General features: G+C 40.3%; 1 protein-coding gene and 1 long non-coding RNA gene across 3 annotated transcripts; both read left to right on the top strand.

Annotated features, from left to right (window-relative positions):
• The first annotated feature begins 22,881 nt into the window (after positions 1-22,881).
• Positions 22,882-43,589, top strand: tcf20 (transcription factor 20). The gene is made up of 5 exons (XM_063017265.1): positions 22,882-29,821; positions 35,496-35,589; positions 38,740-38,789; positions 38,877-38,966; positions 42,639-43,589. The coding sequence occupies exons 1-4, from the start codon at positions 23,042-23,044 to the stop codon at positions 38,940-38,942; spliced, it is 6,990 nt and encodes a 2,329-aa protein (XP_062873335.1). The 5' UTR covers positions 22,882-23,041; the 3' UTR covers positions 38,943-38,966; positions 42,639-43,589.
• Positions 43,590-53,894: 10,305 nt separating this feature from the next.
• Positions 53,895-58,805, top strand: LOC134309266 (uncharacterized). Of its 2 annotated transcripts, XR_010011023.1 has the most exons (5): positions 53,895-53,990; positions 54,086-54,468; positions 55,556-55,693; positions 55,829-56,055; positions 58,258-58,805. It is a non-coding gene; the product is annotated as an uncharacterized LOC134309266 (long non-coding RNA). The 2 variants fall into 2 exon arrangements; XR_010011022.1 differs by lacking the exon at positions 58,258-58,805 and having other exon boundaries at positions 55,829-57,130.
• Positions 58,806-72,089: the final 13,284 nt, after the last annotated feature.

Here is a 72,089-nt window from a genome sequence, read left to right as displayed (position 1 = left end):
GGGAACTTGGTGTTTAGGGGGAAAGCAGAATGATTGTAATTTTAACCAGATGTATAGGTTGGTTCACCTAAAGAGAGAGAGAGAGAGAGAGACATAGAGAGAGAGGGAGGGAGGGAGAGAGAAAGAAAGAAAGAGAGAGATTGTGTATAGGGGGCGGGGGTGCGTGTACCTCACTGCCTACGGGACCTACAGGCACCCCGATACTCTTCTTGTTTATTTTAGAACAAAAGAAAATCCGGATTTATTTCGGGAATAACAACAGGCCCGAGATTGTGAGCTGCTTCACCGACTCTGACGGCCGCCGTGCGCGGGGAAACGGAGACGCGAGCGCGGCGGAGCTTTGAACTCGAGTCCGGGGATTTCACACAAAACCCGCTTTCACTGATCCGGGCCTTCAGGTATGCGTCTCACCAACGCCACTTTCACTCACACACACGCCGTTTAGACGCGGATCTTTCATTAACAGGTGCGTTCGGACCGCTAAAACGTCCCTGTTTTATATTAATCAGCCCTTTCGTTCACGTTAGCTTAGCTGCATCATCAGCGGCTGCTGTATTTTTCATCATCATCTCTCTCTCCTGCCTCACAACAATGTCGTTTCCACATCAGCATTCGCTCATGAACACCCGAAAGCACGTCGCTATTCGGGGGGTTTCCGTCCTCCCCGCCTGGATGCCCCTCCATATGGCACACGTTGTGGCACAAACGGTGGATTCGGTGCCGTTGTGGACGGATAACAGACGGGCTGCATTGTATTTACCGTCCGCACAATGAGCACACTGATGCTAACCAGCTAATTAGCCGATGCTAACTTCAGATGGGCAGCAGGGATGATATTATGGAACAACATGGCACTGGTACAGACTGGCAGACTGGCTAACTTTAGGTACCTGGTATCATTCAGAATGCTTAGTGTAAAAATGTGCATCATTAGTAATGTGTGGCCACTTCCATAACCCCAAAAGGATACAATAAAGGCATCACACTCCAAGAAGGAGGGCATGACAGTGGGTAGTCAGGGTAGTCTCTTAATTTATATAATTGTAAATCAGCACGTTAATGAAGGTTCTACTGACTACATTTAGAGTCGACTTGTGATACTTTAGTACAAAAAGCCACTTCCATAACCCCAAAAGGAGGGCATCACACCCCAAAAGGAGGGCATGACAGTGGGTAGTCAGGGTTCTCTCTCTTAATTGATGTAATTGTAAATAAGGACATGAATGAAGGTTCTACTGACTACATTTAGAGTCGACTTGTGATACTTTAGTAGCTGGGCTGGATGTTCCACAATAAAGTGGCGGCTTTATACCAACAAAATACGAGTCGTCTCTGTTGACGTATTCGTAAGCCAATGGCACGTTATAAGAGTCCGGTTCGCTTCTAAAAGAGGTTAAATATGCATATGACTGTGGACAGGCGGATGAAAAACCCGTCTGTCCACCATAAAACCGTGATTATTATTAAAATTGAGTGATTAACCAGCATTTCAGGGCTGGACGTTCTACAATGAAGCGGTGGACGTCCTCACAGGAAGTGGCGGCTTTAAACCAACGCAAGACGAGTCATTTCTTTTGACGTGTTTGTAAGCCAACGACAGGCGAATTAATTATGATTGTTACAAGATTCCAAAGGACGGCTAAAATGTGTCCGTCCAGGCATTGGTCCCGACTGTGAAACCGGTCTGTCTGCCCTAAAACCTATTTATGATGCATTAATATATATGGACACCCTATTAGGCACCAGGCATCATTCAGAGCGGTTAGTTTTAGGACGTGCATCATTAGTAATGTGTGGCATCTCCCATAACCCCAAAAGGAGGGCATCACACCCCAAGAAGGAGGGCATGACAGTGGGTAGTCAGGGTAGTCTCATCATGTATATAATTGTAAATCAGCACGTTAATGAAGGTTCTACTGACTACATTTAGAGTCGACTTGTGATACTTCAGTACAAAAAGCCTGAATTTCATCTTTCCTGCTCTTATAGTATCCATAGTCGGATAGTGGGCGACCACTCAGAGCTGGACAGTGTTGTTCATTTTGGCATGTTAACAACATGAACGGTTATTAAAACTTAGTAATTAACCAGCATTTCAGGGCCGGATGTTCCCATGAAAAGTGGCGGCTTCATAACAACAAAATACGAGTCGTTTCTTTTGACAAGTTTGTAAGCCAATGCCGGGCAATTTAATTCTGATCGTTACAAGCGTCCGATCAGCTTCCAAAAGAGGGTAAATACGCGTCCGTCCAGGCATTGCCTATGACTGCATTCAGGGCTGGACATACTACAATAAAGTGGTGGACGTCCTCACAGAAAGTGGTGGCTTTAAACCAACGAGTCATTTTTTTTACATGTTTTACCTGGCATTATTCAGAATGGTTAGTTTAAGGACTTGCATCATTAGTAATGTGTGGCCACTTTCATAACCCCAAAAGGAGGGCATCACACCCCAAAAAGGAGGGCATGACAGTGGGTAGTCAGGGTAGTCTCTCTTAATTGATGTAATTGTAAATCAGCACATGAATGAAGGTTCTACTACATTCAGAGTCGACTTGTACGGGCAGTTTAATTATGATCGTTACAAGCGTCCGATCAGCTTCCAAAATAGGGCAAATACGCGTCCGTCCAGGCATTGTATATGACTGTGGACAGACAGGCGGATGAAAAACCAGTCTTCCGGTCCTAAAACTGGAAATATGGACCCCAAAGGAGGGCATGACAGTGGGTAGTCAGGGTTCTCTCTCTTAATGTATATAATTGTAAATCAGCACATTAATGAAGGTTCTACTGACTACATTTAGAGTCGACTTGTGATACTTCAGTACAAAAAGCCTGAATTTGTATCTTTCCTGCTCTTCTAAATGACCGGATAGTGGGCGACCACTCAGAGCTGGACAGTGTTGTTCATTTTGGTGTGTTAACAACATGAACGGTTATTAAAACTTGGTAATTAACCAGCATTTTAGGGCTGGACGTTCCCATGGAAAGTGTAATTCTGATCGTTACAAGCGTCCGATCAGCTTCCAAAAGAGGGCAAATACGCGTCTGTCCAGGCATTGAGTTTGACTGCATTCAGGGCCGACGTTCTACAATAAAGTGGTGGACGTCCTCATGGAAAGTGGCGGCTTTAAACCAGCGAAATACGAGTCTTTTCCTCCGGGCAGGCCGATGGAAAACAAGACGTATGGTCAGTAGTAGAACTGCGACTAGTAGGAATGGGAAAGCAGATTTTAAAAAGGTGGATTATTATGAATGCGGTATGATTGAGAATGTGGTATAAACAATGAACCGGTGAATTTTTAAATGCTTGCACTGCTGCAGTTGTGATTAAAATTTTGAAAACACATAAAGAATTAAACATAATTGTTGAAGCTTCATCTAAAAAAAAAAAAGCCGGGCATGTTTACATTCCTTCTACTAATCATGTAATAGACATGCACTCAAGAGCCCTTCACTCCACCTCAATCTTCCATCCACCCAAACTGCACACAGATAAAAACACGCCAGAAAAAGTATGTTAAAAAGAGGTTTCCACACAGAGGGGATTATTTAGTTTTTAATAGCTACTGTTAGGGCTGGGCGATTTTCACGATTAATTCGGTTAATTCGCGTGAACGTTTTCACCCGATGTTAGAAATGTGACAATCGCGATTGATTACATACTTTATCTTTTAATTAAAATACTAACATGTCCCGAGCCAGAAACTGACCAGACGCTCGCGGAATATAAATCAGGGAAAGTTTAATATCAAAAGGGCAAAAACAGTCTACAAATTCAGGTAGAGTCCAAAACCAGTGAAAACTAACATGTGCTTTTAAGAAACCTGTAAAGAACTTTTTGTAGTTTTGCACTTTTCCTAATGTAAGGAGGTTCTGCTGCACAATATTTAAAGTAAGGGTTGTTTGTGAGCTATTCTTATAAAGGATATAGCTAATTAAGATTTCTATTTTGTTTTAATTATTGTTATATCGTTATCGTTATAAAGTTTGAGTCTCTTGAAATGATAATTATAGGTGGTGCTGTTACTATTTTTCACTTCTGGCATCTTTTAAATTAAAATGCAAAAAAAGAAAAAGAAATTTGAGTCTTTTTTTCAATTGCATTATACAAGAACAAAAAAACCGAAATCGTAATCGACAATCGGTAATAATATCAATATAATAATCAAGATTTTTTTTTTTTTTTTTGCAAAATCGCCCAGCCCTAGCTACTGTGTAATGCAGTGATCCCTAACCGCCGGGCTGCGGACCGGTACCGGTCCGTGGGTAATTAATAACCGGGCCGCACAGAAAGAATTAATAATTAGAGATCGCTATAAAAGTTTTCACTGCTTCTATTTTGGGTGTTATTGTCTTATCGTCACCCCTAGGTGGGAGCAGCATCTTGTTGCAGCAAAAAAAAGCTCATTTTACACCGTTTGTGAGCGATATTATAAAATCCTCCCTCCCCCGCCGGTCCGTGAAATGATATCTTATATGAAACTGGTCCGTGGTGCAGAAAAGGTTGGGAAACGCTGGTGTAAAGGGTGTAGATTTAGCAGGGAAATTATGTACAATAGGGGGTACTATTGTTTAATGGGCAGTAATAGAAAGAGCAATATTGGTATGGGATGATATTTGGAAAGGGCAGTTTTGGGCATGGGCAATGTTACGACTACAGTTTCATCAAAGTGGCAGTATGAGTAATGAGGGCCTGATTTAAAAAGCAGTGCTGGGGTGGTTGTTAGTTTAAAGGTGTACTAAGGTGTAAAAGCAGTGATGTTATAGTCTAGCACAATATTGCAGTAAGGAGCAGTAAAAGGTTGTGGGAAAGAACCAGTACTGAAGTTACAAGGTGAACGTTATTGGACGAGGTAAAATAAAAGGGCATTGATAAACACACTGACATTAAACAAGTCGACACTAGCAAACTGTACGTATTATGAATGGGACATTGATAGAAGAGGTGCAACAGTACAAGTGGTAAAAATGTGAAAGGGAAACATTATAGGGTCTAATACTGTGTACGGGGTAAACAGGACAGTTTTGTGAAGGCGGTATAGTGGTATATTGAAATGCAACCATAATTGGTTCTGGGAGTGGCGTTGAGTTTAAAAAGACGTTGAGTTTTAAGGTATTTTTTCCCATAAGGATGTTTGGGAAACCTGGTAATGTGTTCCATGGTTCTGTGGAACTGCATATATTTTAGTCTGATGTAAAATAATGAGGTTGTTTTTGACACGTAAACACTGAAAATAACACAAATATAATATAAACACAATATAATTTGAAATACAATAAAAGCTGCACTTTAGCTTTACTTCTTTATTGTTTACTTATGCTTCTTAATGGTGGAGATGCTTGATCTTGGAATACCGTATTCTGTTCAGTACCGGCGCATTCTCATGACAAGTGACAGAACTGCTTTTGTGTCGATGTGCCGTTATTTCCTATGAAGTGTGACGGCGGTGCACAAAACTTAACGTGACTTATTGTACTAAAACAGTGAGTGAGGAATTTGATTAGTGTAGGAACTTATGAGCAGTAATAATGAAGAGAAGTTTAGTGCTCCTGTCTCCTCCTTTTACTACATTAAACCACGTTAAGCTTTATTATTAATGATAAGGAGAAGCTGATTCACTCAGGAGAAGCTGAGAACTCAGTGTTCTCAGAACCTCGAGCTGTAACACAAGTTTAAAAGTGAAACAGGGAGGAGAATCCAGATAAACACAGATACATGTGGAGCTGTAACCCTGGATCTGACGCTTATTCAACACAAACACAGATTCGTCTCATATTTACACTTTACTGCTCAAGCCGAGCGCCGAACAAAACGTCAGTCACACACACGTCAAGTTTAAGGTAAACGGAGAGTTTAAGGGTACAAATTTCTTGACGAAGGTCGTCGAATTTCAAAATTTCAAAAATTTCAAAGAGTTCAGCGGATGTCGAGTTACAAGGTACTATTAGGAATGGGACAGAATTAGCAATCTGGTGGCATTGGAAAAATGTTGTGTGCAGTCCCGAGTCTTTAGGCTAGAGTCCAAGTCGAGTCACGAGTCTTTAGGCTAGAGTCCGAGTCGAGTCACGAGTCTTTAGGCTAGAGTCCGAGTCGAGTCACGAGTCTTTAGGCTAGAGTCCGAGTCGAGTCACGAGTCTTTAGGCTAGAGTCCGAGTCGAGTCACGAGTCTTTAGGCTAGAGTCCGAGTCGAGTCACGAGTCTTTAGGCTAGAGTCCGAGTCGAGTCACGAGTCTTTAGGCTAGAGTCCGAGTCGAGTCACGAGTCTTTAGGCTAGAGTCCGAGTCGAGTCACGAGTCTTTAGGCTAGAGTCCGAGTCAAGTCACGAGTCAACATAATAAACACAAAACATATATTGGAAATGTAGAGTAGAAATGAACAAATAATCTGTAAGTTAAAAAAACAACAACAGATTAGCGAGTGTATTTAGCCATTTTACTTCGTGCCTTTACTTTCCTACTCATTGTGTAAATGAATGTAATTTCCGTAACAAGAAGGTTCCAGTTAAAAGCTTCAACTGATACGTTTTGTTTTCAAAACGATAAATCACGGCACAGCCGCCAAAATCCAAAACACAGCAAAAACATCATAACCACTGCTTACCTTAGCTTCTGTTCTTCCAGATGCTATTAAATGTATAAGCGTGTGTCCCATTAGGAATAGAATCCGTTATTTTGTAAATGTGCTTATAATTAAAAACCTCCAAACTTTTCCCGGTTGTAAATTCAAACACGAACTCGTTAGAAAGCCGATCAAGCGTTTCATTACCACGTCACCTGTGTGACGCAAACTAAATAAATACAAGTAACAGCATTTCTTACTCAAAATTACAGTCAGGAGGTCTGATTGGTTCAGAAAGCGGCTCTTACAACCATTAGCGCCAATTCTATAGGAGCGATCCATTCACACAAGTTGTTCCTGTGAAGTGCACTAAGTAGGGTACTCCACCATTTTAAGTGAGATTCCAATCCAAAGGTAACGAGAATGTTCAAATGAAGTGAACTTCAAACTGTGTAGGGAGTAGGGAGCGACACTTCATCACTACGCTGTACCCATTGCGTGCGTTGCGGTTATATATATACAGTACCAGTCAAAAGTTTATACACACCTTCCCTTCAATGGTTTTTCTTGATTATTTTTATTTTCTACATTGTAGATTAATACTGAAGACATCCAAACTATGAAGGAACACATATGGAATTATGTAATGAACAAAAAAGTGTTAAACAAACCAGAATATGTTTTATATTTTAGCAACTCTACCTCTGCACAGCACAACTGATGGTCTCAAACACATTAAAAAAGCAAGAAATTCCAGAAATTAACTCCTGACAAGGCACACACATTAATTGAAAACCATTCCAGGTGGAAACCTCATGAAGATGGTTGAGAAAATGCCAAAAGTGTGCAAAGCTGTCATCAGAGCAAAAGATGGCTACTTTGAAGAATCTAAAATATAAAACATATTAACACTTTTTTGTTTACTACATGATTCCATATGTGTTCCTTCATAGTTTGGATGTCTTCAGTATTAATCTACAATGTAGAAAATTCAAGAAGAAACACAGGAATGAGAAAGCGTGTCCAAACTTTTGACTGGTACTGTATATATATATATATATTTGTCACATGTAACTAATGCTGACACTAGCGACTCTTGTTGTTCATGAGTAATTTTTGTGCGAAAAAAAATGTCATGAGTCGAGTCCTAGTAATTTGAAACGAGTCCGAATCCCCATCTCTAGTATAGGGTAGCATTAGGATAAAGACATTAATAGGACTGCGGCAGCAGCGGACAGTAATGGATTTTTTGGGAAGGACATTATTGGGGACGAGACAGTAGTGAAAAATTGTTCGTTTAAAGAGGGCCGTTAATAGGAATTGGTCAGTATTGATAAATTGTTGGATTTACTTGGCCATTATTGGGAATAAGACAGCATTACAAATGAGAATATTAGTGAGGGAATTAATGGGTCTGGGGCAGCATTAAAATGTTAGTTTAGGAAAGGCCATATATTAAAAACATTATGGCTGAGGTTGTGTATTCTAAATGCAAATTATACCCTAATTAATAGGGATGTAACGATACACTCTACCCACGATGCGATATGATTTACAATACTGGGTTCATGATACGATTTTCCCCCGATTTTTTTAAACAAAATGAAATTGAAGACAATTTATGACAAAGTTTCCTTTTATTATTTCTCTTTAAAATAATAAAATAAAATCTTTTATTTATCTAAATAATGAATGTACTTTTATTTCTGAGGTAGGTACAAACTATGCAAAACTGCTGCACATTTCACTTATTGTGTAAAAAAAATGAAATGAAATAAATCCCACATTAAATGAATAAATAAATAAATAAATAAATAAATAAATAAATAAATAAATAATACAAATAAAGAAAGTATCCTTACATAAATAAATCTGGCTGGAAAATTCCGAACCTGGCAACCCTGTAGTGACGTCAACCAGGTGAGGTTAATTGCGCCAGCGCCCTCTACTGATTAAAGTGAATATCATTTCATTATGCATGTAAACCAATTTTTAACCGTTATGTGGTTACACCCCTACTAAGTAACATTATTGATTTTAATGAGTTAGATTATAAATAATTAATATGAAGTGTTTGCCCCATTTGTGCCTCTAAACTGCCACTCAGACATTCACTACCACTGACTGTTACCTCGAATGGTCTGACAGAGGAAATAACAGCAGTGATTTCCATAAACAGCTATTTGATTGCTAAGCTACCAGCATGATTCAGCCATGTTCGTACATACCAAACTTGATCTGATTTATCTGTTATTTATTCATTAAAAAAACATGTTATTTCTTTAACCTTTTCTAAAGTGTAAACTTGAATTAAACATACAGTAACACATCTGGAGAACCAAGATACTTTTACATCTGCAGTGTTTCTGCCTTGTTTTATTTGTGCTACATTTGGTGCTCAACACATGGATGAGAAGACTGATATTTGCTGCAGGACGTCAAGTCCGATTTATTTATAAAGCGCTTTTTACTATAGACATTGACTCAAAGCAGCTTTACAGAATCTAGGACCGACAGACGAAAAACTCCTGTTGAGCGAGCCGAGGGCGACAGTGGCGACGAAAAACTCCTGGAATATTACAGGAAGAACCATGAGAGGAACCAGACTCTGGCCATTATTCAGTCCAACCTTTGATAAAGTCTGTAGTGAGTTCTGGACATTTTTGGTGCAAACACCCAGGGACGTGTCACATCTAGCAGGAGCAGCATTGTTGGCACAGCAGTCTGGACTTGCAGGCTCCAACCTCGGGTGGGTACACAGGTTTCCGTCAGAACCACCTCGGGGTAAAACAGCAGAAGATGTAGGTACAATTAGGGCTGTCGCGCTAACCGCAATTTTGAAATATCGCGGTATAGACCAGCCAACCGCAGGGCATGCTGGACAACCGCAACACCGCGATATTCACGTTTTTTCTTTCTTTCTTCTCCTTTTTTTTTATTGTTGCAGGTCCATCTTGTTTTATACGCTTACATTCGTGCGTAATAAATGTTAAATAAATTCATAATGAAAATGAGCTAGGAGCGACATTTTCCCGCAACCTGTTCTCATGCGTTGCTGCTGAGTGTCAGGCTTTGTGTTTTAAAATGTAAACAATCGCAACAGGAATTATAGGCAAGTTTATTAATGATTAAATTGAGTTCACACTCAATAAATACTTGTAATTTAGACTATATTTAAACAGCCTTGGCGAACTAAAAGACTTAATGACGGTTAATATGGCATTGCAGCCTGCAGATTCTCTCTTGCTGGCTTGCTGGAATGATTTAAATGCATTTTTTCGTTGAATAAAAATGTATTGAAACGAATAATAACTTGAAATGTAGTATATATTGTTATGTTAATTATATCTACTAAATAGATGGTTAATAGTGGCGCGATAACCAGGCTAGACTTTCTCTGATCTCTAAAGTCGCATGCAGGTTCAGTACATCTACAGTGTATTAATGCAACGAGCACCATCAGAGAGGGTTTTAGTACCGAGGGGAACATCACTACCCCACTCAGATCCTCTCTAAAACACATCAGGTGAACATGTTGGTTCGTCTAGCGCGCATGATAACGCAGGTTTAAACTCTTACAGACTTTATTCTTTATTCTATTTTTTTACCATATTTTGATTAGATGTGCATTTAAAATATTTAGTCTAAACACTTTTTTTTTGTTTCACAGTGTATATCTAACCTAGGCTAGAAGCTTATTTAAACCTTTTTTTAATAGAGAAAAGACGCGCATCCCTGCTCTGTTCTGTATTTAACAATAGCCTAAACACGCATTTCATTGGTCTTAAAGCCGTCTCATCTTTGTCATTATAAAGCAATAATATACCGAATCATAGCCTAACAATAAAGCTTGTTTATATAGCTCTAAAATCCAGATCAATTAAGTAATTTTCAAAAACAACAAAAAAAATGGCGATATAACCGCATACCGCGATATTGAGACAGGCTGAATACCGCAAGGGGAAATTCTGTCACCGCGACAGCCCTAGTTACAATGTGAAATTGTTAAAAGTAAAATATCAGTTGTGCAGAGAGTAGCTTGAGACTCCGGCACCTTTAATTATTACAGCATAACTAAAGGCCTAACGACATTTGCCTGGCTTTGGCGACCAATTTGACTTAATATTTCAATATTTCAATATTTCAAAGCTTTATTGTCATATGTACAGTAGGAAACGTGTTTCCCTGTACAATGAAATTCTTATTTTGCTGTCCACACATGATGTAACAAGGTACAAAGATAATAATAAAATCAAATCAAATTAAGAAATAAAAGTTAGATATAGTAAAAAAAAAACACGCTGAGTATAAGTTATGTACATTGTGCAAGAAAAGAGCAGATATATTGCAATCAGACAATATAGTTACATGTGCAAAATGTAAAGACAGTAGTGTAAACATACATGTGCAGCTGTATGTAGACCTGTAAACAGTCATATGTGGTATAGTGCAAGTATTGTGTGCAAGTGTGATCGTGTCTATGAATAATCAGCTCAGCTGTTTAAGAGTCTGATAGCTGTGGGAAAGAAAGAGATCTTTAGTCTTGTCTTGTCAGCAAACTTCAGGATGATGTTGTCGGGGTGGGAGGCGACACAGTCGTGGGTAAACAGGGTGTAGAGGATAGGGCTGAGGACACAGCCCTGCGGGGTACCAATATTGGTGATTATGCTGGCTGATGTCCTGTTTCCAATCCTAACAGACTGAGGCCTGCCAGTCAGGAAGTTTAAAAGCCAGTCACAGATGGTGGGGTGTAGTCCAAGAGATGACAGTTTATGTGTAAGTTTGTGAGGTATAACCGTGTTAAAGGCGGAGCTGTAGTCAATAAAGAGTATCCTGACGTAGGAGTCTTTATATTCCAGGTGTGAGAGAGAGATATGAAGGGCTGTGGCGATGGCATCCGAGGTAGACCTGTTGGCCCTGTATGCATATTGTAGGGGGTCTGTAGTGCCTGGTATATTGCTCTGAATGTGGGCCAGCACCACTCTCTCGAAGCACTTCATAATGATTGGAGTGAGTGCTACTGGCCTGTAGTCATTCAGACAGGATGGGGGGTTCTTCTTGGGGAGAGGGACGATGGTGGTGGTCTTGTAACAGGTGGGAACTGTGCATTGTCTGAGGGAAAGGTTGAAGATAGAAGTAAAAACATCAGCCAGCTCGTTAGCACATGCTCTGAGGGCCCGCCCAGGAATGTTGTCAGGTCCTGCAGCTTTGCGGGGGTTGATCCTCTTCAGGGCTTTGTGTACCTGGGCTGGTAAGACAACTGGTGGAGGGGAGGAGGGTTGCGTAATGGAGGTGTGTGTATTCTCTGTGGGGCTAGTGGGGATCGACGTCTCAAAGCGGGTGTAGAATGCATTGAGGTCGTCTGGAAGGCTGTTTGAGGCGCTTATGGTGTTGTTGGGCCTAGACCTATAATCTGTAATCTGTTCCAGACATTGCCACATATGCCTGGGGTCAGTAGTGGAGTAAAATCCCTCTTTTTTCTCTCTATATTGTCTCTTATGGCAATTAATTAATTAATTGTGGAGAAAGCGAACAACCACGGACGTAGCGCAGAAGCTTCGCCCGCCTTGTCGCGCACATTGAAGCTGTGTGTCCCATTAGGAATATAATCAGTTATTTTGTAAATGTGCTTATAATTAAAAACTTATTTCACACTACAGGACTGATCGGCGATAGGGGGTTTTACACTACACCATCTATCACCAACTGGAATCACAGACGAGCTTCTCTGGTCTCCCAAACTACGTTCTGTCATAAAAACAAACACGAGAAGTGACGAGGGGTTTAATGATACCACGTCCTAAAATGCACGTCAACAAGTAGCGAGCGATAAAAGTTGTGATCAAAATGTGTGTGTGTGTGCCGATGTATTCTGATATAAACTATATTAAGCCCCTGTCCCACCTGTTTACACTCCTCCCCTGCATTTTCCCTCACACCGTATCTTGCGTTCTCATTGGCTGTTGCGATGTTACACATCTAGATTGTTTCATTACGCTTCTTATTCGTGGAGATCTTGGAATATTTCCTAGCAAGTTCAGTTAGGGCGCATTTACATGCGATTTTTGTGGTTGCTGCGGCGCTCAAAGCGCAAAAAGCTTCTCATGTGAATCTTAACACTGTGTTTACATGGCTTAGAATGTGAAGTAAGTGTTGAGTGAATGTGGAGGTTAGAATCTGGGCTCATTCTGTCGTTACTGTACGTTGGACTTAATGAGACGTGGCTACATCTAACTATTTTATTTCTGCTGTAAGCTGAAGCACTTTGCTTTGTGTACGGAACACCATAAACACGTGCTGCACTCTGTTTAATATGGAGCGCTTGAGAATGTGATAATATGGACATAAACCCTGTTTACATTTAGTTCTGTGTTAGATTACTATGCCATACAGTCTGTTGTTAAAATAAAAGAGATTCTGAATTACAATTTTTAAAGGAAAATTAATTGTTTAGATTAATCGACTAATCGATAAGTCTACAGATTAATTGATAGAAAAATAGTCGTTAGTGGCAGCCCTACAAAAGCATGATGGTCCACAGTCAGTAATCGTATACCCACAGAGTTAATCTGTATTATCGTTGGATGTACCATATAGATGTACCTAATAAAGTGCCTGTGAGTATGGGTGAAAGACGAATAGGGTGTTCCAAGTACCAAAAAAATAAAATGGTTAAATTGTATAATTTTTTCATTTAATATTGTGCACAAATGTGTCACCTATGTAAATATGTATTATTTTTTCTCAGCATTTTGCTTATTTAATAATTTTAGTGTTGTTGACACACAACAAGGGCACAAAAATGTCATTCAGTGCAACGACTAATTTATGACAAAATACACACACAAGAAACAATCTTAGCCATTTCAAATTGATTAAGTTTAGTATATCTCTTACTAAAGCAATAAGCCACGAGAGGCCGTACGTTACTGTGATTTTAGCACGGGATGACGTTTTTGACGCCTAAAACTTCTTTCCCCGTGCTAAAATCGTAACAGTAATGCACGGTCTCGAGTGGCTTATTGCTTTTATAAAACGGCGGTCAACATAAAATATAATAAATACAACAATGTTTAATTCATAAATGTATTTATTGTGTATAAACTTACAATAAAGCATTCTTCCGCGACGCAAAATAGTTCGATTAACAGTGTTGCTAGGCAACATGGCGAAAATAACATTAAATTTTTCTATTCAGTGGCGTATTAATATGGAATGATGTGAGATGGTCATAGGTGTGAGTTTATCGGGGATTTTACAACGGCTTCGAACGCGGCTCAGCCAATCAGATTTAAAACCTCAGAAGAAACTGTACTTACTCTGTTTTGAATTTTCTGTGCATTGTTTGTCCTTTAATGCGTTTTGGGATTTTGTTTATTTGTATATAAGATGTTTTTGCTACACATTCTATTCTATTTGAAACCTAATCAAACTCTGTTTTCTATGAAGCAGGCCTGGATTCTCTTACATTCACATGAAAAAAATATATAATAATTACTTATTACAGTTATTTTAAGCAAATGTTTTTGTTGCACTGTATGATGATTTTATGCTGCACTGAATGACATACTCCAAATGATCCTGTTACATCAGAATATTCATGACTTAATTTGTTTTTAAGTTCTTTATTGATTAAAGTAGCAGTAGTAGAATGAAAATATGCCACACCAGTGGCAAGTATGGGTTATAATATTACTACATCATGAAAAAAGTAAGGCAATGAAAAACATAGCTAATGAAGCCATCATAACAACTTGTAAGGCACCAGAACAGTGTGGAACTGTGGAATTTGTGTCATAACACATGAAAAAGTTGCTGCAGTAAATAAAATAAATAAACTTAAAAAGAGCCTCACAGTGAAGATAAACCGGAGCAGCGCGCGCGTGTGTGTGTGTGTGTGTGCCTTTAGAAGAGACGCTTTGTTCACTGTATCGCTATAAGTGATTCATTGATTCACGAGTCATTTTTCGCGAAGCGTAAGTTTCTCTTCTCAGTTATCTCTCCGTGTTTACTGTTATTAATTAAATGTCGTGGTTTTAAATAAACACCAACTACTACAGAACATTTTGTGTGACTCTCTTACATTAAAAAGCTTCATTAAACTGCTATTACCACAGATCTGTAACCGAGTCAGACTCGTTCCGTCTAAGGAGCTAAAAGTTCAGCAGATGATCCTGAACTAACGAATTTGGTAATGAATAAACTTTTGCCTCTGCTTGGCTCTGTAACGTTTTCTGTTCTCATCTACATCACAAGTAAGAACCGCTCACGATTTACCAAAGTGAACCAGGAGTTTATATAACGTGCTGATAGAATCCACTCAGATGTGACCGGGTTGAATTATCTTTTTAAAGTAAATATTTCAATCAGCAAAATTACATCGTATGTATGATGCACAACGTTAATGATGTTATTTTAGGTCATGAAGAGCTTTCACTGTGGTTTCTGTACGATGGTTGATGAATGGTGATGTGATGGTTGGTGCTTTGTAGCTCAAAGTCTGGATCAATCCACTGAGCTGTTAACTTAACATGGTCTTTATATATCACACGATCGGATCGGCTACTTTTAGGAAATATCGCCGATCGCCGATAGCATATTTTGATTAAAAATCGGCCGATACCGATTCATAGCCGATCGATCGTCCCATCTCTATTAATAACCTTGTTTGTTTACAAGATTAACCGTAATATTAGGTTTTCTGTGCTGAACTGAATGACACTCAGTTTTGTTCTTTAATGTACTGTGTCAGTAAGAAGACATTTTTATCAAATAATGTTAAAATGCATTGACCTCGTGTGTGTGCTGAAGGGTCCCCAGGAGTCTTTTGTTGTTATAATTGGTCACATGACTGCAGTAGCTTGATCAAATATTAAAATAAGGCTTTTTATTAACGTTGTACTGAATGACAACTGAAGATTGGGAAAATGGGGACTGAAAGTATCCTGAATATTATTAATATTAAAAAACACATCTGATTGAATATTATTTAATATGTCACACATGACATTTGTACAATTATGCCAAAGCAGTAAATTTTAAGTTTTACTTAAGATTAATTAGTTTTCTTAATGTTTTATTAATTAAAGAGGTAGGGGGACCGTTGCACTGAATGACATTTTGGGGGTTTCAAGGGTTATTTTTTCAAAAATCATAAATTTTCTGTAAAAATTACTTTAGGTTTCAGTAAACATGTACAAATGGAGTAGATTGAAGGTATATCCACTTATATTAATATAATTGTACATTATTTATCAAGTGGGGACACTAAAAAGTTACGTCTCGTCTTTGACCCGTATATTATCTGCAGATGTAAAAACATAAACCAGTATAGATTTGGCTCCATTGATCTACCAACCATTAGAGCTCAGACTGGGCTGTAGGTCTTAGCTGTGCAGGTAGCAGATAAGAAAGATTCGAGAGTTTATACGTTTCTTCTAATAAAACATGATAAGATTTTGAATGACACACTTAATGTACTTAATGATGATATTGTCTTGTGTAAAAGTTTGTACACCCCTGGATAAATGCCATGTTCTGCACATCCTCTACAGAAAACTAACTGTGTCTGTGTGGTGTAATGCTAAGAGCCACCAGTGCCTACGTTCCGGGGGTTCGCATTCCAGGCTAGGCTCACAAATACGGAAGGTTCACGGTGGGAGTGGAGGGCACTTACTGTATTAGTGTATCCTTAGTGCCGGTCCCAAGCCTGGATAAGTAAGAGGGACGTGTTAGGAAGGGCGTCTAACAAGAGCCAGTGAAGGGAATCATCATCAATGTTTACTCAGATTTATATACACTGATCAGCCATAACATTAAAACCACCTCCTTGTTTCTACACTCACTGTCCATTTTATCAGCTCCACTTACCATATAGAAGCATTTTGTAGTTCTACAATCACTGACTGTAGTCCATCTGTTTTTCTACATACCTTTTTAACCTGCTTTCACCCTGTTCTTCAATGGTCAGGACCTCCACAGGACCACCACAGAGCAGGTATTATTTAGGTGGTGGATCATTCTCAGCACTGCAGTGACACTGACATGGTGGTGGTGTGTTAGTGTGTGTTGTGCTGGTATGAGTGGGTCAGACACAGCAGCGCTGCTGGAGTTTTTAAAATACCGTGTCCACTCACTGTCCACTCTATTAGACACTCCTACCTAGTTGGTCCACCTTGTAGATGTAAAGTCAGAGACGATCGCTCATCTATTGCTGCTGTTTGAGTCGCTCATCTTCTAGACCTTCATCAGTGGTCACAGGACGCTGCACACGGGGCGCTGTTGGCTATTTTTGGTTGGTGGACTATTCTCAGTCCAGCAGTGACAGTGAGGTGTTTAAAAACTCCAGCAGCGCTGCTGTGTCTGATCCACTCATACCAGCACAACACACACTAACACACCACCACCATGGGGGTCCTGGGAGAGTCCTGACCATTGAAGAACAGCATGAAAGGGGGCTAACAAAGTATGTAGAGAAACAGATAGACTACAGTCAGTAATTGTAGAACTACAAAGTGCTTCTATATGGTAAGTGGAGCTGATAAAATGAACAGTGAGTGTAGAAACAAGGAGGTGGTTTTAATGTTATGCCTGATCGGTGTATATTAGACTGAAATGTTACCAAAATAGGAAACGGTACAATAAACTTTTAATCATAGACATAATGGTTTAGAAGAGTAATCATTAGAATTAAATAATAAAATAGCAGCAGCCTTTAATATTTAACTGTGATTTTGGAGCCCACATTGGAGCACGAGGTGATTTTCAGTGAAAGGCACGGGTTATTGTTATTCCAGTACAGAATTAGTGAGGCTGTGAGGCAGCAGCCATAAAGTCATTTGTATTGTTGGAGAAACAATGGACACGTGTCACAGGGCAGGTTCCTGACTAATGACCCTCATTTAAGTGCCAGAGCCGCTCGTTAGGGCGGGTGCTAATTAAATACCCATTTACACTCTCGTCGTAGGTACCTTTGGACGTGACATTTACAACGCTACAGGATTTCAGCCATGTCGCTGCAGTCTTACCTGAACAACCCCTAACACCCCCCCCACGGTGTCAACCCAAGTGTTTCAGTTTAGTTGAAATTGTGATTCAGAGGGGAAATTTCCACACTTTTGCATTGCAAAATACACTATGAAGCCGAAAGTATTTGGACACCTGACCATGAGCTGGTCTCATTTCCAATTTCAAAAACAGCGCTTCAGATAAAGGACGTCGGACAAAACGTGCAAAAATACTGTAACCACAAAAGGTGGCAAAACATCAGATTTATTTCAGCACCTAAAGCAAAAGCACCGGCGTGAGTACGAGGAGTGTCGGTCACTGCGTGAGTCCGAAACGACTCATTTCAGAAGAATTATTCATTGGAATCGAATAAAAAAAATGTGCTCTTATCTGTAGTAAATATTCATTCGTTTTGCTCACTCTGTAGGCAAAACAACTCCGGTTCAAGAGATTCAGATGTATAAACCAATCAGAGCTTCGAATTCAGATTCTGGGCGGAATTTCAAGCTCTCTTTTCATTGGTCGCTGTATAATGGACAGATATTAATTTTGCAATGATCGCAAAGCATGATCAAATATTAATCAGGATTTTTTGATGCTCATTTATTTAAAGTAAAACGGACAGTATAAACGTGATTGTGAGATTTGGTGGTTTGTTTAATATAAATGTTGTCGATATGAATACAAATACAGCCTGTAATAATACAAAAAACACTGTAATTAGTCAGAATTTATCAGAACTACAATATTTTGTGTTTTTAAGAGAACTTATGAACATTATAAGGTAAAATACAGGCAGTGGTCTGCCATTGTACTTAAAGTTTACATTATATTGTATCGTATATAGCCACTTCTCAAAAGCATATGGAGATCTGAGTTTTTTGCCATATCGCCCAGCCCTACTGGAAGTGATGCTTAATTTAATGTACAGGGGTTGGACAAAATAACTGAAACACCTGGTTTTAGACCACAATAATTTATTAGTATGGTGTAGGGCCTCCTTTTGCGGCCAATACAGCGTCAATTCGTCTTGGAAATGACATATACAAGTCCTGCACAGTGGTCAGAGGGATTTTAAGCCATTCTTCTTGCAGGATAGTGGCCAGGTCACTACGTGATGCTGGTGGAGGAAAACGTTTCCTGACTCGCTTCTCCAAAACACCCCAAAGTGGCTCAATAATATTTAGATCTGGTGACTGTGCAGGCCATGGGAGATGTTCAACTTCACTTTCATGTTCATCAAACCAATCTTTCACCAGTCTTGCTGTGTGTATTGGTGCATTGTCATCCTGATACACGGCACCGCCTTCAGGATACAATGTTTGAACCATTGGATGCACATGGTCCTCCAGAATGGTTCGGTAGTCCTTGGCAGTGACGCGCCCATCTAGCACAAGTATTGGGCCAAGGGAATGCCATGATATGGCAGCCCAAACCATCACTGATCCACCCCCATGCTTCACTCTGGGCATGCAACAGTCTGGGTGGTACGCTTCTTTGGGGCTTCTCCACACCGTAACTCTCCCGGATGTGGGGAAAACAGTAAAGGTGGACTCATCAGAGAACAATACATGTTTCACATTGTCCACAGCCCAAGATTTGCGCTCCTTGCACCATTGAAACCGACGTTTGGCATCGGCACGAGTGACCAAAGGTTTGGCTATAGCAGCCCGGCCGTGTATATTGACCCTGTGGAGCTCCCGACGGACAGTTCTGGTGGAAACAGGAGAGTTGAGGTGCACATTTAATTCTGCCGTGATTTGGGCAGCCGTGGTTTTATGTTTTTTGGATACAATCCGGGTTAGCACCCGAACATCCCTTTCAGACAGCTTCCTCTTGCGTCCACAGTTAATCCTGTTGGATGTGGTTTGTCCTTCTTGGTGGTATGCTGACATTACCCTGGATACCGTGGCTCTTGATACATCACAAAGACTTGCTGTCTTGGTCACAGATGCGCCAGCAAGACGTGCACCAACAATTTGTCCTCTTTTGAACTCTGGTATGTCACCCATAATGTTGTGTGCATTGCAATATTTTGAGCAAAACTGTGCTCTTACCCTGCTAATTGAACCTTCACACTCTGCTCTTACTGGTGCAATGTGCAATTAATGAAGATTGGCCACCAGACTGGTCCAATTTAGCCATGAAACCTCCCACACTAAAATGACAGGTGTTTCAGTTATTTTGTCCAACCCCTGTACATTTAGTAACATTTGTACCTCAGATTTCCTGACTGTCTGCAAAACAAAGGTGTTTTTAAAATAAACTTTTTAAAAAAGTGTTCTTGTATATCGCGAGTGAATATCATTATCGCAAAAATATCCCAAAATATCGTGATATTATTTAAAGGCCATATCGCCCACCCCTACGAAACACATAAAAAAAGTTGGGACGGAGGCGTGTTTACCTCTGTGTTTCATCAGCTTCATTATTAACGAGACTAGGGCTGCACCTAATGATTATTTTTTTATCGATTAATCTAGCGATTATTTTTCCGATTAATCGATTAGTCTAAACGTATTTATTGTAATGTCAAACATAAAATCTCTCTAAACTTGAAGCAAGAGCTTGTAAAGTTCAAGTAAAGGAGTATAGAATGTCTTTATTTGTCATATACAGATGTACAGTACAACAGGAATTCTTTCTTTACATATTCCAGCTTGTTTGAAAAGTCCTCCACACTTCAATATATAATACATAAAGCATATATGAATAACAATGATAGGTGCATCATCACTACTATGTTATCAGATCCTATCAGAAAAACACTAGACGTCAAATTTACATTGCTGTGACAGATTTATTTTATTATTGTATACCACATCAACTATTTACCTGAAATATAGAATCAATATTCTACTCATAAACTAAACTTAAAACTTAAACAGGTTATAACTGAGAATTACTTCATTCTGGTGGAACATGTAGTTACGGAAATCACTGGTAAATGTATTTTTACGTCAATGAAGTGCAAAGAAAACAAATAAAACGATGTACAGGCTGTAGCGACAGGCTGTAATGTTAGTTTAAACGATTCCCTTCCTCCAACACGACATTAAAGTAAACAGAGAAATATAATGCTTGGTACTATGTTACGTTACCACAACAGCAACGGTGCAGAACTTACTTTCTTAATTGTTACATTTATTTTACTAACATGAAGCGATGGAAACACAAATCAACTTTATAGTAGGGATGTCCCGATCACGTTTTTTTGATCCCGATCCGATACCGAGTCTCAAACCGATACTTGTATTTTCTAGATATTGTCTAGATAAGAACTGGATAATACTGTTCACACAGTGCACACTTCAAGTACATTACAGTTATTCAGATTAATCCAGTGTACATGTTTAACAACTGAATAGCTCTGCAGTGCTGTAGGAAAAAAAATTGCCTGCATCCAAGCTATTGCTTAATGTTCTTTTATTTTTACAAAATTAAAGTAAACAAACTTAGTGCAGCATTGTAGCAGTAACACTAGAACACTCAACATGAAGTGAAGGTTCTTTTTAAGGAAAATCAGCATCTCTGCCGTGTTAACGGACGGCCGGTTCCTCTTCTCATCATATAATAATAAACTCGCTGTATTCGACTGAGTGTTTATTTTTTAGGTGCCGTATCAAATTGGTAGATCGTTTGGTTAAATGATATCTGGTTTGTTTATGAGCCACCGTACTTGTAGGCGTGTTGTAACTAAGCCAATCAGAGTGCTTGATAACTCTTGCTGTATGTTATGGTCCTGAAGTTTTCATACTGGGATTAAAAGTTATTGTTTTGTAAACCGGAGTGATCCTCGACTCACACACCGTATAAACAGTACAATTCTACAACACCTGCTAGACCGCTGACGTAAAACGAAGAATCGGGATTAGGATCGGGCTTAGTAAAGCCAATACCGATCAGTTAAAAAATGCCTTGATCAGGCCCGATTCCCGATCTTTGAGATTGGATCGGGACATCCCTACTTTATAGCGACTACTACTAACAAGCATCTTAGCTACATGTGTTAATAACCCTAATATATAATGAAGTAAATGTAAACAGAACTTACATACACAGCCTAGTAGGTAGAGCTTTGGACTATCAACTGGAAGATTGGCGGTTCAAATCCAGGCTCTGCTATGCAGCCACTGTTGGGTCCTTGAGCAAGGCCCTTAACCCTGTCTGCTCCAGGGGCGTCGTACGATGGCTGACCCTGCGCTCTGACCCCAGCTTCCAAACAAGCTGGGATATGCGAAGAAAGAATTTCATTGTACTGACAAATAAAGTATATCTGTACATATGAAAATGCACTCCGGGATGCTTGTGCTTCATGTGCTCGTACTGCTGTCAGAAACCATCTTCACTTTGCTGCACTTTGTGACGTTTACAGAGCACCACATTGATGGTTTTCTGTCAAAAACACTTCCACACGTGCTTGATGCTCGTGTGTGAGTTTTTTAGCCGCAGCTTCCAATTTTTTTTTTTGTGTTGCAGGCATCATATTTTAAATTTCTAACATCTCCAGAATACCGATAATTGTTGGAAGTGTTGGAAATCAAGAGATTCTTCTTATTATTTACAATGAATAATTTTCACATGAATGTAATTCACTTTTTCTTCTCCTGCAGGTTTCTTTTCCTGGAAATGGACGACGCCGGGGATAAAACGGGCATGAGGACGAAATGTTCATGATGCCACCGCATGGACCACGGGGTGTGAGGAACAAAACCATGCCTGGAAGAGAATCTAACGGGAAAACATGTCCAGCAGTCTGAAGAGGAAGATGACCTGGGACCAGCAGTTTCCTTTAGTCACTGTGAAACAGAGGAGATGAACGGTGGAAAGCAGAAGCTTAAAGTATTAAACCCTCGGAGATCTTTGTGAAGTCACCCTGACGGTGATTTAAAGCTTGCGCCTGTAATTCCACTGCCTGGCTGCTACACACTCGCTTAAAAACTGTACTTATTTTTTACATGAGGTACAGCTTCAGTAACATCGAGAGATAAAAGGGTTTAATTGATTCGCAATTGACTTTTACTTCAGCTTAATGAAGAAAAAAGGAACTGCACTTTTGGTTCTATTATTTTTTTAAGCACGTAGCCTGTTTCCTGGCTAAGAACTGGCTCGTCACTCATGTTTTTTTGCACGGGAACTCTTTAATTCATCTTCAATCTAGTGCCAAACTGCTATGACCACACAGTGGAAAGTATGACACCAGTTTGCCTAGAGGGATGTGACAGCTGCTAGTTTTGTCACCATCACATTCTATTCTTGTATTTAGTCGTGAAGTTTAAAAAACACAAACCTTTCTTTTGCTTTAGCAGCTTTCGGCTCCATCTGTTGCTGCTTCAACTGTGATTATTTTGTGATTTATTAGCTACAACCTTTCTAAAAAATCATTCCTGTATGTTCTAGTTCGTGAGGTCTTTCTTACTCTCAAGCAGCTGCTCGGTCAGTCAAAACACTAAAAACCCTAAAAACACAAACATGCAGAACTTTCCCAACAGCGCTGCCCCTCCACCCCCGGGATTCTCAAGTCGAGGTGGAAATATGGTTGGTTCGCCGTACCAGCCTCACATATCGGACCCTCAGATATCACCGAGGACTATTGAAGACTACGCTGCCATGCAGCATCACCAACCCCTTCTTCAGAGTCACAACCAGCACCTACACCTACGTGCGCAGCAGCACACGGGACAGGCGTCCCTCATCCATGGCTATGGACCTAGACGAGGTGCTGGAGAGATACCACAGGCTAGTGTGCTCGCTGGAAGCGGCAGCAACTCTTACCGAAAAGAGGCTATGGATTATTATTTTTCTTTGAGTGGGCGAGATAGGAACAGAAGAGGTGGAGGAGGGGAATACGGGGCAGGGTTTGGATACCCAAACATGGATGGACACATACCTCATCAGTACAGACATGTCCCGGGGTCTGTACCATCCTCCAGCATTATGTCCGCCTACCCCATGGACTACAGCACCAATGCCGGTGGCAGTGCTAACAGTGGGGGCGGATCTTTCTCACCTTCACAGCAATTTACCATGGCCCAGAATGCTTCAGTGCAGCCGGTTTCAGGTGCTGAAATGCTCCAGCGGCAACACAGCCAGAAATACCTGTCGCATCAGGGTTTAAATCAAGGACATCGAGTCTTTTCTATGTCTGGACACAGAATACCTTCTCAGTTTGGTCAATACCCTCCTCTTAGTGCACCCACTGCGTCAGCAGGAATGTATAACTCTTCACCACAAAGGTACGAGACCAGCAGCGGTGGAGGCGTGGACCTAAAGATCACCAACTCGCCCACACACTCCAATCCAAACGCCATGTCAGGTTCCTCGGCTTCAAACAGCTCCGGGCATCAAGAGAGCGTGGGACAGGGTTACCCGTCCTCCAACCATTCACCTTATTCGCCTCAGTCTCACCCTCTTTCGAAACACGCCTCCCGCTGCACTCCCCAGCACAATCTCGGGGCGGCCTACGACGCCTCTTTGAAGATGCAGCATCCGTCTCCGGGCCACGCGCAGCCGAAAAATAATCAGTCGTCTGTCTCTTTGAGTCCAGCCGCACCTCACCACACTCAAGACATTTCCAAATCTCCCATGCATTCCCAAAACCAGCAGACTAACATGAATCAGAACTTCAGCCCAATATCGAACCCTTCCCCGGCTCCATCTGCTGTCCACTCTCCAAGCTGCAGCTCGTCCTCTTCTCCGATGGGTGTTACAGAGATTCTGGGTAACTCCTCATCCTTGCACTCCTCAATTATAAATCCTCGCAGTGCTCACGGTCATGCCCGACCTCAACATAGCGTGGCACAGCTTAGCCCAACCCCCAGTTCTAATAGCAGTATTAGTAGTTGTGGTAGCATCGGTAGAATGGCTTCAAGAGCTGGCAAACGGGACGACACCCCATCTTCCTTGTATCCACAGGTCAAGCTCTCTCAGGACGCTGGTCTGAACAGTCTAAACGCTTTAACATCCCAAGTGGCTAATTTACCCAACACAGTGCAACACATGATGCTAACAGACACCGTGCTGTCTCAGAGGAAAGGTCGAGAGAGCGTACATCAACCTCACATACAGCAGACCGTTACCAATCAGCAAACACCTCAGAATGCTATTGCTGCTGTCCAGGCCTTATCAAATGAAGGAAGTGACGTTTTGGGATCCGAGCCAGAGGAGGAGAAAAGGAATCAAATTGAGCAGGCAGAACACGACAAAGTGAGACAGAAAAGTGGATCTAGCACCGAATCCAATCAAGACAACTATTATCCAGCATCTCAAAGTCAGACCAAATCTCTAAATTGCCCCGAACTGCATCCACAGCTAGACAGCAGAAGTACAGAGACGCCTGGTAAACAGACAAATAATCATGTTGCAAAACCTTTTTCTCAGACTAAAGAACAAGAAAGTCGATCCTCCTCTCCATCAGCGGTTTCTCCCTATGAAGAACCCCTTCAACCTTCCTGCCCACCTGCTCTCTCAGCTGCATCATCCCCTGCTCGTTCTACACAATCGAACTGTGTGATTGAGCCTAATCTCAGTCATTGTGATGATAAGACTGGACTGAAGGAGAAAAAATCTTCAGCCGTGAAAGATGAACGAAACCCTGTTAAACATGAAGAGCCTTCTTACCAAGATGATCTAGATAAAGAAAAAACTCTTCCAATCCTGACCAGTGTAAAAGTGGAAGATTCAGGCCTAAGTGAACAAACGGACACTTCGAATGATATGAAGAACACCACAGAGCATTGTCCCAATAAGAATATAAACACTCCGGAACAAACCAATGCTGCAGTCGGTGTTATCGTTTCTGCACGTTCTGAGCAGAACTCTGAGGGACCCAAGCAAACAGAGACTACATCTCACTATGGCACTTTGCCTCATGTTGGCAGGCTCAACTATTCAGAGGATAAACATTCCGTAAGTATGTTTAAAGATTCTGCAAGTCACAACGGAGACGGGGACATGAGTATGGAAACCTACCCTACACGCTATGTCTCCCCTAAGACTGAATTTGGGCACAACATGCCCTCAAATCACTGCCAGACAGGTCCTTACAAATATAACAGATCTGAAATGGCTTACAATGCCTGCATGGGTTCAAAGAACAAAGGAAGGGCGGTGCCAGGAAGTGAATTAGGTGCTTCCGCGTACCAAGACTACCATCAGTCACTGTCTAATTTTGGTTCCGTGTCCAGAAAGGATGTCGGTGTTGTGGAAGCGATGGGAAGAAGTGGTCTCGGAGTTGGATCAAGGGGTCAGGATAGTAATTTACAGTTACAGCAACCATATCCCAGTCTATTACAAGAAGTACTGCAGGGTTATCATTTAGATCGACGCTATAGTCGCCCTGAACAAGCATCTGGTGGTCTTCATAATCAGAATATGTCCCAGCACCATTACCATACTAGACTTCCGTATCGTATGGCTGAAGACATGAGGCCTCTTGGAATGAGTCCGTCAGTAGTCGGTGGTGCCAGCGTTCACCAACAGATAGCCACAAAAAAGCCTCAAATCCAAAATCAGGGACCAGATCATGAAATAGGCCTGGGCCTTTCTCATCCCTCATGGGATTCTGAAACACAAAAGCTTAAAGGGAGTCATGGAGGCTCATCAGAAAAGATCACAATAAATATGTCTCCCAGCCATTCCACCCAAATACCACCTTCTGTAGAATCTTCTAAAGGAACTCCGCCTAAGCACATTAACTTGGCTGACTATTCCTTGCCTCACAGGAAGCCCCCAAACCTAGCCTCCCCACCTTCTGCTGTCCAGCAGTTGCTTTTACAAGAAACTGGCCCATTGGTAGGTAATGCCGAACTCACAAGTCAGACCCAGTCTCATGTTTCCTCATCCTCGGGAAGGCGCTCAGTAATCTGTGATGTGTCTCCATCTCGACGGACCACTCCAGAGAAGGACAGGGGTCAGTTTGCACCCTCTGGATCGTCAGTCATTCAGCAGTCTCACTCATCTTTTGCTTCAAGTGAGCAAGGATGTGGTAAGGATGCTGTAAAAATTAAAGGAGAGCAAGAAGAAGAAGAACTGTCCAAAGTACACCCTAGTGATCTTGCAAGACCGTGTCCAGATGGACACAGCGTTTCTGACTTACATAGACACAGTGCTGGAAAAGAGGTTACTGAACCTCCGAGCAACACTTCATATAACGCTCATCATATGCACGCTAATCCTCTTTCATCACCACCCAGATCCAATCCCTATTACAAGCCTGTAGAAGGATCTTCTGCAGGTTTATCCCTGTATGGTTTTGTTGATGGATCGGACCGGCTTAAACCCTCTCACAATCATTTCCATGCAATATCAAGTCACATCTCCCCATCGGCTAATAAATTACAAGCATATCCACACCATCTCTCTCTTCAACACCCACATGGCATGGAGAATCGATTTGATTGGTCATCTAACAGTAATAGACCTAAGGATACTCCCACCCCTCACAGCCTTGACCAAAAGTGTAAGATTCAACCCCCTGCTGATGCTTTGCCCAGTCAGCATCCCCTGACGAGGCAACACCTACATCCTGGCTCTCACTATGAAATGAAAATGTGGGAATCATTTTCTGAAAGGGAAGGAGCTGGAAATCATGAGCTACAACCAGCACTCACTTCTCACAAGGCTGTTGACTCACAGTCAGTACCAACCAGTGCTCCCAAACCTGTAAAAGTAGAAGTCTCTCAGGGGATCCAAGAGGAATCAACCAAAAAATTAAACCCAGCTGTGGTTGTTGGATCAGGCGGTATAGGGAACAGTAGTGTAACCCCCGGTGGTCCTCGACAGACCAAATCTGGAGGGTCAGCAGAAACAAACCCATTAATATTGAGACGACGAGTTCGTTCTTTTATTTCCCCAATACCTGCAAAGAGGCAGCATCAGGATGTGTCAGGTCAGAAGAGTGGATCGTCATATTCTCCAGGTAATGACCCTGCTTCAGGTGGTGCAGACCCCCGTGCCAAACTAGCTTCACCCCACACAGCATATCAGTTGCCCAGTGCTAACTCACCACCACCAGAAAAAACAAAGATTCTACCCCCAAGAAAGGGACGGGGATTGAAATTAGAAGCAATAGTTCAAAAAATTACTCCAAATAAGAATGCCAATTATACTAACAGCCACGGAGATGCTGATTATCCAGATGTATCACATTACAGCTCTGATACACCTGACTCAGAGACCAGAGCACCTTACTCTGCTGAACCCAACAGGGAGGAAAGTTGTTTACCTTACCTTGAAGAAGCTCATTCTTTAGATGCTATTTTGCCATACAGAGCAGAAGATTCATATTCTTGTGATTCTCAAGACCTCAAACAAAGTCTAAGAACAGGCTCGACTAGTAATACTGTAAGAAAAATACCAACAGACTTTGACTTTGGGTTAGGCGCTGCTGGCTCTTCAGGCTCTGGGGCAGCTGAAGGGGATAAGGATGAGTTTACACTTTTAGGACCTTTGCCGCCACCACCTCCATTGCCACGTCCTGTACAAGGTTCCCCTCCTCCATCCTCATCTGTGTTGTCTGATATACAACAGTTTACCAATACTTACCAGCAGCTAGAGACCAGACGAGGGGAACAGTCTGCTGCTAACTTACTGAGGCAAAAACTTCAGGAGACCAGCATGGGTTTCGACGATTATCCTGGAGGGAATTTCTACGGAGCAACCCCAATCCACGGACAAAGTCTTCTTTCCAGAACTCCACAGCACGAGTTAGCTTCAGCTAGAAACGCAACCGACTCAAAACTGTCTGAAAACCTTGTTCCCAAAGGTTATTTTGCTTCAGGCAAAAAGAAAGGGAGACCAGTAGGGAGTGTAAACAAACAAAAACGAGCTCAAGGTCAAGCCCAGACTTCTACAAGTAACGTTCCTTCTGCGCCTCACACTCCTCCTGCCGTTGGTTCAGATGCTGTTACTCCCCAGCCTGAATCTAACTCCAGCCCTGGAGAAGAAGCAGTCACCACATCGGCACTACCCGAACAGAAACCGTGTCCCTCTCTGGATCTGGCCGTCCAGACTCAACCAGCAAAAGTAGAGATGGAGTTCGAGGACAACCAGCCAGAGGAGGATATAAAGCCGGTGAAAACGAAGCAGAGGAAGGGTAAAGACGCCAATGAAGGCACTGACCCAAAAGGTCCACCATGGAGGAAGAGGAGAGTAATTACTCCTAAAGATGAGCTAGATCCTCAGACTGGTGTTTTACCAGAAAGCAAGAAGGATGTGTTCTCACCCTACATACACATAGAAAATAAAATAACTGAGATTGGGGCTGTTTGTACTATAGTTAATTCTGAAGGGGAGAAATCAAAAGGAGGAGGCAAAAATGGTTCTGGGGTTGAAGGCCTTTCAAATGTTTCTCTCATTTCTCAAATGGTCAGGAAGGAAAGGGAAACTGAGAAGATACAGGAAGCCGAGCAGGTTGATTCAGTCATACAGTCAGGGAAGTCCCTTCCTACCTCTGGATATGTCCTCCCAGGTCCTGTGATATCTGACACAAGACACGCTGGTCGCTTGTTATGTTGTCTTTGTCAGAAATGGGCAAATTACAAGAATCTCGGGGACCTCTATGGCCCCTTCTACCCAGCTGATTACGCCCCCAAGTTCCCGAAGAACCAACCCCAAATTCGACAAACCCCATCAAACTCTGGGGTCACCAACACGGGGTCGAATCCGTCTTCTTCGTCAACAGAATTAACCGTCCCTGATACGCAGTCAACAAGTACTCCAGACGTGAGATCAGCAGATTGTACAGCAAGTCAAACCTCAAACCCAGTATCTCCTGCACCTAGTGAAAACTTGTCATGTCTTAGTGCTCAGATTTGTAGCACCACCACTACGACACCAGCTCAAAACTGGGATACGATGCCAGAAGGGGAACCTGCACCAACTGTATCGGAACTGTCTGACCTGACAAATGAGATCATCCAAAGAAACCAGCAGCAGGTCGAGGATCTGCAGCAGAGACCACAGCATCGAAAATTGACCTCTCACCCCCGTTTCAAGAGGAGATACAAATCTGGGGAGGAGTTGCCCCGGACCATTCCGATCAACAGTAAAGCTTCGCTGCCGTTTCAACCTCCACCACCCACCCTTGATTCTCTGGGACCTTTGGCTCAACTTGCTCAGCTACCGGTGGTGCCGTTAGACCCGAGTGAGCTTTGGGTGCACGAGAGCTGCCTTGTCTGGACTAGCGGTGTTTACCTGGTTAATGGGAGACTGTATGGTCTGCAGGAGGCGCTTGATGGTGCCAGAGAAATGGTGAGTTAGTTCAAAGATTTCATGATGGGCAGGAATTCTGCTGATAGTTAAGATTGTATTGTAACAGTTTAAATGTTCATGAGAAAATTATTAATAATATATACTGATCAACCATAACCACCTCCTTGTTTCTACACTCACTGTCCATTTTATCAGCTCCACTTTGTAGTTCTACAATTACTGACTGTAGTCCGTTTCTCTGCATGCTTTGTTAGCTCCTTTCACCCTGTTCTTCAATGGTCAGGACCACCACAAAGCAGGTATTATTTAGGTGGTGGATCATTCTCAGCACTGCAGTGACACTGACATGGTGGTGGTGTGTTAGTGTGTGTTGTGCTGGTATGAGTGGATCAGACACAGCAGCGCTGCTGGAGTTTTTAAATACCGTGTCCACTCACTGTCCACTCTATTAGACACTCCTACCTAGTCGGTCCACCTTGTAGATGTAAAGTCAGAGACGATCGCTCATCTATTGCTGCTGTTTGAGTTGGTCATCTTCTAGACCTTCATCAGTGGTCACAGGATGCTGCCCATGGTGCGCACTTGGCTGGATATTTTTGGTTGGTGGACTATTCTCAGTCCAGCAGTGACAGTGAGGTGTATAAAAACTCCAGCAGCGCTGCTGTGTCTGATCCACTCATACCAGCACACCACACACTAACACACCACCACTATGTCAGTGTCACTGCAGTGCTGAGAATGATCCACCACCCAAATAATACCTGCTCTGTGGTGGTCCTGTGGTGGTCCTGACCATTGAAGAACAGGGTGAAAGGGGGCTAACAAAGCATGCAGAGAAACAAATGGACAACAGGCAGTAATTGCAGTAATACAAAGTGCTTCTATATGGTAAGTGGAGCTGATAAAATGGACAGTGAGTGTAGAAACAAGGAGGTGGTTTTAATGTTATGGCTGATTGGTGTATGGTGTGTTCTGAGAGCTTGCAAACTATAATATGGCTTTGTTAATTTCTGTACTTTATAAAAAAACAATTAAAGAATAGAACAGCCAATGACATAACAAACTACACAAAGTCTCTCAAACTATAAATGGGGAAAAATGCTTTACCCTCTTAACTGAAAGGACCAGTCCATTTACACCAGATGTTGTATTGGCCACACAAACAGAAAACGATGCACCAACCTGCCAAACATACAACAGGCCACTTACTATATATCAGGGGTGCCCACACTTTCGTGGCTTGAGATTTATTATTTCAGTCTACAGGTCATCACCATCTACTTTTTAAAAAGGTTCACCTCATCATTTTCCAAAAAAGCTTCATAGTGTTTAAAATGCGCTTCAGTTCCTATAATGATATTCAGCTTTACAGGGTAAGCGATTGAAAAATCACAATGACCTTATTCTGATGATTTTTACTAAATGGTGTTGGTCAGGTTCATGTAGTCTGGACAGTAGCTGCTGATACTGATTCTCAAGCAGCTTCCAAGTGTTCATCAGTAAGGCTGGACCCATATTTAGGCTTTATTATTTTCATGTGGGAAAAGGCTGATTTATACAAGTAGGTTCATCTAAAAATGCTGTAAATATGTGGCACATTTACTTATAGAGTAGACTCTTGCCTTACGAACCGTTTACCATAGGAACATTTTGCGTTACGAACGATGTTTTTTGACTTAACGTACGAACAAATTTCGGATTACGGACCGAAATTTGCGAAACACGTGACATCACGAACAAGTTGACTCCAACCATCTCTCTCTCTCTATATACAGGGGTTGGACAAAATAACTGAAACACCTGTGATTTTAGTGTGGGAGGTTTCATGGCTAAATTGGACCAGTCTGGTGGCCAATCTTCATTAATTGCACATTGCACCAGTAAGAGCAGAGTGTGAAGGTTCAATTAGCAGGGTAAGAGCACAGTTTTGCTCAAAATATTGCAATGCACACAACATTATGGGTGACATACCAGAGTTCAAAAGAGGACAAATTGTTGGTGCACGACTTGCTGGCGCATCTGTGACCAAGACAGCAAGTCTTTGTGATGTATCAAGAGCCACGGTATCCAGGGTAATGTCAGCATACCACCAAGAAGGACAAACCACATCCAACAGGATTAACTGTGGACGCAAGAGGAAGCTGTCTGAAAGGGATGTTCGGGTGCTAACCCGGATTGTATCCAAAAAACATAAAACCACGGCTGCCCAAATCACGGCAGAATTAAATGTGCACCTCGACTCTCCTGTTTCCACCAGAACTGTCCGTCGGGAGCTCCACAGGGTCAATATACACGGCCGGGCTGCTATAGCCAAACCTTTGGTCACTCGTGCCAATGCCAAATGTCGGTTTCAATGGTGCAAGGAGCGCAAATCTTGGGCTGTGGACAATGTGAAACATGTATTGTTCTCTGATGAGTCCACCTTTACTGTTTTCCCCACATCCGGGAGAGTTACGGTGTGGAGAAGCCCCAAAGAAGCGTACCACCCAGACTGTTGCATGCCCAGAGTGAAGCATGGGGGTGGATCAGTGATGGTTTGGGCTGCCATATCATGGCATTCCCTTGGCCCAATACTTGTGCTAGATGGGCGCGTCACTGCCAAGGACTACCGAACCATTCTGGAGGACCATGTGCATCCAATGGCGGTGCCGTGTATCAGGATGACAATGCACCAATACACACAGCAAGACTGGTGAAAGATTGGTTTGATGAACATGAAAGTGAAGTTGAACATCTCCCATGGCCTGCACAGTCACCAGATCTAAATATTATTGAGCCACTTTGGGGTGTTTTGGAGAAGCGAGTCAGGAAACGTTTTCCTCCACCAGCATCACGTAGTGACCTGGCCACTATCCTGCAAGAAGAATGGCTTAAAATCCCTCTGACCACTGTGCAGGACTTGTATATGTCATTTCCAAGACGAATTGACGCTGTATTGGCCGCAAAAGGAGGCCCTACACCATACTAATAAATTATTGTGGTCTAAAACCAGGTGTTTCAGTTTCATTGTCCAACCCCTGTATATATACAGTGAGTGAACATTCGGAGAGCAGACGGTGTTTTCTTTATATTTTGTAAAATTCTATATTAAAATGTCCCCAGAGAAGGTGCAGAGGAAGTGCAGTGGTGTTTGTTGTTGTATAATTACTCCTGCCAGTAGGTGTCACTGTGTATCAGACAGAGGGGACAGTGAGTGAGAGAGAAGAAGGAATTCGGTTTAGTAAAGTATTCTTTCTTTCGTGCAGTTACACCTACAAAATACAACACTATTGAAATAAAGAAGGAAATAATAGAGAAATATGAGAGTTATTGTCGTTTCTGGTAGATACATTTTATAAAAAAAATGGTGTATGTGATGGTGTATTATGGTGTATGATACAGCACACGTACTGTACTGAAATGTGATGTGTGTTTATGTACAGTACTACTGTGTATTGTTGTTTATTATTGTTTTTTACAGGAATGTCTATTCTATCATTTAAGATTAAGGGAAAATTTACTTGCATTTATAACAAAAAAGAGCATTTAAGACATTAGAGAGGTTAGGTAAGGGGGGGGTTTGGAAGGTCTGGCACAGATTAATTCTATTTACATTATTTCTTATGGGAAAAATAGCTTTAACTAACGAACATTTTGACTTGAGAACAGCCCTTCAGAACCAATTAAGTTCGTAAGTCAAGGGTCTACTGTATTTGGATATTTTTTCCTCAGCCAGTAAGTTCCAAATTTGTCCAGCAGAGGCGCTTCATATGAACGTCAGATCGTAGGTTAAAACGTATGAAAGAAACAGCGTCTTTGCAGCGTTCTTGCCTGAATCGTTTTTGGTTTCGTTATGCTTGGTTGTGCACTCGTCTTCACAAACAGTGCAGGTTACAAAAGGAAAAATGCAAAAATGGCGCAAACTGGCTACTGATGAATGAAAACTGAGGCATAGCTATGGTAACAAAGCACAACTTAAAGAAAGAGTGGCCACATTTCATGTCAATGACGTTGACCTGCTTGAATGAGGCGTAATCTACCAGCATTGTGCACTGTGCGATCGACTGGTAGATCGTGATCGACGTATTGGGCACCCCTGCTATAAAGCGTATCCTAATCGACTGCCCTACAAATAACCCCATAAGAGGTCGTCTTTGATAACCCCCTCTTGAAACCATTAATGTAAAGCACTTATACTGTAAATACACTGTAAATAAAATATCCCATAATGGCCAAATATGGCAGTAAACCAAAAATAATGATAGTAATTAAGGATATTTTTTAGGGCTGTCAAACGATTAAAATTTTTAATCGCGATTAATCTCAGAATTTCCTATAGTTAATCGCGATTAATCGCATATTTTTTAAAAAGAAGAAAACAAGGATTTTTAAGTGAAATGTTACCATTAAAATGGTGAACACATTTTATGCTAAATGTACTGATGTTAAAAACTGCTGGGACAAGAGAAAACTGTAAGGGAGTTTTATTCACTCACATACTAGGCAGTAATACAGCGGTGGGCAATTAAATTTTCCAAGGGGCCACATAAGAAACTGGGACTGTTGTGGAGGGCCGGACCAATAAGGTGAACTTAATTCTGCTCAATATTAATTTTATCTCTTTATTTACATTTTCAGCATTTAGCAGACGCCTTTATCCACAGCAATTTACATTACAGTTACAGTTTACAGTCTGAGCAATTGAGGGTTAAGGGCCTTGCTCAAGGGCCCAACAGCAGCAACCTGGCAGTGGTGTGGCTTGAACCAGCGACCTTCTAATTACTAGTCCAGTACCTTAACCACTAGGCTACAACTGCCCACTCTTTATAAAAAGCAGTAAATTGTACAGTTCTAATAAGCTGTTCATGTTTAGTTGTTACAATCAGAAAATTAGAAGTAGGCAGAGTAAAAACATCAACATTAACATCAACATTTTCACTATTTAAACAAACAAATGCAAAAAAACAAAAACAAATGTGAACAAAATGTGCAGGTTTTTAAACTTTACACTATTTTGTTTTGAGTCTAATTACCTCATTTGTTTTTCAGTCCTTTGTTACTGTTGGATATTCTTTTTAAAATCACAAATCTGGTCCTGACTGCTTCAGTTCTGGATGTGTTAAACTTTATAAAAAGTACCGTGTTGCTTTTGCAGTTTAGTTAGTGAAGCTTCAGGTGTGACCCCCGCATCGTTCATGTTCTTATATTTCTGTTTAGTACCGTAACAGCGATTTAAACCCTAAATTGTGATCGTTAACCAGCTTTACATCTGACTTCAGTAAATAAATAATTCAGAAGTTCATGTCTTGTTAAAAACTCCACCGTCAGTCACACTCAGTTCTGTTCGCATTACAGTGAAGCTGATACACTCGCTCACACGTAAATCCAAACTTGCGGATATTTAAAGACACAGCGCTCCCGTCAAAACAGTCCTGTTATATTGCATGTGTGATGTACATTTATTTACATCAAATTTTTAATTGCCACGAATCTCATGCGGGCCGGTTGGGGATGTCCCGTACAATGCCCAGGTCTGCTCAACATGAACTACGGATGACTCGCAGGGTCAAATAGAACTTGCGTTAATGGCACTATTCTTTTTAATCGCGTTAAATTGAGATTGCGTTAATGCGTTATTATCGCGTTAACTTCGACAGCCCTAATATTTTTATATATTTGTTTTAAAGTCCTCCTGCACAGTTGACCTACACCTTTTATTCCTTCTATTCCTCAGAGCTGCTCTCATTGTGAAATGGCTGGTTCCACTCTGGGTTGCTATAGCAAAGGCTGCACATTGAGGTATCATTACCTGTGTGCTGTGGAGGCAGGTAAGAAATCAGGATTTCAACATGCATTTTTAGATGATGAAGGATTACAATCCCGGTAACATTTCATGTACCAGTTAGATTTTCCAGCAAAAGCAGAAACACAGTCAAGTGCACAAAAACGCACAAAAGTAAAATGCAGATTAAAATTGAAAGCTATAAAGTCAGTACATTAACAGGATATTTAATGTTTTACATTATGTATATACAGTGTATCACAAAAGTGAGTACACCCCTCACATTTCTGCAGATATTTAAGTATATCTTTTCATGGGACAACACTGACAAAATGACACTTTGACACAATGAAAAGTAGTCTGTGTGCAGCTTATATAACAGTGTAAATTTATTCTTCCCTCAAAATAACTCAATATACAGCCATTAATGTCTAAACCACCGGCAACAAAAGTGAGTACACCCCTTAGTGAAAGTTCCTGAAGTGTCAATATTTTGTGTGGCCACCATTATTTCCCAGAACTGCCTTAACTCTCCTGGGCATGGAGTTTACCAGAGCTTCACAGGTTGCCACTGGAATGCTTTTCCACTCCTCCATGACGACATCACGGAGCTGGCGGATATTCGAGACTTTGCGCTCCTCCACCTTCCGCTTGAGGATGCCCCAAAGATGTTCTATTGGGTTTAGGTCTGGAGACATGCTTGGCCAGTCCATCACCTTTACCCTCAGCCTCTTCAATAAAGCAGTGGTCGTCTTAGAGGTGTGTTTGGGGTCATTATCATGCTGGAACACTGCCCTGCGACCCAGTTTCCGGAGGGAGGGGATCATGCTCTGCTTCAGTATTTCACAGTACATATTGGAGTTCATGTGTCCCTCAATGAAATGTAACTCCCCAACACCTGCTGCACTCATGCAGCACCAGACCATGGCATTCCCACCATGCTTGACTGTAGGCATGACACACTTATCTTTGTACTCCTCACCTGATTGCCACCACACATGCTTGAGACCATCTGAACCAAACAAATTAATCTTGGTCTCATCAGACCATAGGACATGGTTCCAGTAATCCATGTCCTTTGTTGACATGTCTTCAGCAAACTGTTTGCGGGCTTTCTTGTGTAGAGACTTCAGAAGAGGCTTCCTTCTGGGGTGACAGCCATGCAGACCAATTTGATGTAGTGTGCGGCGTATGGTCTGAGCACTGACAGGCTGACCCCCCACCTTTTCAGTCTCTGCAGCAATGCTGACAGCACTCCTGCGCCTATCTTTCAAAGACAGCAGTTGGATGTGACGCTGAGCACGTGCACTCAGCTTCTTTGGACGACCAACGCGAGGTCTGTTCTGAGTGGACCCTGCTCTTTTAAAACGCTGGATGATCTTGGCCACTGTGCTGCAGCTCAGTTTCAGGGTGTTGGCAATCTTCTTGTAGCCTTGGCCATCTTCATGTAGCGCAACAATTCGTCTTTTAAGATCCTCAGAGAGTTCTTTGCCATGAGGTGCCATGTTGGAACTTTCAGTGACCAGTATGAGAGAGTGTGAGAGCTGTACTACTAAATTGAACACACCTGCTCCCTATGCACACCTGAGACCTAGTAACACTAACAAATCACATGACATTTTGGAGGGAAAATGACAAGCAGTGCTCAATTTGGACATTTAGGGGTGTAGTCTCTTAGGGGTGTACTCACTTTTGTTGCCGGTGGTTTAGACATTAATGGCTGTATATTGAGTTATTTTGAGGGAAGAATAAATTTACACTGTTATATAAGCTGCACACAGACTACTTTTCATTGTGTCAAAGTGTCATTTTGTCAGTGTTGTCCCATGAAAAGATTTACTTAAATATCTGCAGAAATGTGAGGGGTGTACTCACTTTTGTGATACACTGTATACACCAACCAGGCATAACATTCTGACCACTGAGAGGTGAAGTGAATAACACTGACTATCTCTTCATCACGGCACCTGTTAGTGGGGGGGATATATTAGGCAGCAAGTGAACATTTTATCCTCAAAGCTGATGTTAGAAGCAGGAAAAATGGGGGAGCGTGAGGATCTGCGGCCAAATTGTGATGGCTAGATGACTGGGTCAGAGCATCTCCAAAACTGCAGCTCTTGTGGGGGGTGTTCCCGGTCTGCAGTGGTCAGTATCTATTAAAAGTGCTCCAAGGAAGGAACAGTGGTAAACCGGCGACAGGGTCATGGGCGACCAAGGCTCATTGATGCACGTGTGGTCCGATCCAACAAACGAGCTACTGTAGCTCAGACTGCTGAAGAAGTTCATGCTGGTTCTGATAGAAAGGTGTGTATGGGGCTGCATAGCCGCTGACCAGTCAGTATACCCATGCTGACTCCTGTCCACTGCCGAAAGCACCAACAAATGGGCACATGAGCATCAGAACTGGACCACGGAGCAATGGAAGAAGGTGGCCTGGTCTGATGAATCACATTTCCTTTTACATCACGTGGATGGTCGGGTGCGTGTGTGTCGCTTACCTGGGGAACACACGGCACCAGGATGCATTATGGGAAGAAGGCAAGCCGGCGGAGGCAGTGTGATCTTTTGGGAAACGTTCTGCTGGTAAACCTTGGGTCCTGCCATCCATGTGGATGTTACTTTGACACATACCACCTACCTAAGCATTGTTACAGACCATGTTCACTCTTTGATGGAAACGCTATTCACTGATGGGTGTGGCTGATGCCTCCTGCCACAAAGCAAAAATGCTTCAGGAACGGTTTGAGGAGCACAACAACCGGTTTGAGGTGTTCATTTGGCCTCCAAATTCCTCGGATCTCAATCCAATCAAGCATCTATGGGATGTGCTGGATGAACAAGTCTGATCCATGGAGGCCTGAACCTCACAACTTACAGGAGTTAAAACAGGATCTCCTGCTGACATCCTGGTGCCAGATACCACAGCACACCTTCAGGGGGTCTAGCGATGGGTCAGGGCTGTTTTGGCAGCAAAAGGGGGACCAACACAATATTAGGAAGGTGGTCATAATGTTATGCCTGATACTGGTGTTACACTAGGAACATTTTTGTTGTGGCATGACTTCCACAAGGTGTTGGAGACATTCCTTGTTGAGACGGTCCATACAGATCGGCTCCTTCAGCAGATTTAGTGGACTAACAGGCAAGCCAATCACAGCTAATCATCTGAACATGAGGTGTTTGTTTTCTTTTTAAGAATGCTGTCTAAATGAAGACAATTTCTCAATGAGGTGTCCAAAGCACAAGGTAAGAACATTCCTATATAGATTTCATTATTCTCATTATTGTTATGTAAGTTATTTATATATTTATGTTATTTTTTCTGTCCTGTAGTTTCCTGTAAACAATAGACCAGCCAAACCTGCAGCCACACATCTGGAGCAGCCGGACAGAAGCTGAAGACACTCAAGATCATCGTCAAACGTTAGTAACAGTGTTATTGTGTTTGTGTATTGTGAGCCCATTCACAAATCTACACTATAAAAAAACATGTTCGTGTGTTCATCTTGACTGCAAGGAGGCAACAAGTTGATGAGCCTCAGAAATCAGGAAGTAGCTACAAGACTGAAAATTTGTTAATACCCAATTACATTTACATTTTCAGCATTTAGCAGACGCCTTTATCCAAATCGACTTGCATTACAGTTACAGTATACAGTCTGAGCAACGGAGGGTTAAGGGCCTTGCTCAAGTGCCCAACAGCAGCAACCTGGCAGTGGTGGGGCTTGAACCAGCGACCTTTGGATTACTAGTCCTGTGCCTTAACCGCTAGGCTACGGCTTGCCATTTCTGCCATCAGGGCAGATGCCATCCTGACTGCCTCAGTCTAGAAGCTTGAACTGAGCAGCTGTGGTTGAAGCTTTCATAACACACGTTCACTGACCACACATTTAAGGTTCTGCCTTGGCCTTTCCAGTCCCCTGAGCCAAACCCCATGGTCAGTAAAAAGAGCAGGAGAGGCAAGTCCACAAGCGTGAACCTCAGAATCTGAAGGAGCTGGAGAACATCTGTAAAAAATAAATAGATTCTTTGCTTTGTGTTTGCTGGTCTTATAAACTATTATAGGAGAAGACTGTGTGCTGTTAGCTAAGAGAGGTTGCACAAATTACACTATGGGTGGGTTCGGAAAGCTAGTGATCTCGCTACATAGACGCATTATATGTCATCCTACGCGCTCTCGAGAATGAGGCTGTTTGAAATCCTAGATGCCTTAATATGCTCACTAGTTAGGTATCTTAAAATTTCAATGTTATTTTAACTCACGAATGAGTGAGCATCAGATGCTGCCTTAGTGGCGAAGGATATCCCAGCATTCAATGTGGCACAACTTTTCTCACAGAAAAAAAAAAAAAACATGGCGGACGGACGGTGCGAAGACGAACAGAATTATTTTCAAACGTAATTAAATGATTATTAATTTTTAACTTGTATTATCTTGCACAAGTGTTTTTATTTGCAAGTTCGGACTCATCAACGAATTTAACCGTTTTCGGTACACGAAGGGAGATGTTATATTGACATGCTAGCGCGCTGTGCCACCTCATCCTATTGATTTAAATGGCATGATGCTAACTGTGTTAGCTTAGTAAGCGAAACCCGATGTTATCGCTGTCTAAGTATTGCGTTCGAATAACCTGCCTTATAAGTCACTGACTTATCAGAATCCTCTCTACTGAGGCAGCTGCCTGTGTAGGCAGTAAGACAGCAAGGCAGCTCACTAGGTTTTCGAACACACCCATTATGGCCATAAGTATTTGGACACTGGACCATGAGCTTGTTGGACATTCCTGTTCAAAAACATATAGTATTTAAAAGAGTGTGTGCTTTTCAGCTAGAACAACAACCGCTCTTCTGGGAACGACTTTAAAGTATGTCTGTAGGAATTTGTGCCTGTTCATTACGAAGAGCATCTGTATGGCTGCATTTATTTACTTACTCTTTACATGTCCTCTATAACCTGAGCGTTTTGTTGTGTTATTTTAACAAATGTCATTTATTTTGGATAGAAGCACCTGCTTAGAAACCATGACTGTAAATGTTACATTTTCTAGCTTATGAAGAAGATATACTTTATTTGTCATATATACATATACAGTTGTACAGTACAATGAAATTCTTTCTTCGCATATACCAGTTTGTTTGGAAGCTGTGGTCAGAGTGCAGGGTCAGCCATCGTATGGCGCCCCTGGAGCAGGCAGGGTTAAGGGCCTTGCTCAAGGACCCAACAGTGGCTGCATAGCAGAGCCTGGATTTTACCCATGTTTTACCTTTTGAGGTTTACACTGGGTGTGTTGGAAAACCTAGGGAGCTGCCTTGCTGTCTTACTGCCTACACAGGCAGCTGCCTCAGTAGAGAGGATTCTAATTTATAATTTTTCCCACTTTCTCCCCCCAATTTTCTCCCCTAACCTCGTCGTGTCCAATTACCCTGATTGCGTCCTCTATACTGATTGCCTTTCAACTCACATACTCACTCCGGCACATACAGTCAGTACAGACTGCACGAGTCGAGTTCATACACAGACGGGCACTGTGTACGGAGGGCCACACCCCCATCAGCATTATTCCTCAGCCCTTTGCAGGCGGAGAGGATTCTAATAAGTCACTTGGCGATAACATCGGGTTTCGCTTACTAAGCTAACACAGTTAGCATCATGCCATTCAAACCAATGTGATGAGGTGGCACAGCGCGCTAGCATGTCAACTAACATCTTCCTTCCATTTGCTGACACACTCGTACACGTTTATACAAATTAGAAATCAATAATAATTTATTTAAGTTTGAAAAGAACGTTTGTTTCTCCACACCGTCTGCCATGTTTTTTATTTTTCTGTGAGAAAAGTCGTGCTGCACTGAATGCTGGGATATCCTTCGCCACTGAGGCAGCATCGCATTCTCACTCGTTCCTGAGTCAAAATAGCGTTGACATTTTAAGATGCCTTAGTATTGAGGATATTAAAGCATCTAGGATTTCGAACAGCCTCATTCTCGGGAGTGCGTAGGATAATGTAAAATGCGTCTATGTAGAGAGATCACTAGGTTTTCGAACACACCCATTTTTTCGCTTGGGTTTTTGTTGGGCTTTACTTTAATAAGTCAGCTATACACTTCACTTTATCAGAATTGTATTCTTTTCACTAAATCCATATGTGTTTTCTTGTGTAACCACCAGCAAGCTAAAATATCAAGTAGAAAGTCATGGTACAGTAGACGCTTGACTTACGAATGTAATTGGTTCTGAAGGGCTGTTCTTAAGTCAAAATTTTTGTTAGTTAAACCTATTTTTCCCATAAGAAATAATGTAAATAGAATTAATCCGTGCCAGACCTCCCAAACCCCCCCTTACCCAACCTCTCTAATATCTTAAATGCTCTTTTTTGTTATAAATACATAATAATAAGTATATTTTCCCTTCATCTTAAATTATAGAATAGACATTCCTGTAATAAACAATAATAAACAACAATACACAGTAGTACTGTACATAAAACAACACTTTACATTTCAGTACAGTACGTGTGCTGTACCATACACCATAATACATTTCCTTCTTTTTATATAAAATGTATCTACCAGAAACAACAATAACTCTCATATCTCTCTATTATTTCCTTTATTACAGTAGTGTTGTATTGTGTAGGTGTAACTGCACGAAAGAAAGAATACTTTACTCCGTCGATTTCCTTCTTCTCTCTCACTCACTGTCCCCTCTGTCTGATACACACCACTCTGCTTCCTCTGCACATTCTTTGGGGACATTTTAATATTGAATTTTGCAAAATATAAAGGAAACACAGAAAAAAACACCGTCCACTGGCCGAATGTTTGCTCACTGTGTATATATATAGAGAGAGAGACGGTCGGAGTGAACTTGTTCGTGACGTCACGTGTTTCACGAATCTCAGTTCGTAATCTGAAATTTGTTCATACGTTAAGTTGAAAAAGATCGCTCGAAATGTTTGTCTGGTAAACGGTTCGTAACTCAACGATCTACTGTAGTTCTTACCTGGGTAATTTAGTTCAACATGTTGTGAACATGGACGCTGACCCTCGGTGGGCACCGCACTAATATCTGTGTGTGTGTTTTCTCTGCAGATGTTCGACGTGGCAGCACAGAGGAATGGAGACCAGCAATTTTACAGGAGTCACTGATTTTGGATACAGCGATCGGAATGTAAAAAATACAAGACTTTGTGTGTAAGGAAACACTAAAAACTGATGAGAAAAAACTGACGTGTCAAAGGAAATTTTTTTTTTTTTGGTTTATTATGTGTATTATGGGAAAAGTATCAACACTACACGGATGAAAAGTGGAGGAAGCTGGACTGAGACGTTTTATTTTCAGTACGTTTGAGTATTCCATTCTTTTACTTTACACAGGGTTCCGCTCTTCATTATCATATTATTATTATTATTATTCTCATTATTTTTCTATCCCAGTTTGATTTGAAGCAGTATTTTACTCTCCACCGTGAGAACGAGATTCCTTTATGCGTCGGTCGCGACGTCATCTCTTCACGCCGACGGGAGCCTGTTGCCACGGAGACGTCGTTGCCGTGGAGAACGGACGTTTATTGCCTTCGAAGGTGTGCGTGTGTGTGAGAAGCCTATTATGTGCCTGTGTTATTTTTCATAAGAACCAACTCTCCGAAGTCGCACCCCACTCTACGGTGTCTGATACACAGTTAATGACAACTGGTGCGCTCACGAGTTCCGGCAGTCCGTTGATTAATCTAGATGATGACTGCAGAGTACCCACAATGCACTGCGGTGTGAAAGGGAGTGGGCCAGGACATCGTTTTGCTATTATAAATATAAGTAAAAAAAAAAAAAAACGAGCGAGCGAGCGCGACGGCCTCGCCCGTCGGAAACGAAGCGTTTGTTGCCATAGAGATGAAGATGGAAGGTACATCTCATTTCCACCTGCTCATTTTGTATTCCTGTAAAAAGTGACATGATAAAGAGCGACTGTATGAACGTGTATGTTGTACTACAGACTTGTTGATATGTATATGCTTCATCAATACAGCCAATCCTCAACACTCACCTGCGTGCCTCTGACTCTGCGTATTGCTCATCGCTCATTCTTGCATTGTCCGTTTTACCACCACGGTGGGTACAGCTCACCAGGTAAAAGGTAGGAAGCACCCTGCACAGGTCACCAGTCCATCACAGGTCAAACTCAAACTCAAAAGAAGCTTTATTGGCATGACAAATAAGGACAGAAAATAAAATAGAATAAAATAATAATATAAACAGTGCAAATAACAATAAAAATGGTGACATTTACATTAATTAGGTATTAATAAACCTTTGTTGTGTGCGTGTGTGTGTGACAAGGTCACCCACTGTCCCTCACCTGGTGGCAGGTGTGTGTATAGAGTGCTGCTAGTGTGCCCCAGTAGGTGGGGCAGTTTGTCGGGGTCTGGGAGGGAGGTAAAGTCGGGGTTGATGTTATTAAATTTGGGGAAGAATTGGACCCTGATGTGGTGGTACTTGGTACACCGGGTGAGGAAGTGCAGCTCCGTCTCTACTGTACTGAGAGTGCAGTGCTGGCACAACCTCTCCTCTTGGGGCAGCCAGGACCGGGTGTGTCACCCCGTCTCCACGGCCAGGTCGTGTGCGCTCAGACTGTACCTCGTCAGGGTGTTTCTTAATTTAGGGTGGGATACTGTGCTTAGATCACACACACTCCATTGGTTCTGTGTGAAAACCGACCTCTCTTTCTACACATTTCACATCACGCTACACTCCTGAGAAGAGGGCGTGTATATATTCCTAGATCCCTTAAAATGCTCCTACTGAGGCGCCTTAATTCTGAGTGATGATCTGACTGAATAACGAGGGAGCGTCTGACACTTCCTCAGCGCTGAAGGCAATCCCAGCATTCAGTGCAGCACAGCTTTTCTTACAATAAATGACAAACGTGGTGGACGAATATAATAAAAGGCAACCAACAGAGTTCTTTTCAAATATAAATAAATTCTCGTTAATGTTTAATTTGTATAAAGGTGTAATTATACAAGTGTGGTTTATTTGTAAATTCGGGCTCGTCGGGGACAGTTTAATCGTTTTCGGTACACGGAGGGAGACGTTAGCTGGCGTGCTAGGGGGTTGAACGTCCTGAGGCTAACTGTGTTAGCTTAGTAAGCTAAAACTGCAGTGACCTAATTGGTGTAATCTCTGTCCAAGGGTCTGTTCGAAAACCTACTGAGCTGTTCTCCTGCCTACCTGATCAGCTGACTCAGTGGAGAGGGTTCTAATAGGACATAGTGCTCATACTACAGATTATTTAGACACACGACTTAGACAGAAATACACCAATTACATCACCCCAGTTTTAGCTTACCAAGCTAACACAGATAGCCTCAGGCTGTTCAAACCGACATTAGCATGCCAGCTAACGTCTCCCTTCATGTACTAAAAATGGTTAAACTGTAGCTGAAGAGGGGCGACATGGTGGCTTGGTGGGTAGCACTGTCGCCTCACAGCAAGAAGGTCCTGGGTTCAATCCCCAGGCGGGGCGGTCCGGGTTCTTTCTCTGCAGAGTTTGCATGTTCTCCCCATGTCTGCATGGGTTTCCTCCGGGAGCTCCGGTTTCCCCCCACAGTCCAAAAACATAGTCAGGTTAATTGGAGACACTGAATTGCCCTATAGGAGAATGGGTGTGTGTGTGTCTGCCCTGAGACGGACTGGCACCCTGTCCAGGGTGTTACTGTGTGCCTTGCACCCATTGAAAAGCTGGGATAGGCTCCAGCACCCCACGCAACCCTGACTGGATAAGCGGTTAAGAAAATGAGTGAGAGAGTGAGTGAGTGTCCCTGAAGAGCCTGAATTCACAAATAAACGACACTTGTGCACCTTTATACAAATTAAACATCAATGAGAATTTATCTACATTTGAAAAGAACTCTGTTGGTTGCTCCGCATTTGTCTGCCATGTTAGGCAGCATTTTAAGGCATCTAAGAATTTGAACAGCCTTCTTCTCCGGAGCGCACATAGGATGACGTAAAATGTGTCTATGTAGAGAGATCACTAGGTTTTCGAACACACCCTGAGTAGAGTGTCTAAATAATCTGATTATGAGTTTGATGTCTTATTAGGATCCTCTCTACCGAGGCAGCTGATCAGGTAGGTGGTGGGAGCAGGGCGGGTCACTAGGTTTTTAGACAGACCCGACGTCTTTGGACTGTGGAAGGAAACCGGGAATGTCTCATGAGCCACTGCGTCACCCTATTGCTTATCATTTACTGTTAAAGTCAAAGGTTTACTGGACCTGTAGCGACTGTATTTGTACTCCGGTGATCTCTGCAAATATTTAAGGTACATTTAGTGGAATAAATGATCATAAATGCAAGATATTTTAGTTGTAAAGGGTTTTCGAAAAATATAATTGCTGCGTGTTTATTACACTGAGCTCCTTGTTCTTCGGTCCGTATATTGCTCAGAAAGAGCACGTCTCAGTAGGAGCATTTTAAGGCATCTAAGAATTTAGACATGCCTTCTTCTCTGGAGCATGTAGGATGATGTAATAAATGCTGTCTATGTAGAGAGATCACTAGGTTTTCAGACAGTGCCAAACATTTACTTGTACTCTCTTCACATCTCTTATTTAATGAATTTACACCAATAATTGTCTTTTACACCAAAACAATTGGATACAGCTTTCATTTTTAGATGCTTCATCTCAGTGAGGGCCCCAGTAGTGGTGGGGCGATTGATCCAAATATTGATATTAACGATAACAATGTTGGTATTTGTATTGGATTGATACTAGTGTGATGGAATCGATACTTTAGTTTTACTTTTTCTCCGCACGTTTCTCCTATTTCATCAGAAAGTAAAGATCATGTGTGTACAGACGTGACTCCTCTCACATCTTACATGCTCACCTCACGTCTCCCCTCCTGCTCTGCCTGCAATACGTCACGCTGTTACGTGGTTATAATCCTAACAGACATCAGTGCATTGGTAAGCATTGGAAGATTGTAAGTTTTTGAATACTTTGCTTTGCAGATACAGAAATTGGGGCGATTTTATGGAAATAATAGTGTAAACTATACGTATGTAAAGTTTGTTTATTAGCAGACATCCCAAGTCTCCCGGAAGTTCTGGGAGTCTCCCGCATACACATAGCGGCTCCCTGATACCCGCAAGTCAGATAAAATCTCGAACGAGCGGCCAAGAGCGACACACATGCGCACGCACGGACACAGACTTTATTCTCCATCGCGTATTAAATCCGTTATCTAATACACTATCTAGTGCACTATGTAGGGAACATAAATCCGTGATCTGATATACAATCTAGTGCACTGTGTAGGGAACATAAACCAATTGTCTAATTCATTATCTAGTGCACTACGTAGGGAACATAAATTCATATCTAAAATACTATCTAGTGCACTATGTAGGAAAAATAAATCCGTTATCAGATATACAATCTAGTGCACTATGTAGGAAACCTAAATCCGTTAAATAATATGCTACCTAAAGCATTATGTAAGAAACATAAATATTTTATCTTGCACACTATCTAGTGCACTATGTAGTACACATTAATGTGTTTGTGACGCGAACAGTTGGCAATGTAGCTCAGTTAGCAGCTCAGGGGGGGATTTCGGTGTCCGGGGGTACCTCCCTGAAATGAGTTTTTGCAACTTGGATGTCTGTATTAGGGTTTTAATGTCAAAACATTTTACACTTTGGTTACATTTATGACAGGAACGGTAGTTACTCATCACACAAGATTCATCAGTTCACACAAGGTTATATTAAACACAGTCATGGACAATTTTGTTTCTCCAATTCACCTCACTTGCACGTCTTTGGACTGTGGGAGGAAACTGAAGCACCTGGAGGAAACCCACGCAGACACGGGGAGAACATGCAAACTCCACACAGAAAGGACCCGGATCGCCACACCAGGGGAACTAACCCAGGACCTTCTTGCTGTGAGGCGACAGTGCTACCATAATGCACACGTACATAAAGTACGGACGCACTTTGCGCAGCCTACGCGACTGAATGGGAGCATGTAGTGAGGCTGTTATTCCGTGTGTTTTGGTAAATAAGCTTTCTTTGACTTTGTGCTTATAAATGTAAACAGAATAAACAGAATAGCATAGACCTTTTATTTTAAATTAACAAGGACACATGTGTTCGGTCACTATTAAAAATGTACATATTTATTCACCCAGCAAACACAACTATATGGTATGAGTTAGCTGCTTTGTGGTGATACGCCATGATGGTAACATTGTGAGAAAGTAAAGCACCAGAAACAAGAAATCAGACCGCTTTAAACTACTGAATTTATTGACAAGCAGCTACTTACAAAAAACGTCTTACAAAAATACACATAAAGATCATGAAAATTTATTCAGATTTAACAATTTGATGATGCATCTACCTTAATTATTAAAAGGTATCAGTATCGGATTGATATCGGCGATACTGGCCCTGTATTTACTTGGTATCGGATCGATAACAAAGTTTACAGTATCGCACACCACTAGGCTCCAGTACTCATTACCCAGCACCTGGAACAGGGTCTAGAAAGTTCGGCTGTATTGCGTCACACTGTCAGGTGCAGTTATAGCCCCACCCACATAAAGCGGCTTCCTGCGCACCTGAGCCGCTACTGGTTGAAACCGCTGTCAGTGAGCTCGGTACAGGTGGGAGGAAACATGCTGCAGTGTTGTGTGTCGCTCCGGGTAAAACTTACTTTATTAGGAGATACGGAGCGTGTAACTGGGAGACCTGGACCAGGTTGAAGCTCAGTACTACTACTAATGATAATAATAATAATAATAATAAAAGCGCAGTTCGGTTCAGAAATCTTGGAGTCGGTTATTGTTTGTGATGAAGACTTCACGTGTTGGATAAAACGCTCCGAAAACGCTTCAAACTGATTTAAATCTGCTTATAACTCGGAATATTTTCATGTTCGTCAAACATCTGGACATTTTACTGCCAGAATTGTTCTACAAACTGTTTTTCGACAATGTGGATGTTTGGGAATGAACTTCTAAATGAACCGATTCCTAATCTCCGCTACTTTGATTCATGACTCTACAGTGATTCACTGAATCGATTCTCTACAGGAAACATCAGGAGGTTGTGAGTACTGAAGCTTTTCTAAAACCTTAGTTTGCTTTAGCTGCTCCCGTGTCTGCATATCGATACCATTTTTTCCCAACCGAGTACAAGTACATGTATTTTTTTACTCACCGATACCTATTTAGAATGATGCAATCTGGAGCATTATGGAATAGTGTAGTTTTTAGTGTAAAATAGTGCAGTGGAACAGACCTCATTGAGAGATTCTGACAAGCTAACGTAAACGTTCATTAATAAACGCACGTAATTAACGTTGTGCACATCATACATGCGATGCGATTCTGCTGATTGAAATATTTACTTTAAAATGATAATACAGTCCGATCCCATCTGAACCACAGTGGCTCGGTGGGTAGCACTGTCACCTCACAGCAAGAAGGTCCTAGGTTTGGTTCCTTTCTGTGTGGAGTTTGCATGTTCTCCCAGTGTCTGTGTGGATTTCCTTCAGGAGCTCCGGTTTCCTTCCGCAATACAAAGACATGCAGTCAGACTAAATGTTGATCTAGGTATGAGAGTGTGTGAGTATCATTGCGTCTTTGCCATGTGATGGACTGGTCACCTATCCAGGCTGTTTCCTACCTTACACGTGTGTGTGTTGTGTATATGTATATAATTTTTGCTTCAATTTTTTACTTATTGTATGTGTAAGCACCGTTGGATTGCTACTCAATTTTGTTGTACACTGTGCAATGACAATAAAGGCATCTTATCTAATCTAATCTTATCTTATCTTATGCCCAGTAAATTGGACTCACCACAGCCTTGAAGAGAATAAAGCAGTGGTAAAAGAGACAGTGAGTGAGTGATGCGAAGTTACTTTTCCCTCTTTTTAATGTGAGATTAATTAAATTTACGAAAAGCTTAATTAATTAACCCTTCATGATCTAAACCAGGGATGCCTGGATATTGACTGAACCCTCCACTAGATGGCAATATGAGCCTGTGAACGAGTAGGAAACAAATTAGACATGGACATTAGGGGCAACATTTACCACTAAAACAAAGCAACTTGTTTTTTAAACGTTTATAACACAATTAATTAAAAGCTTTGCACTCGGAATGACTAAATGAAATTATTGCTGTATGAATGTATATATGAATGTTAATGCTTCTTTTTTGACATGTGGCTTTGATTTGTTTTCACTGTACAATCTTATAATTCTGCTATAACCTTAAACAATTCTACCCAAGACACGTCTTTATACTTGATAACTTTAATAATGTCTTAATCACATTTCAATCCTTAAACAAATCTCTTCATAACTACAGAATTTAAAAAATAATTAGCATGTTTAATTAGCACTCATGATGAATGTTTCATAAAATTCTAGACATAATTTATTGTAAATATAAACTTTTGCTACTTTAATGACACCTTAAAATGAATGCTGTTATGATTGCTGTTAAAATAAAAAAAACAAAAAAAACAAGCCAGAATCAGTGGCGGCTTCTGCCAAATCTCACAGGGGGGGGCAATTGTTGCGATGATGGCCAAGGTGACCCGTTCAATGGGTAAATTAAAGCTTAAATAATTAACATCTTAATTCATCTGTCAGTTTGCCCTCACAAATAACTTTGAACATGAAGAGAGAGAGAGCAGCTTTACCATTAATCATAAAATGAAGTAAAGCTTCACACTAACAATTTAATTCAGTCTTCATCATCAGCATTTTATTTTAGGTGCAGCAGATCCTGAGCTAATGGTATGTTGACGAGATCGCTAGCTGCTCCAATTAGGGTTGCCAACTTTCAGAACTAGAAATAAGGAACACCCTGGGCTGACGGAAGGCATAGGGTGGGGGCTGGGATGTTGGGTGTTTAGCTGATCGGGAGCGGGGGGTAGGCAGTTAGGGTTGTTTAATATTCATTATTTTTATTCTTTAGAATAATAAATCAAAACCATAATTTAGGCAAAACAACATAAAGAACATCATGTAACATTTTTTTTTCAAAAGGGCAAACAACATTTTACATAATCTATCTTCACACTGACATGCAGCCCCGGTTCTGGACTGCGTTGCTTGGGGGGTTTTCAAACCTAAAAGGGGTGGTACTGTACTGAACACAACTCCACGCTGATTGGACTACAATATTTAGAGGCAATACAGACTGTCCAGAACAGTCACAGCAAGTTTAACACTGTTTAACTTCTGTTTAACATATTCTGGAGAATTTTGAACACCCAGATTTTAATGGTTTTAATGGATTTACATTCATATACAAGAGGAACTATAGCATACTCCCAGGTCTTGGTTTTCTATGGGTTTCTGTCACATAGTGTTGTTGAGTTTTATTAGGCAGTCAGTCAGCTTCACTGTAAAAAAGGTCAAACTTTAACAAAAAAATAAGTCAACATTTTGCAATCATTTTTTTTTAAGTAAGCAGACCCTGTTTGTGCAAAGTTGAATGAACTCATCAAGTACAACTTAAGTGCACCAAACTTATTTTATGTTGCATCAAATCATATTAAAAAGTAATCTGTATTCATTTTCAAATGTCAATTTAAATTGGCATGACTTATTAATTCAAGTAATAAAGTTGTGTACATATAAAATGAATTTGAATTAGCCCTTATAGTTACTGACATACAAAATAGTACACAAAGCCAAAATCAACAGTAAGATTAACATTGTTTTTATTTTTAAAAAGTAAATATTTCAAGTAAATAATGAGGTGGAACAACGTTTCATCCACACATGAATCAAAAAGCAATCAACAGGTGGTAACCTACACAGATCAGCCATAACATTAAAACGACCTCCTTGTTTCTACACTCACTGTCCATTTTATCAGCTCCACTTACCATATAGAAGCACTTTGTAGTTCTACAATTACTGACTGTAGTCCATCTGTTTCTCTACATGCTTTGTTACCCCCCTTTCACCCTGTTCTTCAATGGTCAGGACCCCCACAGAGCAGGTATTATTTAGATGGTGGATCATTCTCAGCACTGCAGTGACACTGACATGGTGGTGGTGTGTTAGTGTGTTAGTGTTGTGCTGGTATGAGTGGATCAGACACAGCAGCGCTGCTGGAGTTTTTATACACCTCACTGTCACTGCTGGACTGAGAATAGTCCACCAACCAAAATATCCAGCCAACAGCGCCCTGTGGGCAGCAACCTGTGACCACTCATGTTCTAGAAGATGACAAACTCAAACAGCAGCAATAGATGAGTGATCGTCTCTGACTTTACATCTACAAGGTGGACCAACTAGGTAGGAGTGTGTAATAGAGCAGACACGGTATTTAAAAACTCCAGCAGCACTGCTGTGTCTAATCCACTCATACCAGCACAACACACACTAACACACCACCACCATGTCAGTGTCACTGCAGTGCTGAGAATGATCCACCACCTAAATAATACCTGCTCTGTAGTGGTCCTAGGAGAGTCCTGACCATTGAAGAACAGCATGAAAGGGGGGTAACAAAGCATGCAGAGAAACAGATGGACTACAGTCAGTAATTGTAGAACTACAAAATGCTTCTATATGGTAAGTGGAGCTGATAAAATGGACAGTGAGTGTAGAAACAAGAAGGTGGTTTTAATGTTATGCCTGATCAGTGTATCTGTGCAATAAATGCAACACTGCAATAAATTTAAACAGGAATTAATCAGTGCAATAAATTTAGCCTTGGATCCACACAACTAAGTGCTTCACACAATAGGCAACAGTGCAATAAAAGTAACTTCCAAAAAGTAGCTTCCACACAGATGCACATCAGGAAAGGTCTGAAGAAATAAGTCAGATATTTTACATTGCAAGTAATTCAATGATTCATCTGAGAATTTCGAAGAAACAAGAATCTCAGTAATATCTTTAAGATCCATTAGGATCTCCCAAGCAGGTTCATTTTCAGGCACAAGGCCACCGATCATAAGAGGTAACAACCTTAACAATGTCTAATTTTCGTGGCAATTGCCCCCAATTGTTCCTTTTTAAAAAACTAGACTTGGGGACTGTGTGAGGTTTGTTGATTTTATCTGTGCCTTTATAAGAAAATGATGTTTTGGACAGCATCCAATGAAAAGAAACCATTCACTGTCAGTTTTTTTTAAAAACATAAAGCTAATTCAGTAGGGACAATTCCCTCCAAGAGATCATGCAAAATATCTGGAGGAAAGCTGGTGACTGGGTGGAAATCTATTAAGTACTTGCTGATCACACACTCACTCTTAATGCCATCAACAGAGGCTTTATCACTGGGGCTCATTTAAAACTGCATTGTGCTGAGCTGGAGATCTCAACTGAAAATGTGGGTACACTGAATCTGCTAATGTTTCTCGGCTAACTAAACAGAACCTACAAAAATGTTTGACCAAGAAACTCTCCTGTAAGTGCGTGTGCTGCAAGGTTGTCTGCACAAACACAGAAAATTGTTCCTTTTACTCGACGATTTGGTGGATCAAAAAATGCTCCCTCCTCCTCTAGAACAGCAATGTCCTTAAGTTAAGGCTCAAGAAATTTGTCAAACTCAAAGTTTTACGTCTTCACTCTTGCCAAGAGCAGCTAACTGAATTGTATGTATTCATAGATGTACTGGCTGAAAAGTGGCTGAAAAATTGCTTTTCATTACAAATGTCTTTGTAATCACAAAGCTCACACATAAAGGTACAATTTTTGTCAGTTAAAGAGGCTTTAGAATGGCATCTAGAAGTCTGTCACCTGAACCAAATCCTATAGAACTACACAGGGGCGTAGCACCAAATTCTGGGCCCTATGCACAAGCAGTGCCCATGGGCACCCCAGTCCAGACTCCTTCTAGACTCCTCAAGGGCCCTCCCCCGACTTGGGGCCCTGGTAACTCAGTCCCACTTTTCACCCCACTACAACACCCCTGGAACTACAACAAAGTAGAGCTGAAAACAAATCCTGTGTAACCAAACAACACACCTGTATAGACCTGCCTTATAGTCACCACCCACAGAACATAAGCACAGATTTATTGTGCTTGTACTGAATTATCGGCACTTCTAGTACTCTTGTACAATGAGGTAAGTTACATTTAATATTTCTGGAAAATCTTCAGGAGCTGTTAGTGTTATAACATGTTTATCAATTGTTACATAATTATGATGTTTTATCTTTGCTGATCTCCATAATACGTTGTTAAACTACATCTACAAACTAGAATTATTTATTATCATTCGTTTATTTTGTTCACAATAATTTCTCTTTCTCAAGTTCTCAAATTATGTTGTTTTATTAGAGGTCAGTGGTCTATTAAATAACTCTGATGTTATTGCTTTTTTTGCTGTTCACTATTTAGTAAACAGGGTAAAATCAAGAAGGACTTCCTCCTTCCTGACTGTAAAAATGGTAAGATTTTAAAGCACAAAGACAAAACATATATAAATAAAAAAGTCTGGATCTGTCATGGCTTGATAATCACTTGACTTGTTTGAATGTTGCAGAAAATTATCTTCAAAAGATCAGTCAGATTGTGTCAAAACATCGTGGGAAAAAGCTGAGACTAAATAAAGTTGAAAAATTCACTTTCAGAGTTGGGTCTTTCAAAAACACATGGTTTAAAGATGAACCTGACTTATTGAAAAAGTGGGAGCAGTTCTATCTACCTGATCACATGTTTATGGAGGTGATAGGAGTACTAGAAAACTTCTATCATGATGAACTCAGTAATGAGTTGGTGTTGATGGTGTGTGAGGATGGAAACGTATATGCTTATGAAGATGAACACCTGCATCTAGTTGCCAATAACCTAACAGAGCTTTTTGAGTGTGGGGTCCAGTTTCCGGGCATCAAACAATACTACTCTGGCCAAAGATTTCAGGACATGGTATGTACATCCAAATTTATTAGAAAAAAAATAGTTAAATAGACTAATGGTTAAATAAAGCTTTTGTGTAAAAGTCCTACATAAGTATATGACAAACAACTAGTTAAACTAAAATCATACATCCTGTCTTTGGTTAGGAGACCATGATTACATGTACTTTAATTGTTGTTTGTAGATGTTTGTGAAATTTTGTGAAGTAGCTCCAAATGACATGCCAGACTGAAAATCTATGATTGCTTTCTGCAGTTGGGGCAAAAAATTGTTTTTTTATCGTAAATGATATTCCAACTTCCATTTCATTGCCCACTTACAGTAGTGATAAAAAAATAGTGATTTTAAAAAAGTGAATAAAGCACAAAATCATTATAATAACTTTCATTTCCATAAATGCAAATGCACTGAAAATACTACACTTTCAATTCTAAATCAAAACATTAACATCATTTAGCCAGTTTGTGTTAATCCTTTACAGAACTTCACCAATTGAACTCCTCACTGCTATTATTTTGAACAAGCCCCTTTCAATCAATGCTTTGATTACTCAGAATGAACGGCATGCATGTCCTAATTGTTGGGTTTGTTTTGTTTTCATTACTCTACTACACTTTCAAGTATTTTTTTTGCTATGTAGAAATATCACTTCTACTAAAAACAGTGATTTATCAGGTTAATGGTGTTGGACTGCTATTTTTTTGAACACCACTGTAAAGAACACCACTGTAATGTAAAGTCCTACCATAATGTTTGTGTCAAAGTGCCGTCAAACCATGCCTATTTACATGGGCACAGATAAGTTACCAGCTTTACTTAATCATAAAAATCAACAATGAATTGGAACACACCACATAGATAGATGGCACAAAAGTTAAACATTTGCTGTATTTATATTTTTAATACAGCAGACAGCAAAAAATGAATTGATAGAGTAACTGCTTTAAGTGAAAATACTTATGTTGAGATATTGTGAAAGTATTATCCACTAGTAAATAAATCTCTACTAACCATCTGCAAAGGATCATCATCCATATAAAGTGTTGTAAGAAGTGTTGTATGAAAAATATATTATTATATAATATTTTAATGTCAGGAAGATGATGAATGTAATGAAAAGGAGAGATCACAGAGAGTTACAGAGACAAGCAAGAAAAACCAGGACATGTTTGAGAACATGAAGATAGAATTTTTAAAAAGTTTGGAATATGTTGATCAGATACTGTCAAATGAGGTGAGTGGTTTTTTTTTTGTCTTATGTAATAAAATAACATGTAACTGTTATGAACATACCATCTTCCTAATAGCTAATAGATTGTAGTAAATTAATTATATTTTCTTTGTTTTTTCTTACTTTGTTTAAATACAGCAGCCAGCTATCTGTTGTTCAACAATAAAAAAGGACACCATAGAGACATCACATAAATCATTAATGTCCAGCTATGTTGAAGTTCATAGAAGGAGATGGCTCGGTGAGAGATGTCCCCCTCCAGCACACCTCGACATCTCAAGCTGACCTTTCGAACTCAAAAGTTTAAATCTCAGCTCTGCTACCAGCAGGATGGGTGCTTGGATAACATTGACAATAACCGACATGTATGACTTCTAGGGCTGGGCGATATATGAATATTTTAAAAATATCGATATATTTTCATACGCGATATAAGATAAGACAATATCGCGTATATCGATATAAATGTTGCGTTCCAGTTAGATCCGACAGTTCGTCTTTCTCTTCTCCCAGTTTGTCTCTGCACATGTTCACCTGCCCCGCCCCTCTCCCTCACTGCCCCGCCCCTCTCCCTCACTGAACACAACTCGCCCCTCCCCACCGCTTCACCAGTAAGTCCTGCAGGCAGCGATAGCATGGAGACGGATAAAGACGTGACAGAAGCTATGGAAGAGGAGCTGCTTACTAAAAATAAAAATAATGACTAATTTTGTAATTTTTTGGAGATGGTTCGAATTCAAAGTGTCAGATGAGCAGCAGAATAATGTATTCTGTAGAGAATGCCGAAAACAAGTCCAGATAAAAGGTTCCAGCTCTGTGTACCTTCATTCGTTTTTCACTTCAAATCCCAAAGTTAAAAAACAAGAAAACGAGTCGTTATTCGTTTCAAAAACCAACACAAGCGCATGCACGCGCTGACATGCACGTATTTACTTCACATTAAGTGTTGAGAAAGTAATAATAACGTAACGGTGCGTCTCCTGTTGTTCTGACTCTTGTGTTTGTATATGTGATGTGCATATATTTTCTCTATCTGTAAAAATCAAACATTATGGGGATTTCTGTACTGGATGTTGTACGTGGTCGTGTTAGTTTATACTGGACGATCGCCCGACGTCCGACACGTCATTTATTTATTTATCTTCTATTATAGTATTTCTTGTTGTCGGCCAATAAACAACCAAACATTATTAAATTGCATGAACTAACTCTGCAGTAAACAAGGAGCAAACAGCAATTAAACAACAAATAAAGCTGTTAAATAATAATACAGTGCATGAAGCAGAACGCTGATTAAAATGCATTAAATGTTGTAATAGTTACACAGTAACATGAACGATTAGTTCTGCCTGTATTACAGAACTGAGTTCTATACAGTAAAAGAAAATATTAATGTAAATGTTTATGTTGTGGCGACATATACATAAAATAATGTATAAGGTCCAAACATGGGGGGGTGGGGGGTTAACGAGGGGTTTACTTTAACGGGGTTTTACTTTTAATGTCACACAAGCTCAGCCGGAAACCGTGTCATTCCAACATCTTCCCTACACACTCGCTCCCTGCGCCCTATAGTACACTTAACATTCTTAAAGGGCCAGACAATATATTTGTAATTCACGTTAGACAACAGGAGATGCCTTAGAAAACAACTTTTTTTTTTCTTAGAATAGCTCTTTTTAATATTAATAAAAGTGCCTGTAAAAAAATTGGAACATGTAGCTTTGTCTCAGAAGTGTCTTTTTGTTATTACCTTATGGAATAAAAAAATATCGAGATATATATCGTATATCGCCATTCAGAAAAAAATATCGAGATATTCCTTGACTTCCTTTCTTGGGAAAACCTGACTGGAATGGAACTATTTCAGAAGCAAAATACAATAATCTACTTATTTTATTTGTGTGAATATAAAAATAATAAGTTATATAAATAAGTTGCTTTCAATTTACAAGCACTTCCGGGTCTGTTGGACCTGTTCTTCAGGCTTGCCATTTTGTTAACTGAGGTAGTTAGGTGGTTCATTTTTCAGCTTTTTTTTGTAACTTGGCAAATATCTCTGTTGGCTGAGGTAAGTAACCTAGCTAATAAAAACTTTTCTCATTTTAATGCATTGAGGAAACAACTTTAACCCAGTGTCGAGAGCAAAGTTAAAACTCGATAACACACAGATGGCTAGCTGAATGAAGTTTTATCTGAGGCTGGTAAAGTTTTGCATTCATTTGTAAACATGCTAAGCTTGTTAGAGAAAACATAGTTAACTTAATTTAAACCTCATGTCAGGTTAGTTAACTTGGTTAACCACAACATAACGAGTCTTTTTTTTTTGTGCAAACCTCAATTATCTTAATATTCAGTCATTTGTGAGACATATTTTAATTATTCCAATTTGGTACATTTCATTCTAATAAAGATAAAACTATAAAAATGTAATTAAAATGAAACTTGTTAATGTGACAATTAGTCCAAAAATTTAATGTTTATTAACTGCATGTTTTGACAAGACAAATTAAAGTATTAACAAATTACTTTTGACACTTTTCATACTATAATAATTGATGTTGCAGGACCCGGAAGGTTTAGAAGTGGACCAGCCCTCATTGGCAGTAGTTGTGATGATGAACGTGAGAGCTTCTGCAGGTGACACATTAAAGGACATCATGATTATTATTAAGGGAGCGCATGTCATCACAGGACTAAAAGATAATGCTATGGCTTGTGCTGACTTCCTTGGCTTGACCTATGTGCTAAACCTCAGTTATCCCAGCCGGCAGACATTACAAAGGCATGGCTGTGGAAGAAGAGGGCCAAGTATTGGACTGGCCTACTAGAGAGAATGTGTGGAGAATTTTGTAAGAAGTGACTATGACAACAACCGTGTACTGTTGCACACCTTAAGACATGTTTTCAGGAACAATGGCACAAAATACACCAGAACACTTCATTGCTAGGTATTCAAGGTGCCAAAACATCTTTGTGTTGAGACGGAATGGCAACATTACAAAGTGGTAAATGCTTTACCATCCCAGCTTTTTTGGAAGGTGCTGCAGCCCTGAAATGCAAGAATGGATGTTTACTAACACATGAAATAAAGCTGACCAGGCAAAAACTGAAATATCTTGGGATTATTCTGTCTGCAATTCAATAAAAGTCAAAGGAAATGTAAGAAACTCTGCATTTCGTATTTTTCGTACTGTCCCAATTGTTGTATGTTAAATGATCAAAACTGCTTTACTCTTTTCTGTTTAAAAATTAAAGGACATTTTTGTTTAAGCAGTTAAAGAATTAAAATTTCAGCTGGGATAACTTTATTTTTAAGTATTCAAATCGAGTATTAACCTCTGAATTGGTTCTTTTTCATGTTTTCCATTTACAGTTATTCATGTCATTAATATTATTGTTCTGTTGGCTTAATTTTACTGAGTAAATATGGCTAATTGAGTCCTCTATAGTCAACTCAATTTTATTAGTACTAATTCAAGTTTGAACTTTGAATCTACTTAATACTTTTGTATAGATTAAAATTAAATATTTAATATATTGTATTAACTCTACTCAAATTAAATGCATTTTTTAAAGTGTTATAATTGATTACTTTTGAATCAAAATGAAGATGAAGCCTAGTAGTATTTACTTAATAGTATTGCGTGTAATCTGTTGCCTCAATTTTGAGTAGATATAGGGTAATATTTTTTTACAGTGTAGATACTGTGACCACCAATAAACAAATGAACTCTTGTGTTTTCATTGGTTTTATTCTGATAACAGAAATAATACAGCCTTTAGTATTGATTAGCAAGCCCCTGCTTTCTCTCTACTCTCCTCAGCTGCTCATACATGATAAAAATCAAAGGCCACGAAAGCAGGGCTTATAGTATAGATAACAATATAATGTATTAAAATTATAAAAAATAACAACAGCTTATTAACAATAGTAACTTGGATTCATTGACAGACTAGACGGGTGCATACAGTGATGACGTCACTACTGTGCAATGCTACATTAACATAACATTAACACATAAGTGCTTAAGAGAATATCTCATGTTTTAACAACTTTATACAGAAACGTATGCATACCTGATAACAGAAATAACTTTTAGTATTGGTTAGCGAACCCCTGCTTTCTCTCTGCTCTCCTCACCTCCTCATATACAAACAATATAAAAGAATAAACTTAGCTAACTGGTATACTGCATGGACCATGCTGTGTAATGCTAGAAACATGTGCAGAAGTATAATTCACTCTAAAACTGACCATCAGCAAATATAATACAGCACAATTGCTGATAATGAACCCAGGAACATGCCCAGCACCAATACAGGCTATATTAAAGAGAAGAATTTTGTGTAATTATAACAGTAAAACATACAGTGTATCACAAAAGTGAGTACACCTCTCACATTTCTGCAAATATTTCATTATATCTTTTCATGGGACAACACTATAGACATGAAACTTGGATATAACTTAGAGTAGTCAGTGTACAGCTTGTATAGCAGTGTAGATTTACTGTCTTCTGAAAATAACTTAACACACAGCCATTAATGTCTAAATAGCTGGCAACATAAGTGAGTACACCCCACAGTGAACATGTCCAAATTGTGCCCAAATGTGTCGTTGTCCCTCCCTGGTGTCATGTGTCAAGGTCCCAGGTGTAAATGGGGAGCAGGGCTGTTAAATTTGGTGTTTGGGGTACAATTCTCTCATACTGGCCACTGGATATTCAACATGGCACCTCATGGCAAAGAACTCTCTGAGGATGTGAGAAATAGAATTGTTGCTCTCCACAAAGATGGCCTGGGCTATAAGAAGATTGCTAACACCCTGAAACTGAGCTACAGCATGGTGGCCAAGGTCATACAGCGGTTATCCAGGACAGGTTCCACTCGGAACAGGCTTCGCCAGGGTCGACCAAAGAAGTTGAGTCCACGTGTTCGGCGTCATATCCAGAGGTTGGCTTTAAAAAATAGACACATGAGTGCTGCCAGCATTGCTGCAGAGGTTGAAGACGTGGGAGGTCAGCCTGTCAGTGCTCAGACCATACGCCGCACACTGCATCAACTCGGTCTGCATGGTCGTCATCCCAGAAGGAAGCTGACGCACAAGAAAGCCAGCAAACAGTTTGCTGAAGACAAGCAGTCCAAGAACATGGATTACTGGAATGCCCTGTGGTCTGACGAGACCAAGATAAACTTGTTTGGCTCAGATGGTGTCCAGCATGTGTGGTGGCGCCCTGGTGAGAAGTACCAAGACAACTGTATCTTGCCTACAGTCAAGCATGGTGGTGGTAGCATCATGGTCTTGGGCTGCATGAGTGTTGCTGGCACTGGGGAACTGCAGTTCATTGAGGGAAACATGAATTCCAACATGTACTGTGACATTCTGAAACAGAGCATGATCCCCTCCCTTCGAAAACTGGGCCTCATGGCAGTTTTCCAACAGGATAACGACCCCAAACACAACCTCCAAGATGACAACTGCCTTGCTGAGGAAGCTGAAGGTAAAGGTGATGGACTAAACCCAATTGAGCACCTGTGGCGCATCCTCAAGTGGAAGGTGGAGGAGTTCAAGGTGTCTAACATCCACCAGCTCCGTGATGTCATCATGGAGGAGTGGAAGAGGATTCCAGTAGCAAACTGTGCAGCTCTGGTGAATTCCATGCCCAGGAGGGTTAAGGCACTGATAATAATGGTGGTCACACAAAATATTGACACTTTGGGCACAATTTGGACATGTTCACTGTGGGGTGTACTCACTTATGTTGCCAGCCATTTAGACATTAATGGCTGTGTGTTGAGTTATTTTCAGAAGACAGTAAATCTACACTGCTATACAAGTTGTACACTGACTACTCTAAGTTATATCCAAGTTTCATGTCTACAGTGTCGTCCCATGAAAAGATATAATAAAATATTTGCAGAAATGTGAGAGGTGTACTCACTTTTGTGATACACTGTATATAACTCTGTTATGTATAGTAGACATACAAAATAAAGCATTTATTCCTTTCTTTTCTAGTTTGCTTTAAATTACCAAGAAAAAAGTTGTTACAGTATGGAAAATGCAGATTATTGACTTTTATTTGATTGCAGACAGTTTGAACCCAATATATTTTTTTCATGTTTTGTCTGGGTAATTTTATTTTATTTGTTAATACACATTAATTCCTGCATTTCAGGCCTGTAACACATTCCAGAAAAAGTTGGACAGTGGAAAGGTAAAAATATAAATAAGGTATGAATAAGGATTATTTCAAACAGGTGATGTCATCTAGAACAAAAACAGTATCCCTTAAAGGCTGAGTCTCTGATGAGTATAGATGATCAGAGGATCCAGTTTATCAACAAATGTGTGAGAAAATGATTGAAATCTTTAAAAACAATGAACCTCAAAGAAAGATTGGAAGGGATTTGCATATTTCTCCCTCTACAGTGCAGAATATCATTAAACCATTCAAGGAATCAAGATGAATTTCAGTGTGTAAAGGACAAGGGTGCAGGCTTAAGCTGAACTCTCGTGATCTTCCATCCCTCAGACGACATCAAGAACCTCCACTCAACAATAGCTGATATAACCACATAGGTGAGGGATTAGTTTATCAAACCTTTATCAAGCTCTACAATCCAGAGTTACTGCACAAATGATACTAAAAACTGTACTGTGTAAAAAAGAAGCCTTTTGTCAACCATGTCCAGAAGCCGCATAAAGTTCTACTTTTTTTGGAATGTGTTGCAGGCCTGAAATGCAGGAATGGATGTTTATTAATAAATGAAATAAAGTTGACCAGACAAAACATATGAAATATCTCAGGTTCATCCTGTCTGCAATTACACAAAATCTAAGTAAATGTAAAAAAAATCCCTAGTGCCTAGTGCAAAAATGCATATGTATGTACATATTTCAAACATGTTACAAATATATTAGTAAACATTCAATAAATGCATTACCATGAATGATACCTTTAGTTAGAATTAAGTTTCATTTAATTTAATATACTTCTCAAAAACTTGTTTTCAAATAGATTTTTGCTAAGTATGTTTTAACAACTGCTATAGTAATTCACTTAAAGAACACTTTTAGCACATTATACAAAGGTTTACTTGAGTGTATCAGAACGTCTTTCATTGGTACAGTAGTAAAACTTTTTACAACTTTTGTTACATTAAACTATTATCATTTTAAATATATTTCAATGTGCTTTAATTCTAATGTAACACAAATAAATAATCATATTAAAGAACACATTCAGGTACTTTTTAATAACATCTTATGTATTTTTAATAACATGTAAAACATTCACTTCAACAACAAGCTGGTATAAATCTTTCGGCCTTCCCTTTCCATCTGAAAAGAAATCTTAACCTGTAAAAGTAGGAATTAATTTAAACATGATGGCAGCACTCAGGTGGTGCAGCTGTGAAACACAATTTTATACCACAGCTGACATCTCAAACTTGTGAGTTCGAATCTCAGCTCAGCTAACGGCAGACAAGAGAATTCAACCTCTGCTGGCTGATTGATGGCACCTGCACACAGACAAGAATTGGAGATCAGTGAGTAAATGGTAAATACTGTATATCGCTATGGACGACAAAGAATCACAACTAACAATATGTGTTTACTCTCAAGTCTAAAATATATTTGATGTCTATTTTTAAAACATCTCTAATGTACTCTTAAATGTGCTTTCATTTCACTTTAAGTGAATATGAAACATGGAGTTGAATTCACATGCAGTAGCATACTTAAGTTAAATTAAATGTACTTATAATAGTCTCAATTTAGTACAGTTTAGTACACATAACACACATAATTAGTAGAATTACAAACATTTAATATTGTAATGCTTTTAAAAACTAAACTGTAAACTTTAACATAATGCTAGTTAGGCTGGTGTAATATGGCTGCAAGTGGCCAGATCAGATTTAAAAATGTTTAAATCCAAATTTAAAAGTTTAATTTCACATGCAGTATGAATCTAGTTGAGTGTACTGGTCTATCCTGGCAGATTTAACACAACAGGGCACTCCTTTTTACGCTCTGATGTAAAACAAAACTATAAGCATTGCTAAGCTGTCACAATTACTTTCAACATGGAGGAGGTAACAATGCTCTAACTTTTCTTTTTAGATTGATTTTTATAATGCACATCAGTAACGTGCTTCATTGTAATTTCTCACACAGATAAAAGAAGGAAAAAAAACTAAACAACAAAGGTAAGCTACATGTATTTCACTTATCATTTAAACCATTTGTAGAGACCTAGACTAAAGACCATGAAGCTGTCCTACATTTAATAGCCAAATACAGTCAGAATGTTAAGCTGATGTCATGTTGCATACTTATCTGTTCTTTTCTTTTATCTTTTAAAAGTAAAATAGCATCTAAAAAGGAGGATAATTTTTTGAAAAATGCAAGGTTTCTGATGATGAGAGCTACAATTTTAATTAAAAAAACAAAACCTGGAAAAGATGACCTAATACTTTTGAGAAAGATACTGGAGAAGGTGGGTGTAATCTAAACAACAGATGTTAAAATGTTGTTGATTCTGATTATGTAGAATGTTAATTATTTAAATATTCATTAATTTATTTCTTAGTTTCTGAAGTCCAGAAGATTTTCCATCTCTCTGGTGACCTGTTTTACAGCAGCTTACCTACTCTAGCAGAGATTAATTGTGGTATATGTGCATCTTGCATGATGCTATAGTAGTGAATTATGTGAGACACAATGTAAGTGCAGATTATAGATTATAGATTACAGATTACAGTAATTGAAGGAGTTCAAATCGATAATAAAATGATATTAGTTACTAGTATATATATATATATATATATATATATATATATATATATATATATATATATATATATATATATACATACAGTGGTGCATGAAAGTTTGTGAACCCTTTAGAATTTTCTATATTTCTTCATAAATATGACCTAAAACATCATCAGGTTTTCTAAAAGTCCTAAAAGTAGATAAAGAAAACCCAGTTAAATAAATGAGACAAAAATATTGCACTTGGTCATTTATTTATTGAGAAAAATGATCCAATATTACATATTTGTGAGTGGCAAAAGTATGTGAACCTTTGCTTTCAGTATCTGGTGTGACCCCCCTTTGCAGCAATAACTGCAACTAAACATTTCCGGTAACTGTTGATCAGTCCTGCACACCGGCTTGGAGGAATTTTAGCCCATTCCTCTGTACAGAACAGCTTCAACTCTGGGATGTTGGTGGGTTTCCTCACATTAACTGCTCACTTCAGGTCCTTCCACAACATTTCGATTGGATTAAGGTCAGGACTTTGACTTGGCCATTTCAAAACATTAACTTTATTCTTCTTTAACCATTCTTTGTAGAACGACTTGTGTGCTTAGGGTCGTTGTCTTGCTGCATGACCTACCTTCTCTTGAGATTCAGTTCATGGACAGATGTCCTGACATTTTCCTTAAGAATTCTTTGATATAATTCAGAATTCATTGTTCCATCAATGATGGCAAGCCGTCCTGGCCCAGATGCAGCAAAACAGGCCCAAACCATGATACTACCACCACCATGTTTCACAGATGGGATAAGGTTCTTATGCTGGAATGCAGTGTTTTCCTTTCTCCAAACATAACGCTTTTCATTTAAACCAAAAAGTTCTATTTTGGTCTCATCCGTCCACAAAACATTCTTCCAATAGCCTTCTGGCTCGTCCACGTGATCTGTAGCAAACTGCAGACGAGCAGCAATGTTCTTTTTGGAGAGCAGTGGCTTTCTCCTTGCAACCCTGCCATGTACACCATTGTTGTTCAGTGTTCTCCTGATGGTGGACTCATGAACATTAACATTAGCCAATGTGAGAGAGGCCTTCAGTTGCTTAGAAGTTACCCTGGGGTCCTATGTGACCTCGCCGACTATTACACGCCTTGCTCTTGGAGTGATCTTTGTTGGTCGACCACTCCTGGGGAGGGTAACAATGGTCTTGAATTTCCTCCATTTGTACTCAATCTGTCTGACTGTGGATTGGTGGAGTCCAAACTCTTTAGAGATGTTTTGTAACCTTTTCCAGCCTGATGAGCATCAACAACTCTTTTTCTGAGGTCCTCAGAAATCTCCTTTGTTCGTGCCATGATACACTACCACAAACATGTGTTGTGAAGAGCAGACTTTGCTAGATCCCTGTTCTTTAAATAAAACAGGGTGCCCACTCACACCTGATTGTCATCCCATTGATTGAAAACACCTGACTCTAATTTTACCTTCAAATTAACGGTGAATCCTAGAGGTTCACATACTTTTGCCACTCAAATATGTAATATTGGATCATTTTCCTCAATAAATAAATGACCAAGTACAATATTTTTGTCTCATTTGTTTAACTGGGTTCTCTTTATCTACTTTTAGGACTTGTGTGAAAATCTGATGTTTTAGGTCATATTTATGCAGAAATATAGAAAATTCTAAAGGGTTCACAAACTTTCAAGTACGGAGCCCCTTAGGGGTCACTAAGGAAAAAAAATATGTGAAGAGTGTAATCCGTACCCTCGGTTTAGTAAACCGTACCCTCGGTTTAGTAAACCGTACGCACGGATTGTCTGCGCTACAAGTTTTACTGTGCGCCCACACCCCGTTTTACGGTAATACAGTTGCGAAGCATTGAAGAGAATAAAGCATCTTTTTACAGCTGGGGTGATGGGATAGCAAACTTATTAAAAAGTCAAATCAAAATCTTATCAAATGCCACCCCACAATCATAAATAACACGAGTACTCATCTTGTGATTTGAGAGTATTTTACCTTAGGAATTTAGAATAATAGGATTGCAAACTAACGTAAAGTGAAATGTACAGTATAAATGTCTGAGACTCATAAAGTCAGTAAGTACAAGTAGAAGTGTTCTTTAAGAGTCTGATGGGGTGATTTGATAATAATTTGATTTGCATTTCACTTTACGTTGGTTTGCAATCCTATTATTCTAAATTCCTAGGGTAAAATAGTCTCAAAATCACAAGATGAGTACTAGTGTTATTTATTGATTTATTTATTGTTTATTTATTGTTATTGATTTGACTTTTTAATAAGTTTGCTATCCCATCACCCCAGATTACTACAGTAAAGATGTATGAAATGTATTCCATTAATAAAAGAGTTAATGCTCTTAAAGAAAAAAGTGGAGTAATTTGATTTGCTTATTTTAGACCTTTCAAATTGGTCTGTAAGAATTCCACTTGTTTTAATGGAATTTTAAAATTATACATTAGCATAATTTTACCATGTTATGTGCTTTTGTTGCCTATATATATATATATATATATATATATATATATATATATATATATATATATATATATATATATATATATACAGTGTATCACAAAAGTGAGTACACCCCTCACATTTCTGCAAATATTTTATTATATCTTTTCATGGGACAACACTATAGAAATAAAACTTGGATATAACTTAGAGTAGTCAGTGTACAACTTGTATAGCAGTGTAGATTTACTGTCTTCTGAAAATAACTCAACACACAGCCATTAATGTCTAAATGGCTGGCAACATAAGTGAGTACACCCCACAGTGAACATGTCCAAATTGTGCCCAAATGTGTCAATATTTTGTGTGACCACCATTATTATCCAGCACTGCCTTAACCCTCCTGGGCATGGAATTCACCAGAGCTGCACAGGTTGCTACTGGAATCCTCTTCCACTCCTCCATGATGACATCACGGAGCTGGTGGATGTTAGACACCTTGAACTCCTCCACCTTCCACTTGAGGATGCGCCACAGGTGCTCAATTGGGTTTAGTCCATCACCTTTACCTTCAGCTTCCTCAGCAAGGCAGTTGTCATCTTGGAGGTTGTGTTTGGGGTCGTTATCCTGTTGGAAAACTGCCATGAGGCCCAGTTTTCAAAGGGAGTGGATCATGCTCTGTTTCAGAATGTCACAGTACATGTTGGAATTCATGTTTCCCTCAATGAATTGCAGCTCTTCAGTGCCAGCAACACTCATGCAGCCCAAGACCATGATGCTACCACCACCATGCTTGACTGTAGGCAAGATACAGTTGTCTTGGTACTTCTCACCAGGGTGCCGCCACACATGCTGGACACCATCTGAGCCAAACAAGTTTATCTTGGTCTCGTCAGACCACAGGGCATTCCAGTAATCCATGTTCTTGGACTGCTTGTCTTCAGCAAACTGTTTGCTGGCTTTCTTGTGCGTCAGCTTCCTTCTGGGATGACGACCATGCAGACCGAGTTGCTGCAGTATGTTGCGTATGGTCTGAGCACTGACAGGCTGACCTCCCATGTCTTCAACCTCTGCAGCAATGCTGGCAGCACTCATGTGTCTATTTTTTAAAGCCAACCTCTGGATATGACGCCGAACACGTGGACTCAACTTCTTTGGTCGACCCTGGCGAAGCCTGTTCCGAGTGGAACCTGTCCTGGAAAACCGCTGTATGACCTTGGCCACCATGCTGTAGCTCAGTTTCAGGGTGTTGGCAATCTTCTTATAGCCCAGGCCATCTTTGTGGAGAGCAACAATTCTATTTCTCACATCCTCAGAGAGTTCTTTGCCACGAGGTGCCATGTTGAATATCCAGTGGCCAGTATGAGAGAATTGTACCCTAAACACCAAATTTAACAGCCCTGCTCCCCATTTACACCTGGGACCTTGACACATGACACCAGGGAGGGACAACGACACATTTGGGCACAATTTGGACATGTTCACTGTGGGGTGTACTCACTTATGTTGCCAGCTATTTAGACATTAATGGCTGTGTGTTGAGTTATTTTCAGAAGACAGTAAATCTACACTGCTATACAAGCTGTACACTGACTACTCTAAGTTATATCCAAGTTTCATGTCTATAGTGTTGTCCCATGAAAAGATATAATGAAATATTTGCAGAAATGTGAGGAGTGTACTCACTTTTGTGATACACTGTATATTTATAGTTGCGAAGCATTGAAGATAAAGCATCTTTTTGCAGCTTAATATACTATATATTAGATATAACACACACACACACACACATATATATATATGTGTGTGTGTGTTATTATATCTAATATATAGTATATTAAGCTGCAAAAAGATGCTTTATCCTCTTCAATGCTTCGCAACTGTATTACCGTAAAACGGGTTTTAGGCGCACAGTAAAACTTGTAGCGCAGTTAGCGTGACCGCGGACGGACTTTAAACTAAGAGTACAATTTACAAATCCGTGCGTACGGATTACTAAACCGAGGGTACGGATTACTAAACCGAGGGTACGGTTTACTAAACCGTGCGTACGGATTACTAAACCGAGGGTACGGATTACTAAACCGAGGGTACGGATTACTAAACCGAGGGTACGGATTACTAAACCGTGCGTACGGATTACTAAACCGAGGGTACGGATTACTAAACCGTGCGTACGGATTACTAAACCGAGGGTACGGATTACTAATCCGTGCGTACGGATTACTAAACCGAGGGTACGGATTACTAAACCGAGGGTACGGATTACTAAACCGTGCGTACGGATTACTAAACCGAGGGTACGGATTACTAAACCGAGGGTACGGATTACTAAACCGAGGGTACGGATTACTAAACCGTGCGTACGGATTACTAAACCGAGGGTACGGATTACTAAACCGAGGGTACGGATTACTAAACCGTGTGTACGGATTACTAAACCGAGGGTACGGATTTTGCTGTTCATATTTTTTTTTCCTTAGTGACCCCTAAGGGGCTCCGTATTCAAGCACCACTGTATATACAGTGTATCACAAAAGTGAGTACACCCCTCACATTTCTGCAGATATTTAAGTATATCTTTTCATGGGACAACACTGACAAAATGACACTTTGACACAATGAAAAGTAGTCTGTGTGCAGCTTATATAACAGTGTAAATTTACTCTTCCCTCAAAATAACTCAATATACAGCCATTAATGTCTAAACCACCGGCAACAAAAGTGAGTACACCCCTAAGAGACTACACCCCTAAATGTCCAAATTGAGCACTGCTTGTCATTTTCCCTCCAAAATGTCATGTGATTTGTTAGTGTTACTAGGTCTCAGGTGTGCATAGGGAGCAGGTGTGTTCAATTTAGTAGTACAGCTCTCACACTCTCTCATACTGGTCACTGAAAGTTCCAAAATGGCACCTCATGGCAAAGAACTCTCTGAGGATCTTAAAAGACGAATTGTTGCGCTACATGAAGATGGCCAAGGCTACAAGAAGATTGCCAACACCCTGAAACTGAGCTGCAGCACAGTGGCCAAGATTATCCAGCGTTTTAAAAGAGCAGGGTCCACTCAGAACAGACCTCGCGTTGGTCGTCCAAAGAAGCTGAGTGCACGTGCTCAGCGTCACATCCAACTGCTGTCTTTGAAAGATAGGTGCAGGAGTGCTGTCAGCATTGCTGCAGAGATTGAAAAGGTGGGGGGTCAGCCTGTCAGTGCTCAGACCATACGCCGCATACTACATCAAATTGGTCTGCATGGCTGTCACCCCAGAAGGAAGCCTCTTCTGAAGTCTCTACACAAGAAAGCCTGCAAACAGTTTGCTGAAGACATGTCAACAAAGGACATGGATTACTGGAACCATGTCCTATGGTCTGATGAGACCAAGATTAATTTGTTTGGTTCAGATGGTCTCAAGCATGTGTGGCGGCAATCAGGTGAGGAGTACAAAGATAAGTGCGTCATGCCTACAGTCAAGCATTGTGGTGGGAATGCCATGGTCTGGGGCTGCATGAGTGCAGCAGGTGTTGGGGAGTTACATTTCATTGAGGGACACATGAACTCCAATATGTACTGTGAAATACTGAAGCAGAGCATGATCCCCTCCCTCCGGAAACTGGGTCGCAGGGCAGTGTTCCAGCATGATAATGACCCCAAACACACCTCTAAGACGACCACTGCTTTACTGAAGAGGCTGAGGGTAAAGGTGATGGACTGGCCAAGCATGTCTCCAGACCTAAACCCAAAAGAACATCTTTGGGGCATCCTCAAGCGGAAGGTGGAGGAGCGCAAAGTCTCGAATATCCGCCAGCTCCGTGATGTCGTCATGGAGGAGTGGAAAAGCATTCCAGTGGCAACCTGTGAAGCTCTGGTAAACTCCATGCCCAGGAAAGTTAAGGCAGTTCTGGGAAATAATGGTGGCCACACAAAATATTGACACTTCAGGAACTTTCACTAAGGGGTGTACTCACTTTTGTTGCCGGTGGTTTAGACATTAATGGCTGTATATTGAGTTATTTTGAGGGAAGAATAAATTTACACTGTTATATAAGCTGCACACAGACTACTTTTCATTGTGTCAAAGTGTCATTTTGTCAGTGTTGTCCCATGAAAAGATATACTTAAATATCTGCAGAAATGTGAGGGGTGTACTCACTTTTGTGATACACTGTATATATATATATATATATATATATATATATATATATATATATATATATATATATATATATATATATATATATATATATATATATATATATATATATATATATATATTATTATTATTATTTATTTTATTTTTTTTATAATTTTTTTTTTTTCATGGGACGACACTTAATGTCTAAATAGCTGGCAACATAAGTGAGTACACCCCACAGTGAACGTCCAAATTGTGCCCAGTTGTGTCGTTGTTCCTCCCTGGTGTCATGTGTCAAGGTTCCAGGTGTGAATGGGGAGCAGGGTTGTTAAATTTGGTATCCATATTTTCATTTATTTTTCAAATTTTCATATTCTAATGAATAATACACATTGTAGCTGTAACAAAATAACATTTAAAAATAAAACTGATAGTAACAAGTAGTACTAAAAAAAGCAATGTCATAAAATGTTCTTGTACATTCTTAGTAAGTTTAAATAAATAATGTTAGTAATTGTAGCAGCAGGTATAATATAAATAGACAAATAATGGGGAAAAACATTTAAAAGTGAGTAATTGAGTAGTACTAATCAATGTCAGTTATTTACCTAATTTTTTACATTGATAGGATTATAACCCTATATGTCTGAGGTTACAGACTGTAATTACAGTAAAACAATGATATTAGAGCTGTACAATGCAAACTCAATTTTTTCTATTTTTCACTTATTACTTCTCACATTGGGTAATAACATCAGTTCTTTACAATGGTATGAGTAACTGCTCTGAAACAATGACTTATATTTCTAAACCCTTTTGCCAATTATTCTGTGTTTTTTTTTTACATTTTCCCTTGGTGAAGTTGCAAATAATTCTGGAGCTGACTGCATTATAAAAAGCTGCACTTGTTTACTCTTTGATTTTTTTTTTCTTCTGAAGATGCTCCACAGCATTCTGTTCATGGGAAACATTCATCCAGCACGACACAGCCCAGAGAGCATCTTTTCTGATT

Source organism: Trichomycterus rosablanca, chromosome 2 (assembly GCF_030014385.1).
Source record: "Trichomycterus rosablanca isolate fTriRos1 chromosome 2, fTriRos1.hap1, whole genome shotgun sequence".
NCBI classification, from domain to species: Eukaryota; Metazoa; Chordata; class Actinopteri; order Siluriformes; family Trichomycteridae; genus Trichomycterus; species Trichomycterus rosablanca.
This window is presented reverse-complemented; position numbering and strand designations above follow the sequence as displayed.

Bases quoted from the DNA above. Each gene is read 5' to 3' on its own strand.
- tcf20 (XM_063017265.1), top strand. From the start codon at position 23,042: ATGCAGAACTTTCCCAACAGCGCTGCCCCTCCACCCCCGGGATTCTCA. The intron at 29,822-35,495 runs GTGAGTTAGTTC...TCTATTCCTCAG, and splicing joins TTGATGGTGCCAGAGAAATG to AGCTGCTCTCATTGTGAAAT. The intron at 35,590-38,739 runs GTAAGAAATCAG...TTTCTTTTTAAG, and splicing joins CCTGTGTGCTGTGGAGGCAG to AATGCTGTCTAAATGAAGAC.